This window comes from Arachis hypogaea, chromosome 4, assembly GCF_003086295.3.
Source record: "Arachis hypogaea cultivar Tifrunner chromosome 4, arahy.Tifrunner.gnm2.J5K5, whole genome shotgun sequence".
NCBI lineage: Eukaryota > Viridiplantae > Streptophyta > Magnoliopsida > Fabales > Fabaceae > Arachis > Arachis hypogaea.
In genome coordinates, this window is record NC_092039.1 from 81,391,352 (window position 1) to 81,463,440 (window position 72,089).

General features: G+C 37.3%; 2 protein-coding genes across 5 annotated transcripts; one reads left to right on the top strand and one right to left on the bottom strand.

The window, feature by feature from the left end:
* The first annotated feature begins 25,834 nt into the window (after positions 1-25,834).
* Positions 25,835-31,913, top strand: LOC140184143 (uncharacterized). The gene is made up of 11 exons (XM_072234436.1): positions 25,835-25,861; positions 26,020-26,118; positions 26,444-26,992; positions 27,070-27,124; positions 28,925-29,327; positions 30,167-30,251; positions 30,379-30,578; positions 30,671-30,808; positions 30,908-31,032; positions 31,130-31,205; positions 31,358-31,913. Exons 1-8 carry the CDS (start codon positions 25,835-25,837, stop codon positions 30,750-30,752), a joined length of 1,500 nt encoding a protein of 499 aa, XP_072090537.1. The 3' UTR covers positions 30,753-30,808; positions 30,908-31,032; positions 31,130-31,205; positions 31,358-31,913.
* A 359-nt stretch (positions 31,914-32,272) lies between these two features.
* On the bottom strand, positions 32,273-38,252 carry LOC112794964 (protein FAR1-RELATED SEQUENCE 5). 4 transcript variants are annotated; one of them, XM_029297886.2, is made up of 5 exons: positions 37,611-38,086; positions 35,405-35,572; positions 33,079-35,306; positions 32,861-32,973; positions 32,273-32,757 (listed from the first exon to the last, which is right to left on the bottom strand). In XM_029297886.2, the coding sequence occupies exon 3, from the start codon at positions 35,202-35,204 to the stop codon at positions 33,933-33,935; it is 1,272 nt and encodes a 423-aa protein (XP_029153719.1). In that variant the 5' UTR covers positions 35,205-35,306; positions 35,405-35,572; positions 37,611-38,086; the 3' UTR covers positions 32,273-32,757; positions 32,861-32,973; positions 33,079-33,932. The 4 variants fall into 4 exon arrangements, with proteins under 4 accessions (XP_029153719.1, XP_025692709.1, XP_029153718.1 ...); XM_025836924.3 differs by lacking the exon at positions 32,861-32,973 and having other exon boundaries at positions 37,611-38,252; XM_029297885.2 differs by lacking the exon at positions 32,861-32,973 and having other exon boundaries at positions 33,079-35,321.
* Positions 38,253-72,089: the final 33,837 nt, after the last annotated feature.

A 72,089-nucleotide genomic window follows, 5' to 3' on the forward strand; every position in this document is an offset into this window, starting at 1 on the left:
CACTGATGGTTTTAATCCATTTTCTGGCTCGAAGACTCCATACTCATGTTGGCTTGTGTTTATCACACCTTACAATCTTCCTCCAAGTATGTGCATGAGAAGAGAGTACATATTCCTCAGTCTTTTGATCCCTGGACCGAAGTCTCTGGGAAAAAATTAGATGTTTATCTTAGACCACTGATTGATGAGTTAAAGATTTTGTGGGACAATGGTGTTACTACTTATGATGCATGGGAAAAGAAAAATTTTAACATGAAGGCAGCATTATTGTGGACTATAAGCGATTTTCCGGCTTATGGAATGTTGTTTGGTTGGAGCACACACGGTCGTCTTTCTTGTCCGATTTGCATGAAGAACACTAAATCATTTCAACTATAACACGACGCTAAACCCTGTTAGTTTGATTGTCATCGACAGTACTTGCCTCCTGGTCATGCATTTCGTCGTGATCGGTACTCTTTTAAAAAGTCAACGGTGGAAAACACTTTTCCACCGAAACGAATGAGTGGAGTTGAAATATTAAATGAGCTGGACAAACTCGAAGAAGCTAACTTAGGGGCTAATCCGAGAGGAAAAAAGGGTGATTTTGGTACCATTCATAATTGGGTGAGAAAAAGCATATTTTGGGAGTTGTCTTATTGGTCAACTAATTTGATAAGACACAATTTAGACATTATGCACATAGAAAAAAATGTTTTTGACAACATTTTTAACACTATTATGGACATAAAGGGCAAGACAAAAGACAATGCAAATGCAAGAGAAGATTTGAAGATAATATGCAAGCGCCCTAACTTGGAGTTGGTATTTGAGAATGGAAAGTGCAAAAAACCAAAAGCAACATATGTCTTAGATTCTCAACAAAAGAGGATAGTATGCGTGTGGATAAAGCAATTAAAATTTCCTGATGGTTATGCATCAAATATTTCACGATGTATTAATCTAGCGGATGAGAAGATATACGGAATGAAGAGTCACGACAGCCATGTTTTCATGGAAAGACTGATTCCATTGGCCTTTCGAGACGTGTTGCCAAAATCCATATGGGGAGTGCTAACAGAGCTCAGCTTGTTCTTTAAACAAATTTGTGCTACTGAAATACGCCCTGATGCTGTGGAGAAGGTAGAGATTTCCATTATTGAAACGGTTTGTAAGCTGGAAAAAATTTTTCCGCCAGCTTTCTTTGATGTGATGGAGCATTTAGTTATCCACATCCCCTATGAAGCTAAGGTTGGAGGACCTGTGCAGTATCGATGGATGTATCCATTTGAAAGGTGTATGCTATACTTAAAACGAAAAGTACGAAATAAGGCAAGAGTTGAAGGATCTATTTGCGAAGCATATATTTTGGAAGAAATTTCAAATTTTACTTCTATGTATTTTGAGTCAACAGTACACACAAGGCGGACTCAAGTTCCTAGGAACGATGATGGTGGTTCAAATACGGATGAAAATCACTTGTCTATTTTTAGATACCCATGTCTTTCCATCGGGCGAGGTTCAAAGAAATACTTAACTGATGAAGAGCTTCATATCGCCCACACATACATTCTTGTCAACTGCGAAGAAATAGAACCTTATCTCCAGTACATCAGAACTACTTTTTATATTCATATTATATATACACTAATTTTACAATTAATCTGAATGTTATATTGATTACTTTATTTATTAGACAATTTGAGGATTTACTAAAAGAATTACATCCAAATATCTCCGAAGATGAAATATTAAATGCCCGCGATAAGGACTTCAGTAGATGGATAAAGAATCAAGTGAGTGATTTTTGAAATTAAATACCTATAACATTAAAATTATTTTTAAAGCAAGAATGTATAACTTTCAATTGGTCTTTGTATTCATTTGTAGGTAGATACAGGTCACATTGAAAGTAGAATGATTCAACAGATAGCTCATGGTCCTTCCAAGTCTGTCTCTTCGTACAATGGCTTAAAAGTTAATGGATATAGATTTCATACTAAGGATCACGACAAAAATAGAGCTACCATGAATAGTGGGGTATGTGTTAAGGGAAATATTTATGGGGAAAATGACTTAGACTACTACGGCATTCTTGAGGAGATATTGGAACTGTCATACTTAGGCTATGGAAATACTGTATTTATCTTTCGATGCTGCTGGTTTGACCCAATTAATGGAGTAAAAGTTGATGAGAGATATGGGTTAGTGGACATAAAGTATAAATCAAGACTACAATCAAACGAGCTGTTTGTTTTGGCTGAACAAGCACAACAAGTATATTACACAAAATACCCACATAGTGGGTATAAGTCTAGTGGGGAATGGTGGGCAGCTTGTAAAGTTAGAGCCAAGGTCTTTATGAATGAAACTTTGCATGATCCAGATGAAGAACCTAATGAGCAAGCTGATAGTAATGATTTTTATCAAGAAAGTGTATCTGAATTAAGAGAGCAAAGTGTTGTTTTGGAGGATGAAGTTATTGCATTGTTTGATGCAAATGCTCCAATGGAAGAAGTAAACGTAGAAGATATAAATTGCCCAATGGACACTTTGTTCAATGATGAGTTCATCAATGATAACGAAGAATTTGATAGTGAAGATAGTGAAAGTGCTAGTTCCGAACCTGAGAATGAAGACTATGTGATGTAGATTCACATATTGCCTATCTTTATATATCTCATATGTTCGATGAAATGTCTCAGCCATTTTACAAAATCAAGGTAAGCTTTTATGCTTGTTCCATTGAATCTCTTTTCAAATCTATGTTATGTTTTAATTTTAGGGTTTATATAATAATTAAAATTGTTATTTATTTGTTTAGATATCACTCACAATTGAGATTATGCCTGGGGTTCAGCTATAAATAGTGCTGGAGACAATAGATGTAAGTTAATTTATCTCCTTCTATTTTTGTGCAAATTTAATTACTGCGGTAATGTAAATTTAAAATTTGATAATCTCAGGTTTATCTATTTGTGGTACTGCTATCTCTCACTTAAGGCAATTTGTAGGCGGTTGGTATTCTAGAGTATGGGCTTGCTAGAGTTGCTGATTTGATGATCAAGCATGTTATAAATTCATTTATAAAACATGGGCCACCTCGTTCAATTATAGAGGAACTAAATTCTGAATCAGTTGTACTAAATTCTGAATCAACTTGATGATTTTTCATAGCATTATTGTTGTCTTTCTGTGCGCATGCGCTTGCTGCGTGTGTGTCTGTGTTACGTTGTTTCTTTTAAGGAGGTGTGCTTTTGGTTTTAATCAAGACTCAACTAAAGTTTGTAAATTGTACTGCTACTTTGTTTCTAAAATATATGATTTCCATTCTCACCATGAAATTATTGCTGGGGAGTTGATTTATTAAGGGATTTTGCTGTTTATCAATTTCATTCACAAGAGCCATTTGCATGTAATGTTTATAGACGTAGGTACATAAACTTTCATGGTTGAAATTTACTGTTTATCAATCTTATTTGCAGGAGCATGTTGTAACCAGTTTCATTAACTAAATATTTGTTAGAAACTGTAATTTTTATTTTAAATTTAAAGTTTCCCAACAATGATGCATATCAATGCACAAGGAGTTCAAAGAAGAGCTTTGAGAAACTTTGGGTGGGAAAATTGTGCCACCAAGGCTCTTTGTTAACGGAAAGCACATTGGTAGAACAGAAGAAGCTGTGACACTGTATGAACAAGGGAAATTGAAGCAAATCTTTAAAGGAATCCCTAAAGATTTAGTGCTCTAAGTGTAATGAGAATGGCTTGATTACATGTCTCTATTGCTCCTCTGAGTTGTTAGAATATTAGTTCACGATTTGTACTCTATCTTTGAGTAATAGAGTTTCTATATGTAACTGGATGTGAGGGAAGTTGTTTGTTTAAATGATGGTGATTTGGCACCTCAATGGGTCTTTGTTCTGGTTCTTGGAACAAATCTGAAATAATTTTGGTGATTTGGTACCTAGTCTAAAATTTGCAACATCACATTTCTGATTCATCATGTTTTGATCATTAATTTTTAGTTTCAATTTCAGTTTCATGACGTTACCACAAATGAATTCCCAATTTGTGTTGAAATTAGTAAGGACATTAATTAATTCATATAATGCAGTAACAGTTGCAAATTAAATGAAAGAAATTAATTCCTAATATTAAAACATACACACGGTTAGAGTTCCATATGGTTTGATTTGAATGAATACATTTATTACTTACTTATCTCTTACTTTTGTTTCTCAAAATTGTGTCACATTTTCGGTAGATGTTATAATACTCCTATATTATTTAGAAACTCCTTTATATTATTAATGTTATAATATATGTTGGTACAGTATTTTAGAAATTATTATCTTAATGGAGCTTTTAATGCATATCAATAAAATCATTAAGTAATTAATATATTATTTTTATAAAATTACAAACAAATATTTATATTTAAACTATAAATACTTAACTACATATTTAAATATTTATTATATTATAACAAATATTAACAAGTATAATAAAATAATTATTTATTAATATTTTTTTGGCCACCTCGTTAATAATTTTATTATACTTTTATTAATTTTTTTAATATTTTATTAGAGATGTTTATTTTAGGTTATTAGTTGAATGTAATTTTAGATTTTTATAGTTAAAACTAAATTTAAAAATAATTTTAAGTAAGTAGTCACAAATCAAGAAGTAAAATAGTGTTACATTATCGTCAGATTCGTAATTAGAGTGGTTGCTTCTAATGTTTAATCCATGAAGTTAGGGTGTAATTGGATTGGCTTGGGTTGAATTTGGAAGAAATTGAAAACAGACCTGATTAAATTTGATCGTTTTAAAATAAATTAGATAAATATATTTTTGGAGTAAACTACCATTTGTATCCACGAAAGTTGAAAACGCTGACATAAATACCCATAGAAAAAAGAAATTACCATTTGTACCCATAAAAAATTATTTTTACAGGCAAAATTATCCAAACCCTAAAAAATTATATAAAATTTCTAAATTACCCTTATCTTCACCATTACACCACCTCCTTCACCCAATCACCTTTTTAACTCTAACCCTCTTCACCCAACCACCACCCCGCTTTCTTTTTCTAATCTCAAATCCCACCACCACCCTCTTCACCCACCCACCATCCCTCTTTCCCTTTCTAACACACTCTCACCATTACTTTCCAGTCAGTCCTCACTGCTGCTCCAATGGCTCCTTGCCACACCCTCCTCTCTTTCATCCTTACAGTCACAGCAACACTTGCTGCCGCTTCTCCGGAGAAGAAGAGCACCTTCACGGTGCAAGTCCACCATGAAGCCAACATCAACATATCCCAACCATTCTCCTCTTCAAAATCACAAAAATAAAAAACTTAGATCAAATTGAAGAATAGAACATATATAGATTCAAAATAAAATCCTAATTTCTTAGAACATTCATTCAAAATTCTCCTCTTTCTCTCTCTCTCTCTCTCTGAATCTCATCATAGCCATGGCTGGCACTGGCATCCACCCCTATCACCAGCAATGGCCCCCTGCGGCTGCCGCTTCTCCCCCTCCGCCATCTCCTGCCGCTGCACTTGCTCCCCCTGCTCCTCCCCACCCCACCGAAGAGGTAGCTCTCCTTTTCACCTTCTTACAACTTTCTTGCTTGAAAAATGGGAAAGTAATTTGTGTGTTGGGTTAGGTTCGAACGATATTCATCACAGGGCTTCCGGAGGACGTGAAGGAGAGGGAGCTACTAAATCTGATGCGGTGGCTTCCCGGATTCGAAGCGTCTCAGCTGAATTTCAAGGCCAAAAAGCTGGCGCGGTGGCGAGGAGAAGCTGGCGCGGTGCTCCTGGGCTGGCGGAGGCCTGCGACGTTGCTAGCGGAGAAGGGTGAACGATGATGAGGAGAGTGAGAGGTGGTTTGTGGTTGATGCTGGGATTGGGTGGCTGAGAACATTGAGAGAGAGGAGGGAGGAAAGAGATGATAGTGTGGAGAGAAGGGTAATTTAGGGATTTTAGATAATTTTTTAGGGTTTGGATAATTTTGCCTGTAAAAACAATTTTTTATGGGTACAAATGGTAATTTCTTTTTTTCTATGGGTACATATGTCAGCGTATTCAACTTTCGTGGGTACAAATGGTAGTTTACAGTATATTTTTGTGACTAAATCTGGACCGATCATATCAATTTGCATTTATTTGAATACCAAATTAGAATTAGGTTTCTAAAAAAGAAAAAAAAAGAAAAAAAATTGCAACGAAGAAAAATAAGAATAAACCAATCCCATTACATCATAACTTCATGGATAAAACATTAGAAGCAACAACTCTAATTACGAATCTGACGATAATATAACACTATTCTGCTCCTTGATTTGTGATTACTTACTTAAAATTATTTTTGAATTTAATTTTAAATATAAAAATCTAAAATTACATTAAACTAATAACTTAAAATAAACATCTCCAATAAAATATTAAAAACAGCTTTTATGCAGTACCTCAATGCATCTAAATTTGTTTTTAATATCTCTTTTTTCTTTTGAAGTATCTTTTGACAAATTAATTTAAAATAACACTTTAAAAAATATTAATTCTGTTCCTTATATATATATCCTAATTAAATGGTATGTTATAATATAGTTAATTTTTAAAATCATGATGCTATAGATGAAAAAAAGAGTAATAGAAAACAAATTTTATGAGATAAATTATCATATCAAATAAATAATTAAAATAAATAAAAATAAAAGTTATTAATTAATTAGAATTTATAAATGAATTTAATAATTTTAATAACTTATATACCAATAGAACATGTTAAATTTCTAATAGTAAATCATAAAAAAAAATTCAATAATAATCATAATTGTCAAAAGAATAATAATATTATATTATAATTTTATAATAAGTTATTAACATTATATTGTATTAAAAATAATGGACTGTCGTAGCCGAATTTTTTATTCAAAATTTAGTTGAATATCCATTTAATTTTGCTGTCTTTATTTAATTTGTTGAATATTAATGTAATTCTGACTTCAATTTAATCGAATATATAAATATAATTAACCATACAATCAATAAGACAAATTAGTTTATTTTCCTTGGATTGATTAAATAGTTAATTTAAATTATATTTATATACATCTTAAAAAAGAAAAAATAAAGAAAAAAAACCATACAAATACACGGTGCTGTTTTAGTTAGCAATCAGAAGAAATAAAGATAGCAAAACCAAAACACCCTAACTTCTCTTGCCCTCAGCTATTTGACCTCACTCCCAAAACTTCTGAGAGCACAACGGTGCTTGACTTGCTTCAATCGCAGCAGAGAAGAACATGCAATCTCCATCTCGTCGCCGTTCTTCAACCTGTCCAGCCACCACCGTTGTCACGTCTGCTCTGTCGCGGTGCACGCAGCTCCAACGTCATCCAAACGCCTGTGTTCTGTCGCCTGTTCGAGCCTCCACTCAGCCGCCATTTCCCCGCTGTTGCAGCCTCTCATCCGCCGTTGTGCATCCCTCCATTCAGCCATCTCCATCGAGCATGAAAGCTTCAGCTCCCTCGCCCTCCTATTTGATTTTCAGAACATCTGAAAAAACTTAGGTGATTTATTTTCCTTCTTCATTATTTTATTAATTATTCAGTTATTATTTTTCTTGGTTTTTGTTTTAATTAGTGAGTTGCTAATTCATTTCTTGTTGTTCCAACCCTTATGGTTTTTTTTTGTTCTTGAACTCGATGGTTTTTAATTTGCCTTTTATTTTTGTTGCTTGTGGTTTTTTGTTTCAAATTTTACTAAAATTTAAATTCTTATTTTAAAAAAAATATAAATTTTAAATTTAAAAATAATAACACAAAAATTTCAAAAAATTATACTATATCTAATTTTAAAAAAGCGCTAAAAGTCAAAAACATAAAACGCGCGCAGCGCCTTTTGCAGTCACACTATCCCCACTATCTCCCTTTCTGTCATTAGTTCACCGTAGAAAAAGAAACAAAAATAAGGATTGCTGGTGCCGTTTGTTTAAAGTAGGTTCGCTGGAGGAGGTTCGCTAAAGGAGGTCTGATTAACGACACCATTGAAGGGTCCGCTGCTCCTTTTCACAAATCGTAGGTTATGTTAATCTCTTTCCATACTTGTTCTGGTTGATAATTTAATATGATTGTGATGGTACTTGCATTCAAAAGTTTCTTGGATTATCCCATCTTTGTTGGATTAGATTTTGCTGCTGCGTTTTATTTTTTTTTAATAATCTATATCTGAGTTTGTGGCCTCTATATTTGAGTTGTTGAAAATATTAGTATTCATTTGTTAGGTTGGTAAGAGAGTTGCATTGGAATCTTTCCTGCTATATATTCCTTAACTCTTTTAGGATGATCAAGGTTTAACGGGATACTGGAATTAGTTTAGTCCGGTAAGAAAAAATCTATATGAATATAAAAATTGGCAACTAATCATAAGTAAAATAATCAAAGGTTTCAAATAATATAATTAAATATTTTTAGTACAGCATAATCAAATGTCCTTATATTGATTGGTGGCTAATTTTGGAATTAGCATGACTAGTCCAAACTGACTTACCTACTATTGGTTAAAAGTATACATTCTTTCCTTCAATAAATGTTTGGAAAGTGTTCAGGTATGCCGCTGTAGCGGTGCGGAACGTGATATTCCGCGCTATTCAACCATACATATATAAATTAAAAAAATTGGACGGGCTGGATTGGAGGCATGCGGTCTTTTGTGAAGGAGAGTGTGTAATATGCATGGTGGGTCCTCAACGGGTTTGGAAAGTTATGGGTTGTGGGAGAAAGCGATTGGCATGTTTGCCCATAGTAAGTTGATGCTTGGAAGCTGTGCGGGAGTGATATGGCGAAGCTGAGTGGAGCCGATCAGGTTTTGGGCGAGTTGCGTTTTTGGTTGTTTCTCCTCTATGATTGGGCCATATTATATGGTTTGGGCCAGTTCAATTCTATAAAATAAATGCTGGTTTGGACTGTTGCGAATGAGTGTGTTTCAAAAAAATTGTATTGAGTGGGTAACATGTGGTTTCCCTTTTTTGTTTTGTTTTAAATAAGTATGGTTCACAAAAATTGTGAAAGCGGTTTTATTTCGTGAAAATATTTTTGCAGAAAAAAATTTGTGAAAGTTAAAAGTTAGGTATTATTTAGTACAATTTTGACCTTTCTTAAAATTAGAGTTAAGTTAATATATGTTGTTACCAATTTAAATGTTTTTTTTGTTTGAAATGTTTAAGTTGATTTTTAAAAAGATTAATTAGTTTGAAATATGTTATTTATTGTGGTATAATCTTTTAATTTAAATTAATTTTCTTAAAATTGTGTGACGTTCTTGATCAATTAATTAGAATGACTTATATGAGTACGTGAAGGATAATTTTTTATTTTATGTGAGAAAAAATCATAATAACACCACACAACGGATGAGTGTTTTTAATGTAAGTTAAATTTTGTCAGGTACATTTCAAAGGGAAAAATGTGAGTAAATTAAGTCGAAGCAAGTCTTACTTTTGATTGATTTATCCTGTGCATGAAAATGTTTTAAAAAAAATTATTGATTTTTCCTGAAAGTGAATTATATGGTATTTGCAGAAATAGGACGAGAAAAAAAGATGATTTTGTTGTTGCAAATTTTTTTTAATATTCATGTAAATTCAGAATTATTTTTGTTTATTAAAATTTGTAGTTGATAGGTAATGGATATTTCTATAAAAAAATTCCAAATAAGTGGTCTTCATGAAATATGATTAAAATAAAATTAAAAGAAATAAAGGAGTAAAGTAGGTAATTATTTTGGTATGATTAAACTTTAATATATTGTAAATAGCACTTAAGTAGGGAGGAATGGTTACAGTTAGTACAACTTAAGGTGTTATTTTGTCCAGCTATTACCAAATTTTAAAAGAGATGATGGTTAAGAATGAGATATCATAAAAATCGTAAACCCATGCCAAAAGTCATGACAATCAGAAAATATTGTTACAGCGTGATTAGCATTGCATGACAATAAAAGCATTGGTAGAAACAAGCAGAAGTTTGAAGACAGAAACTGGCATCAGGGGAAATAGTGAAGGTAAACATATGGAGGGGACGACTGGACTGGAAGAACGACATGTAACATAGAAGAGAAACGACTTAAGGTGCGAGAACCTATACTTAGATGGGGTGGAGATGCAGTTGGAGCATGATGTGCCGAGAAAGACTAGTCCGATTCGGGTGGGATGGCGGAGCTGGATGCACCCATCCTGCAGTAAGTGATGGCATCAAGGTCAAATACCTTTTCTGGGGGTTCTTCGGTGTTGTCGTGTGAGTGTGCGACGTTCATCTTTCCCTTTAGCCCGCTGTTGCGAAAGTGATTGGCTAGGTTAGCATATTTGTCCGTCAAAGCCTGGACAATATCGTAGTTGTATCGTCGACGACGACTTCTAGGCGGGCACATAGTGCGCGTAGTGTCATTCTCGCCGCGTCTTCTATGCTGATATCGACGTCAAACGCTATCCGACCAGACTCGACCAAAGGTTGTTGATAGGGGGGATGGACCAGTGAGGCGAGGTGGCGATAACATGTGCGACCATCGCGGAAAGTGTTTGTGATGAGTCGGTACAGGGGTTCCGGAATTTCAAGCCTGTCACATGCATCACTAAGCAGTTTTCTCATACTGAAGGTGAGAAGGTGAGCGTTGGAGGGTTTTATGGGGGCTAGGTCGTCGGCTACGAAAACAAAGGAGGAGTATTAGGTGCTGGCAGCAACAAAATGTGATTTAGAGTATGAATGTAAAGCAGTTTAGGTCTGACAGGAACTTACCTCGCAGGTAGTGAGGAAGGGGGATCTGGTCCTCACGGCGAAACCGTTCATGCAGGGCTCGCAATGCAACACACTGTTTTTCACGATAATGGTCCAGGGTAACTGGCTCTGGCGCCAAGCCATTGTTAATGCGGCTTAGACCATGATTGTAGTCCCCGTCGCCAAAGAAGAGGACCCATGCTTTGTTGGCATTATCAAGAGTTGCAAACTTACACCAAGATGGAGCATGGAAGTCATTGATCTGTTCTTGAACCTCTTCGAAGGAAGTGTAGATCCCAGGCACCCAACCGGCAAAGACGCAATAATAGTCTGGTGTTGGTTCCATGTGATCCGTGTGGGTGAATTCTTTTTTGTTTGTGGTTTGTGTGTGGCCTCCACAGCGCTGGCGTCAAAATGGCAATTATATAGGAGTAACTAGAATGAATAAGAAGAATGTGTAGCGTATGCAAGGGTGCAAGGATAAAATTTTTAGATTTTCAAATGGGTGTATGATGTAGATGGTATTGGTAGAGAATGAAGATCTATTCTACTCTTTCTGACAAAGCATGGAGAGTGTGACTAAGATTGAACATGGCTCTGGCGGAAATAGGGTTGACGTTTTTGGTAGTAGAAATTGATGTTGAGTAACATGCAAAGTTAAATCACTTGCTCATTGATTAAAACAATTTTATTAAAAGGTGTAAAACATTTTAGTTTAAATATGTGCTAGTCATAACAAGTAACAATAATAGAAGTAATAGTAATTATTATAATAATAGCAATTAATGTAGGTGATTAATATGAATAATAATAAAATGTATTATAATTATAAAAAAATTATGTCTATTAAGAATTGAAGTTTGGAAAATTTTGATTCTCCTAAAATGAATTTTAGGTATATTTCAGTCTTTTAATAATGAAATTGGAATATTAATTTCTAATACAGTCAACTAGCTTGATATCTAGAAGATATTTTCGTATTTTTTAAAATTAACTAAAAAAATTTTATTTTTATTTTACCTTTAAAAAGAGTATATTAGTCAATTAAAATGAGTTTTTTAGTTTTGTAAAATTGAATTCGAATTTTTCGGTTCTAATACGATCAAACAACATAAATTTAATCTATAATGGTATTTCAAATTTTTTTTTTTGGATCAACCTTAAAATGTTATTTTATTATTTTAAAAATTAGTTATATGAATATTTTAACTGTGTCGAATGTTAAATTAACAATTTCTAATACGACTAAGCAAATTTTATTCTGAAATGGTATTTTAATTTTTAAGGTAAATGCCTAAAAAAGTTGGTTTGGTATTTTAAAATTTAGCCATATAATGTTTTAACCTTTTTTTTAAGATATAAATTATAATACCATATAAGAATAAAATCAGACACGCTGAATTCTCAAATACCATTAAGAATAACGTTATTCAGAGTACTAGAAAAAGAGTACAACGCTAAGAAGAACTTTTTTTAGAGTAAACAAATTTTTTCTTCTTGAAAGCTAAAAAAAATGACAACTTTTAAATGTTACTGTTATTTTAGTTAAGAAATATTAAATTTATTGTTAAGGTAATTAATAACGTCTAATTAAATACGCTCCCTTCAAGAATGAGATAATTAACAATATTGTTTAAGTTGTTGCTTGCTTGGGGTACATTCTTGTTGAAAAGCGATTATAAGTTGTATACTCTAAGCTATTGTTTTATAATTTTTGACATTATGCAGTTTTATGTAAACATTTCCAAACATAAATTTGTGTTGAAGACATACTTAGCGCACAGTTGGATCATAACTTTGCAAAATGAATTGGATGCAACATCTCGTTGTAAACCGTTACTTTTGCATCGACGTGTCTCTTATAGTAGGTACGTGTGAGGCTAGTTTTGTCGATCAAAACGTTTGTATTTAAACCAGGTACTTATGATCGAAAAAATTTAGGTTTGACACAAAATTTTAGTTCGGTTGTTCCATGTTTTGAAACTTTAATTTTGATGGTAGTGAAATGTGGCTTATAGTTTTGTTATAAAAAACATTATTGATCTTTGGGAAAAAAAATAAATTAGATAGGAAGGAAATCCCGTGTGGGCGTGTGAATGATTATAGTCGATTGTAACGATATTTTTTATTTTTTTCTGCATGTGGTCTTATTCATCGGGGGATTAGTTGCGATGAACCTTGTTAACGAAACTTGCGCTATTTTTTACTGGTCTCCTTTATACGTCATTTTGAAATTTCAAAATGAATTTGTGGTCACTCCTTTAAAAATTGATATGTGTATCCACCAGGGACCCCGAAAGCATAGATGCAGACCGAGCATGTGGGTCTGAAACAGAGAGCAAGGAAGAGACAGGCTACCCTCTATGACAGATGAGAGTGATTTGCCTACCATAGGAGATGCAGTTGTTCATCGAAAGACGTATCCATTCTCATTCTCCAAAGGAACAGAAATGTGAAGATGAGGAACATTTAGTGGACGATAATTGTAGCATATGGACCTAGGACATTTGGGTTTTAACTTTTTTTTTTAAACCAGAATCCTGGATTGAGTCGTATCCCCAATGGGCCCAAAGTTACGGCCCATCTCCATAACGGTGGATAAGCTGAGCATGTGTTGTGTGACTTTAGGGTTAATAGTTCTAAGGAAAACGCATGTGTCTTGGCTTCAATCGCCTACTAGTCTCTGTGACAGGGGTTAGTATGTTGGCTTTAGTAAGAATGGTTTAGGAGCAGCGAAATGGGTTGGAGTATTGGTTGAAACCTTTAAATTTCCATGACCCTAAATGTTCACAAATTCATGCCACGCATGGAGGAATCTGTTATGGTGTGTGTAACCCTTAGGTGGTTCGGCGAGTGATGTTAGTGAATATTGGTGTTAATGGGCAGGAAACTTGTGTCAACAAAATTGGTAGTACAATAGCCCTGATTGATGTCTTACCTTCCACTGATCAGGATATCAGAGGCCAAGATGGGCAAAGTGAACTAAAGCCAACGCCGTCAGATCCAATTAATTGGTGAATTAACGTTTCCTGTGGAATTGAGTAGAAACAGGAAGGATGAAGGCCCACAGGTGTTCCACGCATCAAAATACACTAAAGGAATCAAAAAGCGGAGTGATTACCCTTCCTTTTACCCTTTTGATGACATCGATAGGTGACAGTCACATCATATCCCATTTATGCTCAAATCCCTAGAGGTTTAATGGACACAAAGCTGTGTTTATTTTAAATTGGAGACGGTCCTAACACTATCATCCCCGCAAACACTCTGAGTTGAGAAATGGAAACCTTCGACCCGTTTTTTATAGATTCTCAGGATCCTTCCGCTGGTGTCGGGTAAGCCACGTACATGGCCGGTGATAGTTTCTCTGCCGTTATCTTGATCACATTGGTAAAATGGTATCTTTGTGAGTTAAAATTTTGATTTTTGTTTTCCTGTAGAGTCAATGACGGGCTCCGCGTTGACACCCATGATGTCCTTGGTACCTGGTGCACGAAATTGCAATCACACTTTTGCAACTCCGCACAACTAACCAGCAAGTGCACTGGGTCGTCCAAGTAATACCTTGCGTGAGCAAGGGTCGATCCCACGGAGATTGTCGGCTTGAAGCAAGCTATGGTTATCTTGTAAATCTTAGTCAGGATGTCAGAAATTATCAGGATTGTTTGTGAAAAGCAAAAGAACATGAAATGATTACTTGTTCTGCAGTAACGGGGAATAGGTTGAGGTTTGGAGATGCTCCATCTTCTGAATCTCTGCTTTCCTACTGTCTTCTTCTTCAAACACGCAAGTCTCCTTCCATGGCAAGATGTATGTAGGGTTTCACCGTTGTCAATGGCTACCTCCCATCCTCTCAGTGAAAACGATTGCATATGCTCTGTCACAGCACGCGGAATTCATCTGTCGGTTCTCAATCAGGCCGGAATAGAATCCAGTGATTCTTTTGCGTCAGTCACTAACGCCCCGCCTTCAGGAGTTTGAAGCTCGTCACAGTCATTCAATCATTGAATCCTACTCAGAATACCACAGACAAGGTTTAGACCTTCCGGATTCTCTTGAATGCCGCCATCAATTCTAGCTTATACCACGAAGATTCCGGTTAAAGAACCCAAGAGATAACTACTTAATCTAAGGTAGAACGGAGGTGGTTGTCAGGCACACGTTCATAGTTGAGAATGATGATGATTGTCACGGATCATCACATTCATCCGGATTAAGAACAAGTATTATCTTAGAATGGAAGCAAGCATGATTGAATGAGAAACAGTAGTAATTGCATTAATCCATCAAGACACAGCAGAGCTCCTCACCCCCAACCATGGGGTTTAGAGACTCATGCCGTGGAAAGTACACAAAGAAAATGTGTAAAGTGTCATGAGGTACCGATACAATGTCAAAAGATCCTATTAATAGTAAACTAGTAGCCTAGGGTGTACAGAGATGAGTAAATGACGTAAAAATCCACTTCCGGGCCCACTTGGTGTGTGCTTGGGTTGAGCAATGAAACAATTTCGTGTAGAGACCTTTTCTGGAGTTAAACGCCAGCTTTCATGCCAGTTTGGGCGTTTAACTCCAAGTTTCATGCCAGTTCCAGCGTTTAACGCTGGAATTTCTGAGGCTGATTTGCCACGCCGGTTTGGGCCATCAAATCTTGGGCAAAGTATGAACTATCATATATTGCTGGAAAGCCCAGGATGTCTACTTTCCAACGCCATTGAGAGCGCGCCAATTGGGCTTCTGTAGCTCCAGAAAATCCGCTTCGAGTGCAGGGAGGTCAGAATCCAACAGCATCTGCAGTCCTTTTTGGTCTCGGAATCAGATTTTTGCTCAGGACCCTCAATTTCAGCCAGAAAATATCTGAAATCACAGAAAAACACACAAACTCATAGTAAAGTCCAGAAAAGTGAATTTTAGCTAAAAACTAATAAAAATATACTAAAAACTAACTAGATCATACTAAAAACATACTAAAAACAATGCCAAAAAGCATACAAATTATCTGCTCATCACAACACCAAACTTAAATTGTTGCTTGCCCCCAAGCAACTAAAAATCAAAATAGGATAAAAAGAAGAGAATATACTATAGACTCCAAAATATCAAGGAAACATAGCTCCAATTAGATGAGCGGGACTAGTAGCTTTTTGCCTCCGAACAGTTTTGGCATCTCACTCTATCCCTTGAAGTTCAGAATGATTGGCATCTATAAGAACTCAGAAATCAGATAGTGTTCTTGATTCTCTTAGTTGAATATGATGATTCTTGAACATAGCTAGTGTATGAGTCTTGGCTGTGGCCCAAAGCACTCTGTCTTCCAGTATTACCACCGGATACATATATGCCACAGACACATAATTGGGTGAACCTTTTCAGATTGTGACCCAGCTTTGCTAGAGTCCCCAATTAGAGGTGTCCAGGGTTCTTAAGCACACTCTTTTTTCCTTGGGTCACAACTTTATTTCTTTCTTTTTCTTTTTCTTTTCTCTCTTTTTTTTTTGAATCACTGCTTTTTCTTGCTTCAAGAATCAATCTGATGATTTTTCAGATCCTCAATAACAGTTCTCTTTTTCCTTCATTCTTTCAAGAGCCAACAAATTTTAACATTCTCAAAATAACAAATTCAAGAGACATATGCACTGTTCAAGCATTCATTCAGAAAGCAAAAAGTATTGTCACCACATCAAACTAATTCAACTAGTTTCAATGATAAATTTCGAAATCCTGTACTTCTTGTTCTTTTGTGATTAAAGCATTTTTCATTTAAGAGAGGTGATGGATTCATAGGACATTCATATCTTTAAGGCATAAAATTTCAATTTTATTAATTATGAATTAAGAACAAGACTCAAAAATAGATATGAGACTAAAAAATAAAAATAGAAAACAAAACAAAAGAAAAAGAAAACGCAAAAACATAGGCTCCTAATGATAGAGATTTTCACAGAGTTAGGACTCAACAACCTTGATTTTGAGAAGTGGATGCTCCCTCAGCTTGAGAGGAGAGCTTTTGGCGTTTCAACTCTTGGAGTTCACGCCCCTGCTTCTCTTGTTCCTTCAGCAATTTGCAGAGCATGCAGTTCTGATTCTGCTGTTCTTCCTTCAGTTGCTCCATAGTCTCTTGTAACTTGGTGATAGATGCTTCTAGGCTGGTCCAGTAGTCAATTCTTGGGAATTCAGGGAGGAATTCCTGCGCCCTTCTCTTGATAGAGTTGTCTTGCACTTGTCCTTCCATTGACTTCTTGGTGATTGGGTGTTCAATGGGTATGAACTCATCTACTCCCATCTTCACCCCAGCCTCTTTACAGAGCAAGGAGATCAGGCTTGGATAAGCCAATTTGGCTTCAGTGGAATTCTTATTTGCAATTGTGTAGATCTCACAAGCAATCACATGATGGACCTCCACTTCTTTTCCAAGCATAATGCAATGAATCATCACTGCTCTCTTGATGGTGACCTCAGAACGGTTGCTAGTGGGCAATATGGAACGCCCAATAAAGTCTAGCCAACCTCTTGCAATTGGTTTGAGGTCTCCTCTCTTGAGTTGGTTTGGGACACCCTTTGAATTGGTTATCCACTTAGTCCCAGGGAGGCATATGTCCTCTAGAACTTGATCCAACCCTTTATCTACTCTCACCATCCTCCTATTAAAGGAATCAGGATCATCTTGCAGTTGAGGTAGTTTGAAGATTTCTCTTATTTTGTCCAGATGGAAGTACATAACTTTCCCTCTGACCATGGTTCTGTAGGTATGGTAAGCAGTTCCAGTCATTCTCTGCTTATCTGTTAGCCACAGATTTGAGTAGAATTCCTGAACCATGTTCCTTCCAACCTTTATTTCAGGATTGGTTAGAACTTCCCATCCTCTATTTCGAATTTGCTCTTGGATCCCCGGATATTCATCTTCTTTCAGATCAAATTTGACTTCCGGGATCACTGACCTCAGACCCATTATTTTGTGATAATGGTCTTCATGTTCTTTGGTTAAGAACTTCTCTTGATTCCAAAGATTCTTTGGATTAGTCTCTTTCTTTCCTCTTAAATTGGTTTGTTTTCCCTTAGGAGCCATGATCTTGATAAATCTTGGCTTAGTGATCACGGAAAAGCACACCAAACTTAGAGGTTTGCTTGTCCGCAAGCAAAAAGAAAAGAAAGAAGAGAAGAGAGAGAGAGAGGAAGAGGAAATTCGAATGCTGTGGGGAATGAGGGGTGGCAAACGTTTATTTATAGAGTGGGGGGGAGAGATTTTCGAAAAAAAAGAAAAATTTGAAAGGAGATTTGAGGAGATATGGAAAGAAATTGAAAGAAGGGTGAGTTTTTGAACAAAATTTGGGAATGATTTGAAGAATGATTTTAAATTTTTGAAAATTTGAAAGTGAATAATGAGAGATTGAAATGTATTTTTGTAGAAAAATATGGGTAAGAAAAGGAAAGTTTGAAAAAATCTGATTTGAAAACAAACTTGTGGTCCCCCCACCTTTCTGGCGTTAAACGCCCAGAATGGCACTCATTCTGGCGTTTAACGCCCAATTGGCACCCCTTTTGGGCGTTTAACGCCCAGCCAGGTGCCCTGGCTGGCGTTAAATGCCAGAAATCCTTTAGCACTGGGCGTTTTTCTGAACGCCCAGGATGCTGCACACCTGGCGTTAAACGCCCAGAATGGTGCCCATTCTGGCGTTTAATGCCCAAAATGGCACCATTCCTGGCGTTAAACGCCCAGAATAGTACCCATTATGGCGTTTAACGCCCAAAATGCCCCTTATTGGCGTTTTTTCGCCAGTAAGCTCTTTTTCTCTGCTTTTTGAGCTGAATCCTTCTGTAACTCTGTGAATTCCTTCATTTTTGGTACTTGCCTCTGTAAGAACAATTCATACAACTTCCTAATGACTGGGTTGCCTCCCAGCAAGCGCTTCTTTACTGTCTTTAGCTGGACCTTCACTGAGAATCACTCAAGTCTCAGTTTTGAGCATTCCTGCTCAAAGTTTCCTTCAAGATAATGCTTGATTCTCTGTCCATTAACAATGAACCTTTTGTCGGAATCAGTATCCTGAAGCTCAACATATCCATATGGTGACACTCCTGTAATCACGTACGGACCCCTCCACCGGGATTTGAGTTTTTCTGGAAACAGTCTGAGCCTAGAGTTGAAGAGCAGAACTTTTTGTCCTGGCTCAAAAACTCTGGTTGACAACTTCTTGTCATGCCATTTCTTTGCCTTTTCCTTATAAATTTTTGCATTTTCAAAGGCATTGAGTCTGAACTCCTCTAGCTCATTTAGCTGGAGCAGTCTTTTTTCACCAGCTAACTGTGCATCCATGTTTAGGAATCTGGTTGCCCAGTAGGCTTTATGTTCCAGTTCCACAGGCAAATGACAGGCCTTCCCATACACCAGTTGGTATGGAGAGGTTCCTATAGGAGTCTTGAATGCTGTTCTGTATGCCCACAGAGCATCATCCAAGCTCTTTGCCCAATCCTTTCTTCGGGCTATCACAGTCCGTTCCAGGATTCTCTTTAGCTCTCTGTTAGAGACTTCAGCTTGCCCATTTGTCTGTGGATGATACGGAGTTGCCACTTTGTGGCTAATTCCATATCTAACCATAGCAGAGTATAGCTGTTTGTTGCAGAAATGAGTGCCCCCATCACTGATTAGTATTCTGGGAACGCCAAACCTGCTGAAAATGTTTTTCTGGAGGAATTTCAGTACGGTCTTGGTATCATTAGTGGGTGTAGCAATCGCTTCTACCCACTTAGATACATAGTCCACTGCCACCAGAATGTAAGTGTTTGAGTATGATGGTGGGAATGGCCCCATGAAGTCAATTCCCCATACATCAAACAATTCTATCTCTAATATCCCTTGTTGAGGCATGGCATATCCATGAGGCAAGTTGCCAGCTCTTTGGCAACTGTCACAGTTACGCACAAACTCTCGGGAATCTTTATAGAGAGTAGGCCAGTAGAAGCCACATTGGAGGACTTTAGTGGCTGTTCGCTCACTTCCAAAATGTCCTCCATACTGTGATCCATGGCAATGCCATAGGATCCTTTGTGCTTCTTCTCTGGGTACACATCTGCGGATCACTCCGTCAGCACATCTCTTAAAGAGATATGGTTCATCCCAGAGGTAGTACTTGGCATCTGAAATTAATTTCTTTCTTTGCACGTAGCTGTACTCCTTGGGAATGAACCTCACAGCTTTATAATTTGCAATATCTGCAAACCATGGAGCTTCCTGAATGGCAAAGAGTTGCTCATCTGGGAAAGTCTCAGAGATCTCAGTAGAAGGGAGGGACGCCCCAGCTACTGGTTCTATTCGGGACAGATGATCAGCTACTTGGTTCTCCGTCCCTTTTCTGTCTCTTATTTCTATATCAAACTCTTGCAGAAGCAGCACCCATCTTATAAGCCTGGGTTTTGAATCCTGCTTTGTGAGTAAGTATTTAAGAGCAGCATGGTCAGTGTACACAACCACTTTGGATCCTACTAGATAGGATCTAAACTTGTCAATGGCATAGACCACTGCAAGTAACTCTTTTTCTGTGGTTGTGTAGTTCTTCTGTGCGTCATTTAGAACACGGCTGGCATAGTAAATGACGTGCAGAAGCTTGTTATGCCTTTGTCCTAACACTGCACCAATGGCATGGTCACTGGCATCACACATTAATTCAAATGGCAATGTCCAATCTGGTGCAGAGATGACTGGTGCTGTGACCAGCTTAGCTTTCAGGGTCTCAAATGCTTGCAGACACTGTGTGTCAAATACAAATGGTGTGTCTGCAGCTAACAGGTTACTCAGAGGTTTTGCAATTTTCGAAAAATCCTTTATAAACCTTCTGTAGAATCCTGCATGCCCCAGAAAACTTCTGATTGCCTTAACATTGGCAGGTGGTGGTAATTTTTCAATTACCTCTACCTTTGCCTTATCCACCTCTATCCCCCTGCTTGAAATTTTGTGCCCAAGGACAATCCCTTCAGTCACCATAAAGTGACATTTCTCCCAGTTTAAAACCAGGTTAGTCTCTTGGCACCTTTTCAGGACAAGGCTAGGTGATTAAGACAGGAGCTGAATGAGTCTCCATATACTGAGAAGTCATCCATGAAGACTTCCAGAAATTTCTCTACCATATCTGAGAAGATAGAGAGCATGCACCTCTGAAAGGTTGCAGGTGCATTGCACAGACCAAAAGGCATCCTCCTATAGGCAAACACGCCAGAAGGGCAAGTGAATGCTGTTTTCTCTTGGTCCTGAGGATCTACTGCAATTTGGTTGTAGCCAGAATAGCCATCCAAAAAGCAGTAATAATCATGGCCAGCTAGTCTTTCTAGCATTTGGTCTATGAATGGTAAAGGAAAATGATCCTTTCTGGTGGCTGTATTGAGCCTTCTGTAGTCAATACACATGCGCCACCCTGTGACTATCCTTGTAGGAACCAGTTCATTTTTTTCATTATGAACCACTGTCATGCCTCCCTTTTTGGGAACAACTTGGACAGGGCTCACCCAGGGGCTATCAGAAATAGGATAAATAATCCCAGCCTCTAGTAATTTAGTGACCTCTTTCTGCACCACCTCCTTCATGGCAGGATTTAGCCTCCTCTGTGGTTGGACCACTGGTTTGGCATTATCCTCCAATAGGATCTTTTGCATGCATCTAGCTGGGCTAATGCCCTTAAGATCACTTATGGACCACCCAAGAGCTGTCTTGTGTGTCCTTAGCACTTGAATCAGTGCTTCCTCTTCCTGTGAATTTAAAGCAGAGCTTATAATCACTGGAAAAGTGTCACCCTTTCCCAGAAATGCATATTTCAGGGATGGTGGTAGTGGTTTGAGTTCAGGCTTGGGAGGCTTATCCTCCTCCTGAGGAATTTTCGAAAATTCCTTTGCCTCCTCTAATTCTTCTTGATCAGGTTGAGCATCTTTGAAGATGTCCTCAAGCTCTGATTCTAGGCTTTCAGCCATATTGATCTCTTCTACCAAGGAGTCAATAATGTCAGCGCCCATGCAGTCATTTGGTGTATCTGGATGCTGCATAGCTTTTACAGCATTCAACTTGAACTCATCCTCATTGACCCTCAAGGTTACTTCCCCTTTTTGTACATCAATGAGAATTCGTCCAGTTGCTAGGAAGGGTCTTCCTAGAATGAGGGTTGCACTCTTGTGCTCCTCCATTTCCAGCACCACAAAGTCAGTTGGAAAGGCAAATGGCCCAACCTTGACAATCATGTCCTCAATTATGCCTGATGGGTATTTAATGGAGCCATCAGCAAGTTGGAGGCATATCCGGGTTGGTTTGACTTCTCCAGTCAACCCAAGCTTTCTGATAGTGGATGCAGGTATTAGATTGATGCTTGCTCCAAGATCACATAGAGCTGTCTTGGTGCAAGCACCTTCTAATGTGCATGGTATCATAAAGCTCCCTGGATCTTGAAGCTTTTCTGGTAAGCTCTTTAATATGACTGCACTGCATTCTTCAGTGAGAAACACTTTTTCAGTTTCTCTCCAATCCTTCTTATGACTTAAGATTTCTTTCATGAATTTAGCATAAGAAGGTATTTGCTCAAGTGCCTCTGCAAACGGAATCTTTATTTCAAGAGTCCTTAGATAGTCTGCAAAGCGGGCAAATTGCTTATCCTGTTCCGCTTGGCGGAGTTTTTGAGGATAAGGCATCTTGGCTTTATATTCTTCAACCTTAGATGCTGCAGGTTTATTCCTTACAGAAGTGGTTGAAGAAGCCTTGTTAGAGGGATTACTGTCAGCACTCTCAGGTGTCTGATTCTCCCCAGGCGTCTGAACGCCAGGATTGGGTGGAAATTGGGCGTTTAACGCCAACTTTTCCCCCTTTTCTGGCGTTTGAACGCCAGAACTGGGCAAGGAATGGGCGTTTAACGCCAGCTTTCCTTCCCTTTCTGGCATCTGAACGCCAATGACATTCCTCTCTGGGCTCTTACTGTCCTCAGAGGGATTTTGAACAGTGGTTTGGTTGTCCTCTGTCAATTGTTCCTTGTTTGGCTTTTTACTCTTTTGAGCAGTGTTATTTAGGGTCTTCCCACTCCTCAATTGAACTGCTTGACCTTCCTCTGTTATCTGTTTAGATATTTGCTGTTTTGCTTGATTTAACTGCAGTTCTATGCTCTTGTTAGCAACTTTAATTTCATGGAGCATCTCTTTAAAGTCTGCTAACTGTTCTGTCATCAGGAGCAATTGTTGATTAAGCTCAATTATTTGTTCTTGAGGACTAGGGTCAGTGACTACTGCCATGGCTTCCTCTTTTGGAGAGAACTCATTGCTAGAGTACAAATATTGGTTTCTAGCAACAGTGTCTATAAGCTCCTGAGCTTCTTCAATTGTCTTCCTCATGTGTATAGATCCACCAGCTGAGTGGTCTAAAGACATCTGAGCTTTTTCTGTAAGCCCATAGTAGAAAATGTCTAACTGTACCCACTCTGAAAACATTTCAGAGGGACATTTCCTTAGCATACCTCTATACCTCTCCCAGGCATTATAAAGGGATTCATTATCCTCTTGTTTAAAGCCTTGGATGTCCAGTCTTAACTGTGTCATCCTTTTTGGAGGGTAAAAATGATTCAGGAATTTGTCTGACAACTGTTTCCATGTCTTTATGCTTGCTGTAGGTTGGTTATTCAACCACCTTTTTGCTTGATCTTTTACAGCAAATGGAAACAGTAATAGTCTGTAGACATCCTGATCTACCTCTTTATCATGTACTGTGTCAGCAATTTGTAAAAACTGTGCCAGAAACTCAGTAGGTTCTTCCTGTGGAAGACCGGAATACTGGCAATTTTGCTGCACTATGATAATGAGTTGAGGATTTAGTTCAAAGCTGCTTGCTTTGATGGGAGGTGTACAGATGCTACTCCCATATGCAGCTGTAATGGGGTTAGCATATGACCCCAGAGTCCTTTTGGACTGATTAATCCCACTTAAGTCCATAATGGACAAAAGGGAAATGATAATGATTGCAAAGAGATAAATTTTGTTTGTTTTTTTTTTGAATTAACGAAAAAAAATAGAATAAAACAATAAAATTAAAATAAAAATTCGAAAATGAAAAAGAAAACAAGATCAAAGCAAATTGAAAACTGAATCAATGAGTTAATTAAAAAGATTTTGAAAATAGCAATTAGAAAGATATGATTGAAAAATTTTATGAAAAAGATTTGATTTTGAAAAGAGGGAAGAGAAAAACACAAAAAGACACCAAACTTAAAATTTTTAGAAAATCAAACACACAGTTTTCGAAAAAATTTTTTTTAAGGGAAAAACACAAAGATGACACCAAGCTTAGAATTTTTATAAATCAAAAAGGGACTAAGAACATGCAAAAATCGAAAATTAAAAGAAAAACAAAAGCATGCAATTGACACCAAACTTAGAATATGAAACTAGACTCAACTAAAAGACTCTAAACCACAAAAATAAAAAAAATCCTAATCTAAGCAACAAGATAAGCCGTCAGTTGTCCAAACTCAACAATCCCCGGCAACGGCGCCAAAAACTTGGTGCACGAAATTGCAATCACACTTTTGCAACTCCGCACAACTAACCAGCAAGTGCACTGGGTCGTCCAAGTAATACCTTGCATGAGCAAGGGTCGATCCCACGGAGATTGTCGGCTTGAAGCAAGCTATGGTTATCTTGTAAATCTTAGTCAGGATATCAGAAATTATCAGGATTGTTTGTGAAAAGCAAAAGAACATGAAATGATTACTTGTTCTGCAGTAATGGGGAATAGGTTGAGGTTTGGAGATGCTCCATCTTCTGAATCTCTGCTTTCCTACTGTCTTCTTCTTCAAACACGCAAGTCTCCTTCCATGGCAAGCTGTATGTAGGGTTTCACCGTTGTCAATGGCTACCTCCCATCCTCTCAGTGAAAACGATTGCATATGCTCTGTCACAGCACGCGGAATTCATCTGTCGGTTCTCAATCAGGCCGGAATAGAATCCAGTGATTCTTTTGCGTCTGTCACCAACGCCCCGCCTTCAGGAGTTTGAAGCTCGTCACAGTCATTCAATCATTGAATCCTACTCAGAATACCACGGACAAGGTTTAGACCTTCCGGATTCTCTTGAATGCCGCCATCAATTCTAGCTTATACCACGAAGATTCCGATTAAAGAACCCAGGAGATAACTACTTAATCTAAGGTAGAACGGAGGTGGTTGTCAGGCACACGTTCATAGTTGAGAATGATGATGATTGTCACGGATCATCACATTCATCCGGATTAAGAACAAGTATTATCTTAGAATGGAAGCAAGCATGATTGAATGAGAAACAGTAGTAATTGCATTAATCCATCAAGACACAGCAGAGCTCCTCACCCCCAACCATGGGGTTTAGAGACTCATGCCGTGGAAAGTACACAAAGAAAACGTGTAAAGTGTCATGAGGTACCGATACAATGTTAAAAGATCCTATTAATAGTAAACTAGTAGCCTAGGGTGTACAGAGATGAGTAAATGACGTAAAAATCCACTTCCGGGCCCACTTGGTGTGTGCTTGGGTTGAGCAATGAAACAATTTTGTGTAGAGACCTTTTCTGGAGTTAAACGCCAGCTTTCATGCCAGTTTGGGCGTTTAACTCCAAGTTTCATGCCAGTTCCAGCGTTTAACGCTGGAATTTCTGAGGCTGATTTGCCACGCCGGTTTGGGCCATCAAATCTTGGGCAAAGTATAAACTATCATATATTGCTGGAAAGCCCAGGATGTCTACTTTCCAACGCCGTTGAGAACGCGCCAATTGGGCTTCTGTAGCTCCAGAAAATCCGCTTCGAGTGCAGGGAGGTCAGAATCCAACAGCATCTGCAGTCCTTTTTGGTCTCGGAATCAGATTTTTGCTCAGGACCCTCAATTTCAGCCAGAAAATATCTGAAATCACAGAAAAACACACAAACTCATAGTAAAGTCCAGAAAAGTGAATTTTAGCTAAAAACTAATAAAAATATACTAAAAACTAACTAGATCATACTAAAAACATACTAAAAACAATGCCAAAAAGCATACAAATTATCCGCTCATCAGTACCATTCAGGATAACAGCATGAACTTGGAGCATAGTGTTGAGCTGGTTTGTCTTGGTGACTTCACTTTTGTTATTTGTGTTTTGTTGTTGGTGTTACTAAAGTGGGTGCTTAGAGTGTAGTCGTGGTTGGTAGTGTCTATTTTTGTGAGTTAAGATAGATTGAAAGAGTCTCACATGCTAACCTCATGTTGATACCTTAACAGTCTCCGCTGGAGCAGTTGTTCGAGCCAGCCGATGGTGGTGGTGATGTTGTCACAAATGAGGAGAAAGGCTTAGTTGGCCGCCTAGTTGATTTGGCTGAGGTATGTGTGGAGACCCTACCTGGGTTGAACGTTGTGTAGGTGTATGTGTTTACTACCCTCATGCCGAGTTAACAACAAGCAGTGGCAGTGAGTGAAACCCCATGAAGTGTTCCGCTGCGCTGAGTTTTGGTTTCTGTCTCTTGTGGACCCCGCTTACCAAGCATGTGTCGCTACCTTCTTGAAAAGCAGAAACCTAAATACAAATGCGACACATGTTTCTTATGCGGGAAGGTCCCTTTACACCCGACCATGAAGGCATTTGTCTTTATTTGTGGCTTCTAACTTACGCGTTAAACTCTGAATAGTTGTGTGCTACATTCTGCAGGGCATCGAGCTAAAGGTGGCCAATGTGGACGCTCGCATAGCAAAGTTGGAGAGCAAATCAGACCTGTCGGAGGGAATGCTCCTTCAGATCCTTCAAATGATTCAAACTCACTATGATGACTACCATCAAATTGTGATGGTTCCAAGGCCTAACAGGGAACACAAAGGGAGTGATGGGTTGGATCTCATAGGGAGTTGTAGTAACAAAAAGGTGCAAGAAATGACAGCACACCCATCTGGGCATGGTGAGAAGCTTCATGAACATGGGACAACCAAATGTGTGAAATCCTCAGCGGATAAAGGGAAGGAAATCCGTAAGGAACAGTCAGCTGACAACTCATTGTTAGACATTTTTGTTCCTAACTCCCCCGCAGAAGATGATGTTGTTGTCATAGAAGGGTTGCCTTCGACACAGGGCAAAATGTCCACCGCCAGTCAGATCGTATCTTCAGGGCAGTCCTCCTCCCCACACTGGGCTGTAGGCACTCCAAAGACGTCCCCCAACGAAGCTGCCATCCCAGGGGAACGACTCGGTAGTCCAATATGGAAGGTAAAAATATTTCATATTGCTCTTGAATCCATAGCCTCGTATGCTTTGCGTAGTATGTCATAACGAACTCTATGCAGGATTTATGGAGCCCTCCAGTGTGGAGTCAGTTTGAACGTACCACACAGGTTGCTGGTTTGTATAGCTCCATACCTCCGACACGAAAATCGGAGATGCTCTCCCGACTTGACCATGTGGAAATGACACCCATGACTACGCGGCCTCTTCTGAACCTCAGCCGCCTGCCGCCGAGAGCCCCCACAACTGGGGTCAAACGGCGCCCAATGATCCGCCAAGTTGCTAGCAGCAAGAGCCGCCGGTCAACCACCAATGTGGATGCAAGCCTCCCGGCTGTTCCGATGGTATAATCCATGTTAATGCTTCACGTCTAGCATGCATATTCCATTTATAATGAATGAGGCTAACGAATTTTCCTTTGACCTGCATGAATTTTTCTTTTCAGAGTTTTAATATGTACTTTCTTCAAGTTGGCGACATATATTTTCCAACACAAAGAAGATGATCCGATTCCAAATGTTGAGTAAGCCCCTAGACACACCTCCCGCGGTTACAATAAACACTATCACACACATTCACAATAGTTGTGTCCTGCACCTGAGAGGTTACTGTATTCCGTTAGCAGCCATTCGTTTTTTACTTACTTCGCCGAACATAAATCCCGTGATTAGATTTCAATCAACCACCCAAAATGGCCAACAACAACGGTTGGCCCAAAGGACAATATATAAACAAGAACGAAGCAACGGCCTGAAATAAGCCCACTAAACTTTGATTGGATAAAGGTAGGGTTAACAAAATTTCGGACCACATTATCAAGGAACAGTAGGACGAAGCTAATGATAGTGGTTTAGTGGAGTGTAATATTTTTTGGCATATTGGGCTCACTTAAACATGTAATTCGTATTTCTTTAGTTTAGAGTAGTACTAATTATAAAAGGGTCTATTAGAATAAGTAACAAGTTCATGAAATAGTTGAAAGCTAAGTTTATCCTTTTGATAACTTGTTTAAAAAAATGAAAGAATTCGTTAGATATTAAGAACAAAGGTTTTTATTTTTGATATTTTCTATCTGTATGATAACATAAATTTTTATTTCTATTTTAAAATATTAAAATATCTATATAATTCATATTAGAGAACTAAAATATTTGCAAATTAGCGTTACATTTAAAATACCAAAACATTCTTTACGTAAAAATATTTCATATTGCTATTATACATTTAATATGAATAAATAATTTATTTGAGTTATTAGAAACTTTAAATTTTAATATAAAATTAAAAAGGTTAAAACATTGTAAAGTTAGCCATTAAAATACCGAAAATATGTTGTTTTTAGCATTTACGCTAAGAAATTTAAAAACTATTTTACAATATAATCTACTTAATTGTATTAAAAATTGTAAATTTAAAATGTCACAAAATTAAAATACTCATACAAATTATTTTTAAAATAAGAAGATAACATTTTCAGCTTCATCTAAAAAACTTTTTTTTAAAATATTTGTATACGTTAAATTCATATTGTGTGCAATTTTTAGGAACGACAAATTCGAATTCAACCTTAACAAGACTATAGTACTCAATTTAGATGACAGATGTACTCTTTTTAAAACTTAAATAAAAATTTTTTTTGGTGTCATTTTTAAGAAAACACTAAAACATCTTTTTCATTTAAGGATATTTCATTGTATTACAAGTTTATATTTCACTTTCATTACAAAATGATTAAATTTTACATAAGAGTCATTTCAAGAGAACAAGAAATTATTGTAAACATGAATTTCAAAGATAAAAAATATTTTTGTTATAATTTTTTGGAATCCCGATCCAAAAGTTGGGCTTTCAAGATGTTGCACCCTAACCCAATTACTCAGTCCTGAGCCCCGAAACGAACTCCTTCGTGACCTGCAGAATCCAGATGCAGAAGGCTTGCTCCCTCACTTCCCCTCCTTCGCGAAGCCATTCCAACCTACCTCCCCTTCCATTGTACAACCACCGGTTTGTATGAGACGGCATCGTTTTTGCGTGCATGTTTAAAAAAGAAGAGCAAGGTTGTAGTACAGAGTGCCAACAAGCCATCGGCCCCCTCTCGAGGCCTATTATTCAAACCTCGGTCTCCTACATACTATCCTACTTTCTCTCCAAAACACAACCCCGTCCTTCATCGGGCCTCTATTGGTGGCAATTTCGCGGCCTGGTTCACCGGGGTCGGTTTTCGATCAAGCTGTGTCATCGTGCTCAAGGACCCTCCCTTTAACCCAACGCGAATCCTGCAACTGATTCATGAAAAATTGAATGCGATAAATTGTTACTGGTTTGTACGTGCTTCTAATTCTTTCTTGTTCTTAAAGTTGGTTGAAGTTTCTTGATGATAAATTATGTGGTCGTACCCTAAAGAAGTGATTGTAATTTAACTTGGTGATTAATACTGATTGTGTCACATACCTCAGAACTAGTGCCCGGCGTTCGTGTTTCTTTTTTAGTTAGTATGCTATCAAACTGTATTTTTCATTGAATGGTTCTGCTCACTATGGCTATGCCGTCTGGCACTCTGGTTTGTGTCTTCTTGGCTAATGTTATGTGATTTTTGGCTCTTTGTTGTTCAGTGCTGAGCGTTTCTCTTTTTAATTATGTGATGTTAGAGAATGCTTTGGCTTAAATGTGCTTAGATTGTTAAGTTACTTAATTCAACTTAAGTTCTGGTGTGCTGTTGTTGTGCGGATGTTCTGTAATTTTTTACTATTTTGTTTGCTATTTCGAAATGAACAAACTTACTTTCTGACTTCTGGAGCTGCTGAGTTTATGATTTTCCTGTGTTGACAAATTTGTCCAATTAATGTGGTGGACTTTTTTCTTGGCTGCTCTGAGGTTGGTTAAAATAATTCTGACAACGTCGTGAATGTAATTTTATCATTTGTTTATCAATTCCAGAATACTTAAATCGCTGTTTCTTTTTTTTCTTTCTTGGTTACGGATTGGGTTTGGATTCTCTCCAATATTTTTCTATGTTTACAAGCTAAACATCACTGCATGCTTATGTCACTAGAATCTCTTTCGTTAGTTTCAGGTGTTGCATTTTTCGAGAATTCAATTGTTTCTACTTATACATGATACTAACCCTAACGATTTGGATATTTTCAACTTCATCTGCAGGGAGGTCTTGTTCGAGCTCGGTGGGTTTCAGATCGTTAGAGGGGTATTCATCTCTTTGGCCCCCCCATACACACCCCACCCAGATGTGAGTACATCTACTTCTTGCACACTTGTCGAAACACATGCACAGCTAACGTAATAACACGACACACACTTTCTAGATCCAAAAAATACTGTGGTCGTAAATGCTGTTTTTCCTTACATGGTTACAGCTCATCAATACATCTGCCATGATAGCATCACTAAAGGCCATGAGAAACAAGGCAGCAAGGATTTGGTACTTTCCGTATGACTTTGCTACTGCTGTGCTTGCCGATGCTCCCATCTCACAATTGCAGAACAGTTCTGAGGGACGTTGGATGCCTCAAACCGAAAACCTGGAACATTTAAGCTTGTTGTTTAATAAAATAAGGTTGTCATCCATTTTTTTTAGAAAAAGGCATTCTGCGTATATACACACTGAGGCTGAAGTGCTATCTTGCCTTCATTGCTTGTCCGGGTCAGGTGTTTGTGCCAATTTGGGAAGCCGGAGACGCCTGGTATGTTATGCTGCTGGACGTTAAGGCATCGAAAATATATGCCCTAGATGTGAATCGGTCTTCGGAGAGCATTGTGCGAAGGGAGTCCAACATGAATAAGATCGTGAGCTATACTTCATTTACTATTTTATTCGGTAACGTCAGTTTTCATTCCTTCCGGACGCCATTCATGGGTTGACTTGTTTCTTCCTATTTTATGTAGTGTCATGCTTTGCGGAAAATGTTCGTCCACAGCAGGAACCTCATTAACTTCCGCCACACAAACCCTGACCCCTCCAATTGGGGACACTTCATATACCCACAGGGTCTACCAAAAGATCGGGATAAGTTACTCATACACACTGCCTCAAAAAATGAATTTTTTTAATTTTGTCTGGTGTTAACAATTTCATCAACTATTAAATTATTTCAAAACTTTATGTAGCGCATAATCTGCAATATGGTGTTTATACTGGCTACAACACAATGGGGGCTTCTCTACTAAATTTTTCCGCCACATGGTCCGTGAACCAACCTCCTCCTGACCTTATTTCTTTTGTTAGTTGTTGCTGGTAGCCAACTTCCATGTTAACATAATTGCAAAGAGAGTTAAGGCAACATGCAAACCTTGCTTTTGTATTAGTAACCCATTCTTTGGTTGCAATTGTTTCAGGGGAACAGCGAGCACGTGCGCATGAGGGCTGCCTTAAACATTGTTCACTCGGATGTCAACCAGTGCCGTGGGTTCATCGACTGCAAGGCTGAGGTTGTTTGGCGAGTTATCACATCCTGCAATGACAAGAATTCGGTGAGCAGGGGCAGTATGTAAAACATGTAGTTTGCTGCATTCGGACCGCTATAGATGCTCCATTTTTTTGATTCGGTGACTTGTCACTATGTATAATGTTGGAACAAGTTACTGTTGCATTTTGGTAAATATTTTGTACAATGTCAGCATGGCCAGCTTGCATTTGGCGTAGTGCAATTTAGGTTGGTCTATAAAACTAATTTAAGGATTTTTTGTTGCAACTAAAACATGGCCACACATGTAACTAGAGGGTGGCCTAATTTTAGTTGCCTAACTTAGGGAACCCATGTAATTCATCCCAGTTGTCGAACAGTTATCAACATTTCATGTGACACTACATGTAATTACCGACTAGTCTTATGACAACCAGACTCTTGTTGGCGCAAACTCCTACTTCTATATATATGGTTTTTTTTTGTGACTTGACATCTCCAATTGTGCTATTGTCAACAACATTGCCTAATTGATTGTCTATCTTTTGACTTGTTTTATTTAACTAGTGAAATGTTTGCTGGATATCAACTTTTACATAAGTTTTTTATGATTTTTCTGCATGATGGGTTAATGTTCCCTTGTTAGAAACGGAAATTTATTCTAACTGAATAAAAAGTTAATGAAGTCAACTCTTCCTTTATTTACCTAAAGGCATTAGGAGCTTTAATTTAGTAACAATGTTTCAAGCTTTCAGTATTCTTTCACCCATCAACTCTCTAGTGGTAAACTACACATATCCTGCAACAATATAATGCATCAAGAAGCTAAAAATAAGGACGTAACTCATAATCAAGCTGTCAATTTTATATTGCACGGTTTTCAGGGCAGCTGTTTTGCAAAACAAACAAGTTCTCGTCATAACTTCTGCTGAATGCTAATAACATCCTAGTAAAAATGAATACATAGAAAAGTTCTCCATTAGCTATTCTATCCTAATCCAGAACATAACTTTTTAGGGCAGCTATTTTGCCAAACAAACAAGTTCTGGTCATAAGTTTTGCTGAATATTAAGAACTTCATAGTAAAAATGAATACATAGAAAAGTTCTCCCTTAGCTATTCTATCCTATTCAAGAACATAACTTACCGCAATCACAGACATATGGATCAATTTACAAGAGAAATTAGCCAATTAGTAGACAAACATTCTACTACAATTTACTTCCCAACAACATGAACTCCACCTGCTGGACTTTAGTTATCGGTCAACGGGCTTGCAATCACACGCACGGTCTTGCTACCTCTTTGGCTTTGGTCTTCATCGCCGGCCACCTACGAACCACAACGAAATTAGGATCAAATTCCCCACTTTATGTCAGTGTTATTGCATGCATATGAAATGGATCTTTATCATCTACTTAATTAACGGACCCACCAATCAATCCATTAACAAAGAGGGATCTGCCATTTTGAACCAATACTCATACTACAGCTTTGTGTATGCCACGCAGTGAGTCCGAGAAGGTTATTTAGTCATTCACTACAAAACTACTTAGTATATTCAGCTGGTTTGCCAAGAAAAATATTTGACATCCATATAGCACATCATGAACACAAACTTTTCCTACTAGAAAGGTTAGTCAATGTACGTACCGGGGCATGGCTCTGTGATTCACTATGGGGTACAATATCTTCTGTCGGATCTTGGCTACATGTTGGCTGACTTGGTGGACCGCTCGGGCAACGAGTTCGGCGATGACCAACTACACCACAGGTGCTGCACTTGCGCCGCTTTCTTCCCCGACACCCAAAAGGCTCTTGTCCACGCCCGGTTCCCTTACTCCGAACCGTCACGGGATCGCGCACTCCTTCTTCTGCGCCATCAACGCTACACCTGCCGGCAGTCCCAACACCATTCTTCATTTCCAAGAAAACGGTCTCTTCAACTATCTTCTCCAAAGAACTCTTGAAATCATTCTCTCGCATACACGCAACTCTTGCCAGCCGTTTACAATGCTGCAGGAAAGCACCCACTCGCACCTTGTATACTGCATTCGCATCCCCCTCTTCGTTCATGAGGGAAGACCCCTCCAGCTCAACTTTTGCAGTCTTTGACCAGCGTTTCAACACTATGGTTTTTGGAAGACAACCTATGTCCAACTGTACCAACACCGCAAGTATGTGCACACAAGGTAGTCCGAACGACTCAAATCTCAGGCAACTACAAAAAGGAATCCTCTCGAAAATGGGGCAACAGTCCACCGGAATTGTGGCCTACGATACTTCTGTGTCACATAAACCGTCCGATCTTCCAATTTGTTGCACTCTACAATAGTAATCCGCACGCTTCTCTTCAGGGCATCTCTAAAACGCACAAATATTTCCTTTGTGTAGTTCAATGCACCAGACTTCTCTAGCTCTGGAAACTGAGTTTGGAGCACGGGGCTCCCATACAACGACCTAAAGTCAAGCTCCTCCTCATTATTCCTTAGGAAATCAACACACCGTTAGAAGTTCGTCACAAACTCCAAGATTCCGTATCGCTTTTCCACAAACCTCCCCATTTTTGCATGCAGTGACTCACACCGAGATGTTGTCCTCAGCCCAGCATAAAAGCATCCACGTATGTACGCCGTTGCCCATGACATCTTCTTAGCATATAAATCCTTTACCCATTCTACTTCCCACACCCCACATTCATCCATCATTGCATCCCATTGCCTCTCAAACTCCTCAACCTCAACATCAGCTAGCATGCAATTTCTAAGCAGAGTTGTGAAGCGAGGCTTACACACATTCACAGTTGCATTTTTCAGTAGGTGCCATGCACAAAGCCTGTGATGAGCCTCTGGAAACACTTCCTGAATGGCAAGCCGCATTGCTCTATCCCCATCAGTAATAACTACCTTAGGCGCTTTCCCTCCCATGCACTCCAAAAACCTTCCCAACACCCACACATATGCCGCTTGTGTTTCAGAAGACACCATGGCTACGTCGAAGACACATGTTTGGTTGTGGTGGTTCACCCCAGAAAACACAATCACCGGCAGATTATACTTGTTTCGCCCATACGTCGCATCAAATGCCAAAACATCACCAAATATTTTGTAATCATGTTGACTACAGCCGTCACTCCAAAACAGATCACACATTTGTTGCTCATTCCCAACCTGGTATCGCCAATATATGTTCTCATCTGCCCTTGCACAAGAATTGAAATACCGTAATGCGGCATTCACATCGCCGCAGTGCATTGCACGTTGCCGCCTAACCACATTATACATATCTCTCTTCGTGAATGAAACTAGGTTAAACCCCCCCGCCTGGGCAGCAATAGACTCATAAATTTTTGGAATTGAAATCCCAACTTGCCTCAAACTTTCGATGTGGGCTACATCAACATCTGATATTTTCCTGTAAGCTGGTAGGTATGACACAAACTTTGCTGGAAGAAGGTCGTGGTTATGCTCATCCACAAAATGACACACATACCAACTGGTGCTATTGGCTTTCCGCTTTATCCTCATCTCAGCCTGACACCCGCAGCGGGTTACAACCTTGTGCTCCCTCTTCCAATCTTGCATCTGAAGCCATTTTCTGTGTCTTAATCCTTCTCTATTGCACAGGTACGTGTAGCGAACAATTTCACCCTTCCTATTCTTCATTTTCTTCCCTTGTCGCATGGCAAAACCCTTTGCTCGACTGTATTGCTCATAGAAATGACACACCTCATCCGAGTTAGCGAACTCCATCTCTAATATCTGTGCACGACTTAGCATTACATGTTCAGCCCTGCCATTTTGCTCACCGTGTCATTCATCCGGTGATTCTATCTCCAACTCCTCTGCCTCTGCCTCGATCCCTGTATCCACCAGCGTCTCCTGCACATAGACAACCTGACTAGTTAAGGTTACCACTAACAATCCTAAATTACAATTACTATACAACCTACAAAATTATACACCAAAGCCACTCATACTGTTGCATCACAATTCTCGCTATCTTCGGAGACGTTAAAATTCTCTTCATCATCTGCATCCAATTCGTGGACCATTCTGCTACAAGAAGACATTAAAAAAAATTGGCTCTGTCTCTGCTGCCCAAACTTCCCCCGGGACTCTGTACCTCGCAAAACCACACAGCAATACTGTGGCAAATCAAGCAAGCAAAATGTCAGAATGTCGATATACCGGATAGCTGTCCAACACTATTAAATTCAGTAACTGATCAAACACAAAGAAAAAAAATATATAAACACCATCAATCCAGACTAACGGAAAATTATATCTATTTTACTTAATTCAACAAAAAAGTAAAAGTTAGAGTTACTTTCGCTTCATTTGCAATAGTAAAAGTCCTTCGTTCAGTACATGAATGCATCGGAAAATCAACACAAATTCCCACAATCAGCAACATTTTCCATAACTTCGATTTCTGGATCAGCAATTACTGACTAAGCTACACATAACGTGGATATAATGACATGTTTCAAACTTGCAAACAGCAAGTGGGTCAAAGTTATAAAGTTCTGTTTACAAGGTTTATACCTTGTATGGAAGTAGGATGATAAAATGGGAATTTGAAGAATTGAAGCCAACCTTGGTGCATTATAGAAAAGCATGTGTCACTCTCAATAACATAATAAAAGATGAGGTTAAGGCTATATATACCAACACAAAACATGGATTGAACAAATTTAAGAAGCCATCAAGAAAGTTGACCTTATTTTGAGGCCCTTAATTAGTGCACAGGCTTAGCCTTTTTGTTAAAAATTTCATTAGTCATTGTCTAGTGTATACACTGATCAGTTTCCCATTCCATTAAGATTTAGACACAATGAAAGACATGAATATGTAGGTCTTAGAGCTTTGTTTGGTCAACTACATTACATATTCACCTCAATCTTGTTGGTTCCTGAACTAGCCATTATTGTACATATTCACGAGGCATTTGAATTAGATTCTTAATCTTCATATTCAATTCAGCCTCAAAATGTTAGTTAGGCTAGGCCAACTCTTAATAAATATTGCAAATTCTATTTCTAATACAATGTTGTTATATACAAGTGCCAAATTAAACTTCCAAGTTTTGTGAATTTTATTTTGAGTTGGTCAAAAATATTTTTTCTCAATTTTGTCATTTAAAAGTCAACGAAATTCTAACAGGTATTAATATATTATTAACTTGGAAGAGACTTACTTTATTTTAAACAGGGGAAAAATAAAAAGAAACAAATAGTATCCCTAAAGTTTCATGACTTTTATTTGATTGGTTTATTATTTGCCTGCTACTTAAGTTTCATTGCCAAACCAAAATTCCAGGGACATTACAGTTGTGATGACAAGGAAAGGGTGCTTCTTAGAACCAACCTCTGTTCCCCTTTTTTCTCTTAACAATAGTTCACAAAATTAATAAGCTTATTATTATACTTCGCTAATTACTTGCTTTTGTTGTTTCTCACATGACTTAGGTACCTTAGCTATGTAAGACTTTAACATTTCACGTGAAATAAGTTCTACACTTTTAATTTGTGACTCACACAAGAAGCACCACACGATTGATACATCTTCAAACCAAGAAATACTGCAATGACTTCATACATCTTTGAAGCCGTTGGGCAAGATTAGCAAATTGGGCATAGAAACAAAATCTACAACCTTTACCTCAATTTCGAATTGTTGATAATTCTAGCTTGTCATAATTCTCAACCATCAAAGTATCTAACAGAGAAAAATGTTCAACATCAAGTTTCAGGGATCTAAGACTACTATAACCGGAGAATCTTTAAAAATAAATACAAAAACAGATGCCACTGAAGAAGCATCAGCCTACCGGAGATATGACGAGAGATGAACGGCAATCACAGACTCACCTCGCAATGAGATTAAGCAAACCAAATGACTCCAAATCACAACAAAAAAAATTCAAAAACTAGCTAACAAAAATCATGTTCAACATTAAGTAATTAACCAAACTAATTGATTCTTAGTCACAGAATATAATAACGTAGAATATAACATCACAAACGTGATGAACATTGTAAAGAAGACACCATTACCAATAGTAACTAGAATATGAAACCAAAAAATTCAGAACCAATAATCCCAAAAATGAAAACAGCAATACTCTTTCTAGAATACACAATTAAAAAATAATTACAAAATGGGAAAAATGAGAAGACCTACCTCACGTAGGGGAGGGAAGCCCGAACACAAGAGACGGTGACGGGGACACGGTGGCGGTGACAGAGGCACGGTGAACACAGTGAGAGCGCGCTCCAACAGATGAGACGACCTCACGCTCCTGCGACGGTGCCAGACTTCCACACGCGACGGGGCTGCGGGGTTGATGTGGCTACGGTTGTTGACGTGACTGCCGGTGGCAGTGCTGCGTCACCGAGTGCTTAGGGCTTCAATTGTTAATTCCTTTCACTTTCACACAGTATCAGAGTGGAAGTGTGAATGCCCATTATCCAACACAACTCTCCAAGCCGAAGCCTTCCTATGCCATTCTATTTTAGCCACGGCCTTTTTGCCATTCTAAGCAGGACATTTTTGACATTACACTTGCTTTGCCAGGGTTTTTTTTGTCTTTTCAACATTCACTAGAAGACAAATATCTCCTTGGCTACTTAATCGTACACAGCATACCATATGCCTCTATTTTCGATTGGCATACCGGAACACTTTCCTAAATATTTTAGTTTATTATCACTAGACATTTTGCCAGAGAGAAAAGTAAAAATCCTGAGAAAGCAAGCTATTGAGCAGAAAGGCCCAAAAAAAAAGTATAAGAACAGGACCACTACTAAGGTCAAATATTGTGCTGGCAGGCATGTTGAAGACATGAATAGTTTAAATATATGAAAAGTAAGAAAATTAAAAAAATGGCATGATGCATTGTTCCGGATAATACATTATATTTGTTTCTTGCTACATGGTGACAGATTCCTATTTCCTGAAATTTAAAACATGTATGGATTTAGCTGCCTTTTGGTCAAAGTAAGCAAAGCATATTCCTAAAGAAAAATGATACATGAACCAGTCATTTGTTAACCAAATTTAAACTCGAACTAGTTATTTGTTTTGGTGCCATAATGTGCTTTTTTGTTTTCACCTTTGAATTAATCTCTTTCTACACACTGATTTAGCTCCTGTTTGCTATTCTTCTAATACCTCTTTTGTTCCTTGCTTCCTCTTTTGTTTCTATGTATGAACTCAATCAAATGGGATTTTAAATTCTTCAAATTGTGATCCTAAAACTTGTGAGACTTTTATTTCAGCTATGAATCGCACAAAATTTAATCTTGATTTTGGAACAATACATCCTCTGTCTATTAATTTCTTGAGGCTCAACCAAACACTGCCCCAATCTGAAAAGAAAAGTAACAAACTGAAGTGTGGACAGTGAATAATAATAACATTTTAATATAATTGTGATTTGTATAATGTGTTGTTTATTATTTTACTAAATAAACCTAAAAAAATTGTGTATTATATTGTCTATGTCTATTTGTGTCTAAGTCTTATTTTCTTCCCTTCATTAACAAAACACAGCCTAAATTTACATCACAGGCAGGACTACCTTTTTGCCTTTGCTAATTAATAATGCTTTGAATAATATTTGGGTGCCTTAGTTAATTAGTGACTCTCAACTCTTTAATATTTTGCAAGGGTAAAAACAAAATGGGTTAATTAAGATGGGTTTGAATACCACAATTTGTTTAGCCTTAGACTTAGATAAGAGATACCCTTTTGTCTCCTTGTGATTTCTTTCTTTGACTATATCATTATTATTATTATTATTATTATTATTATTATTATTATTATTATTATTATTATGTGAAATTAATTTGTTAAGATATGTGATATATGAAGTTGTTGACCAAAGAAAAAGGTAGAAGCACATGTTGGGTTAGTGAATATGTTTTTATTGAACATGCTATCATAGGAATTAGGATAGGAACATGAAGACTATAACTTTGAGTTGATTTTGTTTATTTTCACCATACACTCGGTAGTAGCTATATATGGCATTTTGTGGTCAAAAGAAGAATTCATATCATTGTTTGGTTGCCTTGGCTAATTACTAATGTTTTGAATAATGTTTGGTTGTCTTAGGTAATTAGTGACTGTCAACTCTTTATTGTTTATTTTTTTAAAATTTTTGTGATCTACTGTTTTATTCTTCTTATTTATTGGTAACTATCGTTCCTAGATATCTCAACTGGTTATATTTTAAATATTTTTAATAACACTTTTTTTATTTATTCTTTATTTGACAGATAATCATGGCACCGAAAGGTAGAGGTGGACGAATAGTACGAAAAACTCGTATTGATCAACCTCAGCTTCCCTCGTGTATGTCAAGTATACATTTGCCATTTAATTTATTTTACCATTAACAATTCATTATTTAGAAAATATGATGTATGCCTATTTTATTGAGTTTAGGAGAGCAAAATATTGATATTGATTCTTCTCAACCATCGGGACACGTGTTAGGTACATAGCTATACTATATATTTGAGTTATATGTCTTCATTGTGATTTATTTAATCCTAGGCTAGAAAGTGATTTTATCGCATCTATATTTTTCTTGTCTTTTTCTTTTGTTTAGGTCAACAGAGTAATACTCATGATGAACCTCATTTTACACAATTGAATGTAGAATCAGCATCACAATCATCCCCACAAATTTTATCACAACCGTCACCACAATTAGATGGTATGATTTACTTCAGCGGCTAACTGTTTATATATTCACACATAACAACACAACTAATTGAAAATTGTCTCTTATTTATTGCAGGTGCGAATTCGTCTAACGCATCTGCTTTAGGCGCAAAAGATAATGAGCTACCTAGTGTTGGACAATCAAGTGTGCATACTGAAACTAGGCGTAATAGGAAGCTGGTAATAGCTGTAGAGAAAGGCGATAAACCGTAAGTAGTTATAAAATTATTTTGACCTATAGCATACTTTCTACTTAAAATAAAAAAGAAGGGTATCATTAAGTGCAATACCTTTAATTTCTTAGTTTATTACTAGATTTTATCCCTGATTATGTTCTGACTTGTATATATATTTATTTTATATTTTATCATGTTGAAATTATCACAAAGGTAGAATTCATGACTTTGATTTTACTATTTATTCATTAATTTTGTTAGAAATGCATGTGCTGTATTTTTTTAAAAGAAGTATAATAACATACAAAAATTAAATTATAATAATGTATTATTCTATTAATTGTATGTATTTGTGACACTTGGCTGGCTTCTCCATTGAGATTACTCAACTTTTCTAAATGTTAAAATTATTACTCAACTTTTCTATTAATTGTATTATTCTATTAATAGATAGATAGATATGATCCAACAAGTCTTGATGCCAAGCCTTGAACATCCAGCTTAATTAAATGTTAAAATTATTAAAACTGATTCAATATAGTCTTACTTGTTTTTTCCGTGCAATCACAAATTAAATTATAGTGATGCTGAAGTTGTTATTTTTGCTTCTTACTCATTTATTATCGGTACTTTTTTAAGACATGTTTGGGATGAATTGAGATCACTTCTTTTTCCCTCTTCATTTTCTGTGGGTTTTACAATTTAAGATAAAATATATTTGTCTTTAGTGCAAAAGACACTAACCTCCCGAGGTTTGGTGAATTTGTGATAACTCCTCTCTATTTGTCCAAGTAACATTCATCTCTCTTTCAATGGTGCATTAGGAGTGTTTACAGTTTACCATTATATTTTAGAAAATACAAGAGTACAACATTATTATTACCTGAATTTCATTTAGTCAATGCATGATTTTAGAGAAATGGGATCAGGTTTATATTTCATCAAACCTCAAAAGGGGTGAGTCATGTGTGTAATTTGCCTTTGATTTTATGATGATACTTTTATAGTGCATTTGATAAACTTTATTTTTATTTGAAAAACTGTTTGTTAGGATTGCTTGAATGAAGATAACAATGGTTGCTGCTTTAGTCTTGTACTCTTGGGAGCTTTATATTTTTTTGATCTATTTTATTTTAATGAATTATTTTAAAGTTATGAATAGTATAGCTAATCTTTTAAATTTGTTGTTACTTTGATGATCTATGTTATTGTGTGTTAAACTGTTTTTGATAGTTGTGTATTTTTTAATGTAGGAAGAGATTTACAGATCATACGGTAACTCGTGCATCACGAAAGATTTATTAAGTAGGATGCCTTCTCCAGCACCAAGATGGCAAGATTATTGTCCAAACATGAAGGACGAATTATTTAAAGGTTTTCTGGTTAGTAATTATAATTTCAATTCACTGCGATTTTTTAGAAATAATTGGATTGAGTATTTGCTAATTCTTTCACTCTTTAAATTTAGAAAAAACATGAATTTGCATCAAATTATGATAAGGCTATGGCAAGAACTGTTTGGAATAAGACAATGCATGACCGCTATCCTGATATTTTGAAAAGAGCAAGGGATAGAGCTTTTAAGGAGGCAAACTCTACTAGTATTGCTGATATTAAGGGTCATGGACCTAAAGCAATGAAAGTTGATGTTTTGAATGGCTTAGTTGATCATTAGTTAGATTCAAAGTGGCAAAACAAGTCTGTGGCCGGTCAAAAAAATAGGGCTGTTATGCCTGCTTATAAACTACACACTACAGGGTCTATCAGTTTTGGCGAACACAAGAGAAGAAAGGTATAAAGAAAAATTCTATAACAAATGATTTATAATAGTATATTCTAATAAATGTTGTTACAGGAAGCTAAGTTGAAGCGTCGTGTATCTTTCCTTGAAGTATATGATGATGTTCATAAGAAAAAAAGTGGAGAATATGTTTCTGAAGTATCCAAGGAAATTATTGTAAGTGTCTTTAATTTTGTAGTATAATTTAGTTTTAGTTTTCTTAATAATATGTCCTTATTTTTCTGATGTAGAACTTATATGGAAAGGCAATATCACAAAAATATGGAGAAGATTTCATAGATCAACCTGAAGTTGATCCTGACGTGTGGACAGAAGTTGCAGGAACCAACAAGAAAGGACGAGTTCATAGGTTAGGCCGAAGTCTAGATATTGGTATTCATGATCATAGAGATGTGCCATTACCTGAAGATACAGGTGTTTCTACAGTTAAGTCAGTTTCACAAACAGACATCACTGAGGCCATTAAAGAAGCATTGCCTAGTGCTATAAATGCAGTGTTGCCTAGTGTTGTAAATGAAGCTATACAGAGTAATTTACTGTCTGTCCTTTCTAAGATTCCAGGATTCCCCCAAGAGAAGAACCATTAGAGTAATTTTGTTGGGCATAATATTTGGTTAGGTGGCTTATGTTAATGCAATTTGTTAGGCGTAACTTATTATCGTAGTTTATTTGTTTGATAGATAATTGATTAGGAAATTTGTTTCATTTTCAGTTTTTATAGAAGTTGGCTTACTTTTATTGGTAGTTTACTTAGTTGATAAATAATTATTTGGATTGATTTTTATAGTTATTGATATTGTTAGATTTAGCTTGTTTTGGTATTTTATTTGTGAAGTATCTGCATTAGTCTTTTATTTTAATAAATATGTTGGGTTTGAATTTATTTTAAACATGTATAATTTTTAGGAACTAATTTTATTTTTATGCATTATAATCTTTCATTTCAATCAATAAAATAAAAAAATAATATGATTTTTATTTTAGTATAACAAAAAAATTGGAATTCTAACAGATATTCTGGTAAAATTAGCGACATACTCACTGTTGATGATGGTGACAAATTAAAGACTCTATTGCGACTGAAACAATTGAGATATCTATCGACTTGTTACTATTTTAAAAGGAATTTGCGATGACATTTTGCGATAATATTGCAACTAATTGACTACATATTATTTCTTAGCAAATTAGCGACTATTTCATAACTCTATTTTATCATTTCGAATAGCTTTGGTTTCGTGACAAAATTCCTATAAATTTGATTAAGGATTTTTAAAGATTAGCTATAGATTTGCTACACAATGTGACAGATTTGCGACCATATTAGCGGACAACTTGCGACGAGTTAGGTTCGAAAAAAATTCCTCGCTAATTAGCGTCAACCAACCATTCCATTTTGTCTACGCAGTTAGCTTGCATTTAGCGATGAATCTGCTGCAGTAGAGTTTATCACTAATTAGCGACTACCGTTTAGTCCATTTCTTCTACGAAATTAGCTTTTACTTTAGTGATTGATTTGCGACTATTTATTCGGTAGCTAAAAAAATTTCCGATGAATTAGCGACTGTTGTGTTTTCGTCACTGATCTGCGACTTGTAATTAGCGAGAAAACCATTAGTTGCTAGGCAGTAGCTAATCCGTCACAAATTATATTTTGCGTCAGATTAGCGATGATTTTACGACTCTTTTTGTAGTAGCTAATCGACCATATTCTTGTAGTGACATAAATCAACCATTATTTAAGATATGATAACTTATAGAAACTTTAACAACAAATAATACCTCCTCATTAGCATCATTGTTCGGATTGCCTGAAGTGCTTCCTAGTTGAGCAGTTAATATCTCAAGGTCCATTTCTGAACTTTTTTGTTGCAGCGTCATCTTAACAAGAGATATTAATTCATCTACTTCTTTTTGTATCACATCAATCTTACCCTCTACTGTTGCTTTATCAGCTGCATGTTGCTGCTTAAGGGTGACAATTTCTTCATTTTTCTTCAACAAAGTTGGTATGGTAACTCTTCCGTGACATTGCACTCGCCCTGCCTTCTCTTTCCTAAATATGGATTGGAAAGCTCTAATTGCTAATTCTTTAGACTTTTTATTCTTAGCTTGCAGATGTGCCTATGTTACTTTGAAGAAAAATAAGAATAATTAAAAAAAGTAACTACATAATTGGACTAAAACCATATATCATTTGACAACATCAAAGTAAATACTACAAATTAAGAACAATATCAAAAGTCTTTAACTCAGCTGCAAGTGTAAAAGTAACAACAACTGATGGATAAATGGCCAAGACACAAGAAATTCATAACTTATTTTAACCAAATTAACTCCCAATACTTACAATAACATCCAAAGGGTCTTTATCCAATGATTTGTTGTTTGTGCTTTGGTGAGTCTCAACAAATTTCTGCTTGAATAGGTGTTTCACTATTTTTCTTAGAAGTAGCCTGTAAGTTCAGTTCAGTTCAAATTTTATTTTCTAAAATCAACACATACTTTATACTCAAAGACACACACCACACAAACACACACAAATGCATAACAAGGTTTAAAAAGTTGTACGAATCTTGCACGTATTCTTACAAAATTTGTTGGTCCATTTCGATGCCTAAATTTCTGTTGTGCCCTATTTTTCTTGTTCTGCATAGACATTTTCTACATGTCAAAAAGTTTTTACAACCATGATACAACTTTTGTTTTTCTTCTTCAAGCAATTTATAAAACTTTTTTTGCATCTTCGTTTGGCCCATCACCATCGCACATGCCTAAACGTCTCGTTTAGCAACACATCAATGTCATCGACAAATTCTTGTTGGACTTTAACCTTTTTGGAATCACTATCCATGTGACTTATCCTCTCACTATGATGAATCCACACAGTGTAACAACCTCTTTGAAATTGTTTACTTATTAGATGATTATAAACTTCATCACTTCGCCCCCAACTAAAGTTGTTACATATAGAACAAGAACAAAATTTTTTTCCTTGTGGTCTACCTTTAGGAAAGGCAAAATCCAAAAATGAATTAACACCATATTGGTACCCGTCAGTACGTCTTGGTAAACTACTCCATCCTTTGTCCATTACTTTGTCAACTAAAATAAAAGACACAGACATATATTTTAGACTAACAATAAGTGATTTTTTTAATCAAGAGCTTACTACTTCTAAAGAATTTCTAGAAGTTAACCACTAATGTTTAAAAGATAACATCTCAACCAATCATAAAACTAACAATTCGTATATAACAAACTATGCAAAGAAGCTTAATCAATCGGTCAATGAATAAATATTCTTAATAATTAAATCTTCAGAAGGATTAAAAAATATAACATATTAAATAATTTACCTGTGTGTAGTTTAATGACTAAGATGGTGACAGTTACAGAAAGACAAACTATTTGATTGCAATACTCTAGTTTTAAAGGACGAATTACAACAGCAATAAAGAATAAAAATATAAGCAATTCATAACAATAATCCTAATACTAATGTTACTATGACATCTATGACTACACACTAGCACTAGCACTTATAAATCAAACAAAACCTCCCAAAAATACTAGTTACCACATAACAAAAGTATCTTTAACCTGTCTACTGGCCCAAATTACCAAATTTTCTATCTCTTAACAAGCCAATTAGGAAATCAATAATTATATACTTAGTGAACCAAAATATTTTTCTGATTTATGACATCCAAAAATTAACAACAAAATCAATTCTATTTACATTGAACAATTATATACTTAGTGGACTTGTCCTGTTTTACTTTTTGTGTGGAATTTCTTAAATAACCTTTTTTTGCTCTTATTATTTCTCTTCATCCCCAATTGAATTGAATCGTTCTCTACTATAATCCTATAACATGACCTATTTCTGAAATTTGCGGAGAAAGCATTTATTTGTGCTGGAGTTTTGATATCTATGGTTCTTTTAATAGGCATGAGCTTTTGTCATGACTATGACTTTCTTATTTTGGCTGCCAAATAGAGATAGTGCATCTCAATATGATTCACTTGAGAGTAACCTAGGATTGTTTACGCACAGAAATGTAGTGTTTGTGGAACGTATTACTAGGTTTCAATTAACTAGTCATAGCTAGTAGTAGAAAAGCAGCTAACAATTTAACATTCCATTAATGGAATTGTACAACGCTAAAAGAGATGGAGTTGTTGTGAAGTGTTAAAATTAAAATTTCTCAAATATTAAATCAATAATGTCTTGAAAATTTGGGAGAAAAGAGTTCCATATTTGAGAGAGAAAAAAAGGTAATTCAAATATATAAACTGCTGGTTATTTTTTACAGCACAACCTGAATCATAGTTAAAAACTAACTTCTCTTAAAAAATGTATGTCTTATATCAAAATTTTATAGTATTGTCATTTAGTTATGTTTTTCTTTAGCTATTTTTGTCTATTTACATTTATTAGATTAAGTGATTGTTGTTCTTTTATATAATCTGGCATGTTAATCATTTATAAATTCATCAATTTTAATCATGAATAAAAATTTATAATATACTGACATTTAATTATGTTCTTTATCTATTTGTATCTATTTACATTTATCAAACTAAGTATTTGTTGCTATTTTATATAAACTGGCACGTTAATAATTTATAAATTCATCAATTTTAATAGTTCAAAGAGACTGAAAATAATAACACATGAGTAGAAGCCACCAAGCCAATCAACCATATACAAACTTGTAGACTTGTGGTAATATTGTTCTATTTTAAATCAATGACCAAAACAGAGCAGTGACTAAAATAGAAAATGCATTTTCAGAAAATCAGTTACCAAATTAAAATCAAAACAGCATTATACCAAATCAATATTAAAATCAAAATATAAACCAAATTAATTAAATTCACTGAAGAAGAGACAGCTGAGTTACCTAAACAGAGGTTGAGCCACAATGAGAAGAAAGAGAACAATGCCCACGATATAGGGCGCGATTCAGAAGCAGTGACAATGACAGAAGCAGAAGCAGAAGAGGCAACAACATGCAAACGACTAGGAGAAGCATTGACAGCCAGGGAATCAACGACCACAGTGAGGAGAGGGCAGAAGCTGCGTTGGCCAGGGCAAGCAGCAACGACTAGGACAAGCAGTGACGATATAGAGAGGAAAAAATGGCCAGGAGAACCAGTGACAGCATAGAGAGGGGACAAACGGCAAAAGCAGAAACGAGCTTCCTTCGATGGTAGGTTAGGGCTAGATGGTAAGGCTGGGTGAAGTTTGACATTGTTCGACGATAGCTCTGATGATGAGTGGTGTGAGTTATGGTGGGTTAGGGCTAGTAGAGGGAGGGAAAAAGACTAGCTCTGTGTTTTGTTCTGAAGGGAGGTTGCCAAAATATTTTTGAAGTGTTAAAAAATATTATGCTAAATTTTAGAGCGGGAATGAAACTAAAAATATATAATATTTGTTATAAATTTATTTAATTTTATTTCTTCTATAAATAATATTCGTTATATATTTATAACAATAATTTTAAGTGTTCCACAAATTTAGTATTCATAGAGAAAATTTTTTAAATTTGTATGATTATTTTTAACTATTTTCATATGTATCTTTTAATTTGTATAACTATTTAAATAATATTAGAAAATTGTTGTTTCATAAAAAAATTGTTGAGTTATAAAATCATTTTTTAAAATAGTTAAAGAGAACGGTTTTATTTTGTTGCTATAACGTCATGAAAAATTGAACTTCAATAGAAACACTATAAAAATTATTGTCTAAGATTATCTAATAGAACGGTTTTAAAGTGTAGCAGTTTGGCAACGGTTTTATGCATGTCATTTGTACAATTTTTTAAATAACATTAAAAAATATTTGCTTAAAAACAAATCATGGTAACGGTTATAAAACCATCCTTTAAAATAGTTAAAGATAACAATTTTAGTTTATTACTATACAATAATAAAAAATTGAACTTCAACAGTAACATTATAAAAAACCGTTGTTTAAAACTATCTAAGAGAACGGTTTTAAGGCGTTATAAAATTTGACGTTGTAAAAGCCCATATTTGTTGTAGTGTATAATACTATTTTATCTCATCATTTGATTTTAATTTTTATTGCATGCATTTATTTAAAATGATTGAGGTCTTGTTTGTTTTGGAGCCACTAACCATATAGCTTACCTACATCAACCTAGTTAGCCACTTTGAGCCTCCTATCCCTTTTCATTTAAACATAGCACAATACAAGCCTAAGATGAAAAATTAATAAATTACCTTGAGCCTAAATCTCTAGGTAACTTAGGATGTTATATGTGTTTAGGAATAACATAGGAGTGTTGCATGAGAACATGCAATAGTCAAAGTATTGTGGATGATATTGTTCTAAGGGTTACCTGAAATGTTGATTTTGGGCCAGAACGTGAGGTCCAGACTTTTTTTGGGGCAGCATCCGACTTGTTCTTGCGTCAAGGTGTCATCGTCCAAGTTCCTTGTGAGGAGGTGGGGGTGGTACTTGTAAGAGACTCCTATGCTTAAGTTAGCAAGGGTTTTAAGCAGGTTTTTAGTAGATTAGAACGTAAGTTATACCTGAGGGTGTCAGTGAATTTAGAGTAGAGTCGATAACCACCTTTGTTGGAGTAGTTCCATCGTTATTGATGGATAACCATTCCCTTTATCTTGGGAGTTCGTTGACATCTATCTTTTAGGGGAGATAAAGATAGTAGGAGAGATTCACGGAGGTAGTTTACTTGCTTAGGCAAGTACAGCTTGAACTTCTTTCCAGTGTCCGACCTCTTTAAAGAAGTCGAGTACGGTATAAAGACCTCCTTTATGGGTTGGGTCTTTCATCCTTCTTAGGCTTGGCTTCAGTTGTTAGGTCAGGGTATGAACAGTGCCTTTGCTTGAGTCCTGAGCTTTTTAAGAGGTCGAGCTCAAGTAATTTTGTGACCTTTGCTTTGACGTTGGGTATTCCGCTTTTTAAAGTTTGGATTCCCGACGTGTTTTCAAACATTTGAATGTTGCCTCCTTTAATGCGGGACGAACATTTCATGCTAGTACATATGCACGTTTTTAAAGAGGAGTTAAGAGGCATTTTGCCCCTTGTCTCTTATAAAAGCACCTTGGCCACTCTTCTCCCTTTTCACGTTTCTAAAAAGATCTTCCATTACTTTCTTCCTTGCAACACCAAGAATTTCTCTTCGTTGTAGGAGAAAAATTTTCTTCTTTGTTTGTGACTCCTTGTCCCAATATTTTCTTTATCTTGGCTCGCGTTTAATCGAAGAGGATCGTCCACAAATTGCTATTTGACGTGCTCTCCTCCGTTTCGACTTTCATCGAGGTTGGTGTTTTTTTTTCTTGAAAAAATCATTTCATTTTACTTTATTAGTAGCTTTGTGTTTTTGTCTGTCTCGCGGTTATTCTTGAATGATCTCTGAATGTCGACAATATGTTATTTGTTGATACTTGGATTTTTGATGATTTTGTTTTTTCTTGAAAACTTTCCTTTTGTTTGACTACTGTTACTTTGTCTAAAAGCTTCCTTTTTGTTGACTTTGATTGCCTTTCTAGAATTTCTGAAAACTATAATCATTTTGATTTATCGATTACGTTTGTGTTGCCCCTAATGTTGTAACTGCTATGTGATGATGTTGCTATGGGTAGTGTAGGAAGGACACCATATCGGTGCATTCCATATGTAGAAAATGTTTGAAATTGCCTTTTTGGTTTTACTGGTTGTTACCCGACTTCTTTTGGACGATGTCCGAGCTCTTTTAGTAACGACTTGTTCACTTTGCATTTGTAGGTATAACCTTTATGTCGCATTCTGTTGTCCTCAATATGTTAACTAAAGTTTCCCCTAGCCTTTTAACTTGGGTAAATTATTTTTTCCTTTCTTGCGTTCCAGTAGTGGATAAGGAGTATTGTGATGCTTTTTGTAGGCACCATAAGGTTTGTGAGAATAGAGAGGACGAGAGATATTACGAATTGGTAGTGCCTGACCCTGTGGAGAGAATTTGTTTTCCTCCTTTAGATAACTTGGAACGCCTTTTTTTCTATGCCTATGATTGGCTTTTCTCCAAATTAGGCATTTTACTTTCTTTTACCAATTTTGAGTCGAATATTCTTTGGGTTTGGAATGCTGCCCATCCCAATTACACCCAAACTCTTGGGCTTTCCTGAAAAATTTTCAGCTCCTCTGCCAAGAACTTGATGTCCGCCCTTCCTTTGCAGTCTTCCTTTATTTGTTTATATTGACTAAACCTAGGACGTTGAAAAGAAAGGCCTCTTAGTTTTTCTTTTGAGCCATTTAGGGCAGGAAAGTTTTTTCTATTTTTTATGAGTCCTTCCACGACTTCAAAAATTACTTCTTTAAGGTCCGATCTGTAGAGAGTGGCTGGCCTTTCTATATAGATGAGAGTGATGAGCCTTCCTTTCCTCTGTACTGGCAAGAAGCTCCCATGATAGCCAAATACACTGTAGATAAGTTAGATGAAGTCAAAAAATATTTTCTGGATGTGTTGCAAGAGTGCTAGAGCCGGGCTCCTCACTTAGACACAAAAAAGTTCTTAGGGGATCCCGTTTAGCTTCAGTCTGAGCTAGGTAGTCTCTTGATCTCTAGCTTTTATGATTTCTTTAAATTGTATTTTGTTGTTCTAATGTGTCTTTTGTTCTTACAGAGACCATGACTTCCAAGATCTTGTCAATGAAATACTTGCATCAGACTCAGAAGACAGTTGTGGCCCGAGGTCTTCAGGGTAAAGGGGCTGGGGGCATTTCATCCCAACCTTCCCCAAAGAAATCAGATTCTGGTTCTTTTGCTCAAAAGAAGATCATTCCTACTCCTTCCATTCGATTGATTTCCTCTAACCCACCTTCAATGAGCTCGGGTGCCCTGCCTTCCCCATCGCCTTTAGGGCCTCCTCCTGAAAAACAAAAGACTACTAGGGAGTTGAGTATCAACGATAAAGGGTTTGACAGGTTTACTTGAAGCGAGAAGAATATCTTGCCTCATAGTCACATAGGCATGGATGATATAGCTATCCAAAATCACCTCAACCATATGGCCCATAATGGTATTCGAATGGCAGGAGTGTGCACTGCTCTAGCTAAGGAACTGAGAAAGATCCCTATTGGTACCACTCAAAGCTTTCTTAACTCTTCCTGAGCTAAGGTGGAGAGACTGAAGGGTTTGAAGGTGGAGTTAGAGGAGGAGAATACTAGGCTGAAATCCGACCTGGAGAAGGCTCGTGCCCGGTTAAGACAGCTGAGGCCGATGTAGCTATGGCCGATGGGGTGAAACAGAAGGGCGAGGAGAGTTATACTCGAGCCTACGGGGAAAAACTCGACCTTCAAGAGAAGTTAAAAAATGCCCAGGAGGAGTACGTTGCCCTTCAGGAAAACACGGTCGGAGTGATGGACGAGATGTTTAACAATTTAAAGGCTCAAATCCAAGTCCTTGTCCTCGACATCGATCTTTCCTTGTTTAGCCAAGACAATATCATTGTTGACAAGAAGATTGTGCTGGCTCCCAATGATGATGAGGAGCCTAAACCTGACCCGAAGTCTCAAGGAAGCTGACCTCCTCAGATTGTTAAGTTACTTCTACACTTTATTTTTATTCGGCTTGTAGTTAAAGTTAGTTTTCACGAGTTGTTTTTATAACTTCTTACATTAATTTATACCTCGTCCTTTATCTTGCCGACCATTTTAGGTCAGGCAATAATTTTCGCGATTTGTCGAGCTTAAATTAATGTGTTTTTAATAGGAAACTGTTGAAGAAAGAAATGGAAATTTTATTGATAAGAAAGAAATTCCTTTACATAAACCTACGAATTAAGGGCTTCAGTACCTCTAGCCCTTGTTTTAGTTCCCCATTAAAACCCCCTTTAGAAAAAACTATTTTTCAGGGAAAAAATCCTAGGGTCTGGAAAAAAAGTATACGAAGGAATAAGCTTTGCAATCTAGCTGTAGTACTTTCTTAGGTCACACGCGTTCCAAGACCTCGAGAGCTCCTGCCCTTGGAGGTCGGACACTTTATAGTAACCTTTGCCTAAGACCTTGACTACCATGTAAGGTTCCTTCCAGTTTGCAGCTAGTTTTCCTTCAATTGACTTTTGCACTCTGATGTCATTTTGGATTAGGATAAGATCATTAGTGGCGAAGCTTCTTTTGATCACCTTATGATTGTACCTTAGAGTCATCCTTCGTTTTAGGGCTTCCTATCTAATCGGAGCTCTTTCTCAAACTTCTTGAAGAAGACCGAGCTCTTCTTTTTATGCCTGGATGTTTACTCCTTCATTGTAGAATATAACTCTAGGTGATTCTTCATCAATTTCATTGGGAATCATAGCCATTCCGTAGGCAAGTCGGAAAGGTGACTCTCCTGTTGTAGAATGCGGGGTTGTCCAATATGCCCATAAGACTTGAGGGAGCTCATCTGCCTAAGCCCCATTTGCATCTTGTAATCGGCACTTCAACCTAGCCCCTGTGACTTTATTTGCGGCTTCAGCCTGTCCATTAGCCTGGGATGTTCTACTGATGTGAATTTCTGTTTTATTTTGAGGTCGGCCACCAGGTAACTGAACATCGTGTCGGTAAAGTAAGTATTATTGTCCGTGGTGATGGAGTGAGGAACCCCAAACCTTGTGATAATGTTCTTGTACAGGAATTTCCAACTTCTCTATGCGTTTATAGTTGCTAGCGGTTCTACCTCGATCCACTTAGTAAAATAGTCAATTCCTACTATGAGGTATTTGACTTGATCTGGGGCTTGAGTAAATGGTCCTAGGAGGTCAAGACTACATTTTGCAAATGGCCATGGTGAGGTGATACTAATGAGTTCCTCAGGTAGCGCAACGTGAAAGTTGGCATACTTCTGGCAAGGTGGGCACTTCTTAACAAACTCAGTTGCTTCCTTTTGCAAGGTCGGCTAAAAGAATACAGCTCGAATCACCTTTTTGGCTAGTGATCAGGCTCCCAGATGATTCCCACATATGCCATTGTGCATGTCCTCTAAGACTTCTTTTGTGTTGGAGGACAGAATACACTTCAAGAGGGGTGTTGATCCCTCTTTTGGCCTCCTTTTCATGCCCAGGAAGAATATCGAATTTGAGATAATTGACTATAGGAGTCATCCATCCCAAATTTTGATTAGATATGGTCATTACCTTGTCTTCCGCTTTTGCTATTGATGGTGCTTGCAAAGTCTCCTAGAAAAGGCTTCTATTGTTTCTGCCTAGCTTATTGTTGGCTAATTTGGAGAGGGCATCAGCTCGGATGTTTGATTCCTGGGCTATATGTCAGACCTCTCCTTCTGTGAAGTGTGTTAGCTACTTTTTTGCTTCGTCCAAGTACCTTTTCATGGTGGGATCTTTAGCTTCATAGGCACCGTTAGTTTGCGAAGTTATTACTTGAGAGTCACTGAACACTATCAACCTTTTTTCCCACACTTCTTTGGCCAGCTTCAAGCCAGCAAGTAAGGCTTCATATTCTGGTCGGTTATTAGAAGCAGGAAACTCAAACCTTAGTGAAAGTTCTATCCGAGTTCCTTGGTCACATTCTAGGATGACACCTGCCCCATTGTCGTCTTTGTTGGTTGACCCATCTACGTACAAACTCTATGTAGTTATTAGGATTTGATTGCTATTCGAGCTTCATATCTTAAGTCAAATTCAGACAGCTCAATAGCCCATTGCAGAATCTGTCCTGCTAAGTCTGTCTTTTGTAAGATGTGTTTCACTGGATAATTAGTACGGAATTTTATAATATGGGCTTGAAAATAAGGTTGAAGCCTTCGAGAGGTGAGGATAAAGGCATACACGAACTTTTCTATCTTTTGATAATTCAGTTCTGCCCCCGTAGGGATTTACTGACGAAGAAGATAGACTACTATCCCTTTTCATCTTCCCAGATCAGGGCTGAAGCTATAACTCAGTTAGCCACTACTAGGTATAACACAATTTCTTCTCCCGACACAGGTCGGGTAAGTATGAGGGTTGCCCCAGAAATGCTTTCAATTCTTGAAAGGTTTGCTTGCATTTTGGGGTCCATTCAAATTGCTTCTCCTTTTTGAGAATGGCGTATAAAGGTAGGGATTTCAGTGCTGATCCTGCTAGAAATCTAGATAAAGCTGCTAACTTTTTGTTTAGTTGTTGAACTTCTTTGACACAGGTCGGGCTCTTCATGTTTAGTCTAGCTTTGAACTTATTCGGGTTTTCTTCTATGCCTCTTTGAGTTAGCATAAAACCTAAGAATTTTCTCGCCTTTACCGCAAAGGTGTATTTTGAGAGATTTAGCCTCATTTCATGCTGCCTTATTATAGAAAACACATTGAAGAGATTGGACAATAGTGTTAAGTTCTCCTTGGTTTTTGACAAGCATGTTGTCTACATATACTTCCACAAGCTTTCTTATGTGGGAAGAGAATACGTTATTCATGAGTCGTTGGTACCTAGCTCCTACGTTCTTTAACTTAAAAGGCATTACAATGTAGAAATAGTTAGCTTTTGGAGTTATCAATGAGGCCTTTTCTTGGTCTAGTTTGTACATTGGGATTTGGTTGTATCCCGAGTAAACGTCCATGAAGGACAAATACCAATAACTCAAGGCTGAGTTGACCAAAGCATCAATGCTATGGAGAAGATATGGATCCTTGGGCCAAGCCTTATTGAAGTCAGTGTAATCTACACATATCCTCCATTTTTGTTTTGTTTTCTCACCAAAACGATGTTAGCTAGCCACACTGGGTATTTCACCTCCCTTATAAATCCTGCTTCCAACAAGGCTTGTACTTGTTCTTCCACGACCTGTGTTCTTTCTGGTCCAAGCTTCTGACACCTTTGATGGATCGGTTGGGAGCCCAGGTATTTTGCGAGTTTATGAAATATCAGGTCGGGATCTATGCCAGGCATGTCGGAGGCTTTCTAGGAAAAGGGGTCAGAATTTCTTCTTAGAAGATCAATAAGCTATTTTTTGAGTCCTTCATCCAAGTTGGCTCCTATGCTTGTTGTTTTCTCGGAGATGTCTCCAATTTATCCTTCTTCTAATTTGCCTTGAGGCTGGGGACGTAGTTCTTCTCGAGTTTGAATGCCATCGAGCTCGATGGTATTGACCTCTTTTTTTCCTAAGACTTCTTTTTAGATTGAGACTTTCATTGTAGAACCTACATGCTAGCTTTTGATTTCCCCTAAAGGTGGTGATTCCTTCTATCGTGGGAAGCTTCATACAGAGGTGGGGGTGTGAACACAACAGCTGCAAGTCGATTCAAAGTTGTTTGTCCTATTAGGGCGTTATATGTCGAGGCTACGTCAATAACGATATAGTCAATGTTCAAAGTCTTCGACCTTGTGCCCTTGCCGAAGGTACTGTAGAGGGAGATGTACCTAAGAGGTCAGATCGGCACGTCCCCCAGTCCAAAGAGGTTATCTGGATAGTCCTTTAGATCTTTTTTCTCTAATCTGAGTTTGTCAAAGTGGGCTTGAACAGTATATCGGCCAAGCTTCCCTGATCTATCAGTATCCTATGGAGGTTGGCATTGGCGACGATCATGGTTATGACCACAGGATCATCATGGTCGGATGTTATCCCTTGGGCATCTTCTTTAGTGAACGAGATGGTGGCCAAGTCCAGAAATTTGGTATCTTCCCCGACCTGGTACACCTTTTTTAAATGCCTTTTCTGTGATGATTTTGATATTCCTCCTCCAGCAAATCCCCCATTAATCATGTGTATGCGCCGCTCGGGAGTTTAAGGTGGACGTTCCTGTCGTCCCCTCTCTTTATCTCTCTTTCTTTTCCCTAGCTCTCCCGACCTAACTGCTAGGTATCTGTCTAATCGACCTTCTTGGGCCAATTTTTCTATGACATTTTTCAAGTCGTAATAGTCATTGGTAGAATATCTATAGAGTTTATGATATTCACAGTACTCTATCCAACTTCTACCCTTTTTGTGTTTGATTGGTCGAGGAGGTGGAAGTTTCTCGGTGTGGCATATTTCTCTGTAGACATCTACTAGGGAGACCCGGAGGGGGTGTAGTTATGGTATCTGTGAGGCTTCTCCGGATTGTACTTTTCCTTTTTTTTAGCTTCTTTTTCCTTTTCTCGAGGTGGGTAAGGCAGGCCAAATCTCGGGAGTGGCTCTCGTAATCGAGAGTTCTCCTCCATGTTAATGTATTTTTCTGCCCAATCTCGTACTTCGTACAAGGAAGCAGGATCTCGCTTTGATATGGATTGAGAGAATGGTCCTTCTTTAAAACCATTAACCAATCCCATTATCACCACTTCAGTAGGTAAATTCTAGATCTCCAAGCATGCCTCGTTGAATCTTTTCATGTAGTCTCGAAGTGTTTCTCCGACCTCTTTGTTGACTCCCAGCAAGCTCGGAGCTTGCTTTACCTTATCTTTCTGAATGAAAAATCTGGTAAGAAACTTCCTTGCCAGGTCGTCGAAACAGGTTACTGACCTGGGGGGTAAGTTGTCGAACTATTTTATTGCCGCTTTGGTCAAAGTGGTCGGGAAGGCTTTACAATGGGTGGAGTCAGAGGCATCAGCTAAATACATTCGACTTTAAAAGTTGCTAAGGTGGTGTCTCGAGTCGGCGGTTTCGTTATAGAGATCCATTTTGGGAGTTTTGAAATTCCTAGAAACTTAGCCTGTATTATCTCTTCTACGAACGGGTCTTCTCCCCCGATGGGGCTTTCTTCCCAGTCTGTTTTATTGCTTCGTCTTTGGAGATCGGCCTATAGTAAGAGCTTTTCTTCTGGCTCCCTCCGTCATCGTACTTTTCGTTGCAGCTCCCGTTTCGCTTCCCGTTGACGCTCGAATTCATGTTTAAGTTGTTCTAGTTCTCTCGTTGACTGTGAACCAACCTTAGCAACTTTGTTATTTGTGGAGGTTCTTCTTCTGCCGTTCGATGGACCTTTGATCGGATCTGCCTTGGCTGGGGTTTTTTATGTCCTTTCTCCATGATGAACATGCACTTGTGGTGGTGGAGGAAGTATAATGGCATGGCCCTCTAGTTGGGGCTCAGGTTCAGATTTGGATGTTGTATGCTCATCTTCATACCGGTGGTCCGCCATTATTAGGGGTTGAATCCCAGGTCCTCGACAACGGTGCCAATGTTCCGAAGGTTACCTGAAAAGTTAATTTTGGGCCTGGACGTGAGGTCCAACCTCCTTTTGGGGCAGCGTACAACTTGTTCTTGTGTCAAGGTGCTGCCGTTTGAGTTCCTCGTGAGGAGGTGAGGGTGGTACTGATGAGCGGATATTTTATATGTTTTTTGGCATTATTTTCATATAATTTTTACTATGTTTCGTTTAAGTTTTATTATGTTTTCATAGGTTTTAGTGCAAAATTCATATTTTTGGATTCTACTTTGAGCTTTTGTATTTTATGATGATTTTAGGTATTTTCTGGCTGAAATTGAGGAGCTTGAGCAGAAGTCTGATTCAGAGACAGAGAAAGCACTACAGATGCTGTCAAGATTTGACCTCCGTACATTAGAATGAACTTTTCTGGAGATATAGAAGTCCAAATAGCACACTCTCAACGGCTATGGAAAGCTAACATTCAGGGCTTTCCAGAAAAATGTAATAGTTCATACTTTGCTTCGGAAATAAAGGCTCAAAACTGGCATTCAACGCCAGCCACCAACCCCATTCCTGGGTTTCAGCGCCCACATGGGAGACATTCTATGCCCTAGCCAACATTCAATGCCCCTAAGGGGTACTAGCTCATGGGAGACACTCAAGCTCAGCCCAAACACTTACCAAGTAGGCCCCAAAAGTAGATTTTTGTACTACAAGACTAGTTTATCTTATTTTTATAATCCTTAGTTACTAGACTAGTATATATAGAACAAAGATCACCCTTGTTAGAGATCTTTTCCCCATTCAAATCTTTCATTATTATTTTTTGTGCAGTATGAGTCATTGACCTACTAAGGTTAAGGTTAGGACCTTTGTTGAGTTTCATGGATCAATAATTTTACTGTTCTAATTCAATATGTCTGATTCTATTCTCTTATGCAACCTCGTTATTCATCTTATGAATTGAGGGTGACCCGTGACAATCATCCTTGTTCTACATGGATTCCGTGCGATTTCTGACCCGGATAGTGTTGAACTAAAGCTAGAGATTGCATTGCAGATTCTAATAGAGCACCTGAGCAACTTTGGATATGTAACATGAAATCCCGTTGACTATAGGTGCGTGAGGTCTCTGTGGTGCTAAGGCTAGAGTTAGAGAAGCAACACTTTCTGATCCAAAAGATCTGCCTTGTCTGTGGCAGCTTGAGTAGGATCGTGAAGGGGAGTAGATTGCTTAGAACTTCGTCTTCTGCTACAGTAAGAAACCTAAAGGTGGTTTGATGAGAGGACATCAGTAATCTCAACATGGTAGATTGCTACAGTGGAGGACGTTAACTTGATGAGAAGACATGAGTTAATCAGTTACAGTTGCCATTAAAGGAATCAGAAAGTTATTGAAGAAGACAGCAAGAAAAGTTAATACGGAAAGACAAAGCATCTGCGAAGCCTCAACCGTTCTCATACCATTGAATTCTCATGAAAAACTATAATTTATATCCGCCTAACTAAGATCTTCAAGGTAACCACTGCTTGCTCAAGCCAACAATCTCTGCGGGATCGACCCTCACTCACCTGAGGTATTACTTGGATGATCCAGTATACTTGCCAGTTTATCTGTGCGAATTCTGTGGAGCCAGTTTCATACACCTGGTATTTAGCGTCGTTGCCGAGGATTGTTCGGATTTGATAAACTATCGGATTATCCTGTTGCTTAGATTAGGTACTTTTTACTATTTTGTTTGAGTCTTTTATTTCCCTTTTTCGAAAAAATCAAAAAAAATTTCAAAACCTTTTTCTTTTTTTATTAATCTTTATCTTTTGTTTGAGTCTTTTTGTTCTTTTTCTTGTTAAAGTTTCAAATTTTCTTGCTTTCTTTTCAAAAAATTTTCAAAAATAGTATTTTTCTTAAGTCTGGTGTCAATTACTAAGTTTGGTATCGTTTGTGTATTCTTTGTTTCCTTTGAATTTTTAAAAAGTGTCTTAGTGTTCTTTTTTGGTATTCAAGTTGTTCTTGATTCTTTTCTTGTTTTGATCTATAAAGTTTTAATTTTTATGTCTTTTGGTGTTTTTCCTTTTAAATTTTTGAAAATTTAGTATCCTTGATCTAAAAATTTTAAGTTTGGTGTCTTTTGGTTGTTTTTCTCTTTCTTTATTAATTCAAAACATGAACCCAAATGGGAATGAATAGTTTAGAAGAACTTTGGGATCCTACATGGCCCCTACTCTTGACTCCTTGGGGAGGTATAGAAAAATGCTACGAAAATGCCCCACTAAACTGTTTTCAAAATGGGTGCAACTAGACATCTTCTATTATGGCCTAATAGACATGGTTAGGATGTCTCTAGACCACTCTGCTGATGGTTCTATATATATGAGAAAAACAATTAAAGAGGCTCATGAACTTATCGAGATAGTTGCCATGAATCAGCATCTGTACTCGGCTGATGAGACTTCCATAAAAGGAGAGGTTAAGACAACATCTACTGAGTCTAACCCTCCAGAACAGGATGGCCCATTGACTCAGCAGCTTCACACCCTTGCACGGCAGCTACTGGAATTGCAAGAGGCCTTACGTGAAACTCAAGCTTCTAACAGGAATGTAGAAGCCCAGCTGAGTCAAACAAAGCAGCAATTATCTAAGCAGATAAAAAATGAATGTCAGGCGATCCGACTGAGGAGTGGAAAAACATTGAACACTCAACCTCAGAGCAACAGGAAACCAGAGGAAGAAAAGCTGACAAAGGATAACCAGACTGGTGTCCAAGACACCTTTGAGGACGTTGAACGTCCAAAGAGGAAAGTCATTGGCGCTCAACACCAAGAAGGGGTACTCACCCCTGGCGTTGAACGCCCAAAGGGGGCAACACTATTGGCATTCAACGCCAAGAAGGGATGCCTGCCTTTAGTGTTGAATGCCCAAAGAGGGCAGTTCTCCTGGTGTTGAATGCCAGGAAGGGGGCAACAAGGGCGTTGAACGCCCAATCGGGGATGGTTAAGCATACGCAAGTGCTGATAAAACCTTTCCTAATCAAGCTATTAACCCCCCTTCCATTTCAGTAGGCATTCAACCTACATCAACTAAAGTTGATGAATACAGGGCTAAGATGTCATATCCTCAGAAGCTCCGCTAAGCAGAAAAAGATAAATAGTTTGCCCGCTTTGTGGATTATCTCAAGACACTTGAGATCAAGATCCCTTTTATAGAGGCTCTTGAGCAGATACCTTCTTATGCTAAGTTCATAAAAGACATCTTAAGTCATAAGAAGGATTGGAGAAAGGTAGAAACAGTCTCCTTCACTGAAGAATGTAGTGCAATAATCCAAAAGAGCTTACCAGAGAAACTCAAAGATCCTGGGAGCTTTATGATACCCTGTACCTTAGGGGATGCCTGTATAAAGACAGCCTTATGTGATCTCGGAGTAAATATTAACTTAATACCTGCGTCATTAATAAAGAGACTCTGTTTAACTCAAGAAGTTAAACCAACCCGCATATGTCTTCAACTTGCTAATGGTTCTGTTAAACTTTCATCAGGTGTGATTGAGGACATGATTGTTAGGGTTGGACCCTTTGCTTTCCCCATAAACTTTGTGGTACTAGAAATAGACGAACACAAGAGTGCCTCCCTCATTCTAGGAAGACCCTTCCTAGCTATAGGACGGACCCACATTGACGTTCAGAAAGGGGAAGTAACCCTGAGAGTCAATGAGGATGAGTTTGTACTAAATATTGTCAAAGCCATGCAGCATCCAGACACTCCAAAGGAATGCATGAGTGTTGATATCATTGATTTCCTGGTGGAAGAAGTGAATATGGCTGAGGGACTCGAGGAAGAGCTGAATGACATCTTTTATGATGCTCAACCCAATTTAGAGGAGCCAAAGGAATTAAATGAACCTCTGAAGACTCCTAAGGAGGAGGACAACCCTCCAAAACTCAAGCTCAAGCCATTACCATCCTCTTTGAAATATGCATTTCTAGGAGATGAAGATACGTATCTTGTGATTATAAGCTCTGTCTTGGAACCACAAGAAGAAAAAGCACTAATTCAAGTGTTAAAGACATACAAGATAACTCTTGGGTGGACAACAAGTGACCTTAAGGGCATAATCCCAACCCAATACATGCACAAAATCCTGCTGAAGAATGACGCCAAACCAGTGGTACAACCACAAAGGTGACTGAATCCATCCATGAAGGAAGTGGTGCAAAAGGAAGTCATAAAATTATGGGAGGCTGGAATTATTTATCTCATCTCTGACAGCCCTTGGGTGAGCCATGTCCAAGTTGTTCCCAAGAAGGGAGGCATGACAATGGTTCATAATGAAAAGAATGAACTGATTCCTACAAGGACAGTTACAGGGAGGTGTATGTGCATTGACTATAGAAGGCTCAATAACGCCACCAGAAAGGATCATTTTCCTTTACTATTCATTGATCAAATGCTAGAGAGACTAGCAGAGCATGCTTTTGATTGTTTCCTGGATGGCTATTCCGGTTACAATCAAATTGCAATAGATCAAAAGGATCCAAGAAGATAGCATTTACATGCTCATATGGCGGGTTTGCTTATAGGCGGATGCCATTTGGCCTGTACAATGCACCTGCCACCTTTTAGAGATGCATGCTCTCCATCTTCTCTGATATGGTGGAAAAGTTCCTTGAAGTATTCATGGACGACTTCTCCGTCTTTGGAGACTCATTTGACTCCTGCCTTGACCATCTGGCCCTAGTTTTCAAACGATGCTAAGAGACAAATCTGATTTTAAACTGGGAAAAATGTCACTTCATGGTGACTGAAGGGATTGTTCTTGGGCATCAAATTTCGAACAAGAGAATAGAAGTTGATCAAGCTAATGTGGAGGTAATTGAGCGATTATCATCACCCACTAATGTCGAAGGAATCAGAAGTTTCCTGGGACATGCAGGATTCTAGAGGAGGTTTATTAAGGATTTTTCAAAAATCACTAAATCCCTGTGCAACTTACTAACTACCGACACTCCATTTGTCTTTGACCAAGAGTGTCTATAGGCCTTTAAGACTCTGAAAGCTAAGCTTGTCACTGCGCCTGGCATCTCTGTACCCAACTGAGAATTACCATTAGAACTAATGTGTGATGCCAGTGACCATGCCATTGGCGCAATTCTGGGGTAGAGGCATGACAAGCTTCTGCATGTCATCTATTATGCCAGTCGTGTTCTAAATGACACGCAGAAGAACTACACTACCACAGAAAAGGAATTACTTACAGTGGTTTATGCCATTGACAAGTTCAGATCCTATCTAATAGGATCTAAGGTCATTATCTACACTGACCATGCTGCTCTCAAATATCTGCTCACCAAACAGAACTCTAAGCCCAGGCTAATAAGATGGATATTACTCTTGCAAGAGTTTGATATAGCAATCAGAGACAGAAAAGGGTCAGAAAACCAAGTGGCTGACCACTTATCTCGAATTGAACTAGTAGAAGGGACATTCCCTCCCTCTACTGAGGTATCTGAAATTTTCCTGGATGAGAAACTCTTTGCCATCTGGACAATAGCTTAGTTTGCAAACAGTGCAAATTACAATGCTATAAGATTCATCCTCAAAGAATACAGTAGGCAATAAGCCCGAAAGCTCATTCATGATGCTAGATACTACTTCTACGATGAACTATATCTCTTTAAGAGATGTTCGGATGGGATCATCCGCCGCTGTGTATCTGAAGAAGAGGCACATAAAATTCTATGGCACTGCCATGGCTCCAATTATGGAGGACACTTTGGAGGAGAGTGAACAGCCACTAAAGTCCTCCAAAGTAGTTTCTACTGGCCCTTACTTTTTAAGGATTCCTGAGAGTTTGTATGCCGCTGTGACAGTTGCCAAAGGGCTGGCAATCCCCCTCATGCTCACGACATGCCTCAGCAAGGAATCCTAGAGATTGAGTTGTTTGATGTGTGGGGAATAGACTTCATGGGTCATTTTCAACCTTCATACTATAACACCTACATTCTTGTGGCAGTAGATTATGTGTCTAAATGGGTTGAGGCAGTAGCATCACCCACAAATAACACTCAAGTAGTGATGAAGTTCCTTCAGAAGAACATCTTCAGCAGATTTGGTGTCCCTCAGACATTGATCAGCGATGGAAGAACTTATTTCTACAACAAACAGCTTGACTCTGTGCTGAGCCGATATGGAGTTCACCATAGAGTGGCCACCCCATATCATCCACAGACAAATGGACAAGATGAAGTCTCAAATAGAGAACTAAAAAGAATCCTGGAAAGAATGGTGAATACCTCTAGAAAGGATTGGGCAAGAAAGCTTGATGATGCCCTCTGGGCATACAGAACAGCTTTCAAGATCCCTATAGGAACATCACCATATCATTTGATGTATGGGAAGGCATGCCACCTACCAGTAGAGCTGAAACATAAGCCCTATTGGGCAACCAAACTCCAGAACTTTGATGCAAAGGCAGCAGGAGAAAAACGGTTGCTCTAGCTAAATGAGTTGGATGAATTCTGACTGGCTACATTTGAGAATGCAAAGATTTATAAAGAAAGGGCCAAGAAGTAGCATGACAGAAAGATTTCTTCTAGAGTCTTTGAACCTGGAGAGAAAGTTCTACTTTTTAATTCTAGACTAAAGCTCTTCCCTGGAAAGCTTAAGTCACGTTGGACAGAACCTTTCCTGATCACTAATGTATCACCCTATTGTCATATAAAACTCCAATGCAATTACTCTGATAAAAGATTTACTGTTAATGGCCAGAGAGTGAAACATTACTTGGGTGGTGAGATTGAGCACGACAAATCCACCCTATTGCTGACATGAGCGCAATACCGTCAAGCTAGTGACGTTAAAGAAGCGCTTGTTAAGAGGCAAACCAGCCATAATCAAAGTTATTTCTATTTTTCATTAAGTTTATTTAAGTTATCTTATTTTAATTTTTACATTTGTTTAAGTTTGTGATCATGTGCAGTAGTTAGAACAGAAACAGAAACAATCAGAGCAAAAAACAGAACACCCTGAGGAAGACCCCTTGCTGGCGTTGAACGCCAGGCAAGAGGGAAAGAGGGGCATTAAACGCTCCCTAGAGATAGCAAGACTAGCGTTCAACGCCAGCCAGGAAGTACTGGATGGGCGTTGAACGCCCTTAAGAGACAGCAATCTGGCGTTGAATGCCAGCCAGAAGGCACTGGCTGGGCGTTCAACGCCCTGAAGGGGGAGGTAAGACTGGCATTGAACGCCAGTCAGGGAGCACTGGCTGGGCGTTCAACACCCTGAGAGGAAGAGCAGCCTGGCACTAAACGCCAGAATGGATGCCATTCTGGGCGTTCAACGCCCATTACAGAGTAAGGAGGATGTTGACTTTTTCAAAACATATCTTTTCTGTGTCTTATCTTTTTAACCATATCTTTTAAACATGATTCTTTCATCAACTTTTAATCTCAAATTCCTTTCAAATTTAAAATCTTTTCAATTCTTTTTCAAAATTTCATATCTTTTTTAATTCTTTTATTTAGCTTTAAAATCTTTTTCATACCTTCTATCTTATCTTTTTAACATTTTCATTATCTTTTTAATATCTTTTGATTTTAAAAACTTATCTTTTTTTATCTTTTACTAAAGTATGAATCATATCTTATTTATCTTTTATCTAATTGAATTTGGAAATCCCACCCTCTGTATTCCTATTTATATCATTCGGCCTCCCTCATACCCCTTGCATTCGAATTCTTCCTCTCGTCTTCATTTTCTTTCCTCTCTTTTGCTTGACGATGACCAAACTTTTTAAGTTTGGTGTGGAAAGAGCCTTTTCTTCTCACTCCATTCGAATTCCATGGCTCCAAAAAGTGGAAATCTCACTTCAAGAAGCAAGAAAGAAGACAACCAAACAGCTGTTTTCAAACCTTTCAGATTCTACACATTGTAGCATGAAGAAAACTATTACAAAATAATGTGCAAGAGGATAGTGATCCTGGAGGCCGAATTCAAATTAAAAGAAGATGAATACCCAGAGATCCAAGAGTAAATTCGAAAAAGAGGTTGGGAGATTCTGGCTGATCCTGAGATCAATGTTGGAATAACAATGATCCATTAATTCTATGCAAATCTATGGACGACAGATAAGCAAAATAAAGATGGACAAGGATTCTATACTTTTTGCAGCATGGTGCAAGGAAATACTCTCTATTTTCATCTTGACAAGGCGAGAGAGATCTTCAAGTTACCTCCCAAAAGGATGATCCAAAATCCTTTAATAGGAGGGTGGTGGCTAATCCAAAGTTGGATCAGATTTTAGAAGACATATGTCTGCCTGGAACTAAGTGGATTAACAACACAAAAGGTAATCCAAACCAACTAAGAAGAGTAGATCTCAAACCAGTTGCTAGGGGTTGGTTGGATTTTATTGGGCGTTCCATACTCCCTACTAGCAACCGTTTTGAAGTTACCATCAGAAAGGCTGTGATGATTCACTACATTATGATGGGGAATGAGGTGGAAGTCCACCAACTAATTCCTTTTGAGCTGTATAAGGTTGCAAACAGGATGTCAACTCAAGCTAGATTAGTCTATCCAAACCTTATCTTTCGCCTGTGTAAGGAGGCTGGAGTCATGATTAACAGAGACTCATTTATCCCAGCAGAAAGCCCAATCACCAAGAAAGTGATGGAAAGCACCCAACTACCAACTGATCAACCCAAAAGAAAGGCACCTGAGCCTCAGGAGATCCCTCCAGTTGAATATTGGACCCAGCTAGAAGCATCTGTTGCACAATTACAAACTACCTTGGATCAATTAAGAGAGGAGCAAAAAGACCAGACTAGCATGCTTTGCAAACTGATCAAGGAACAAGAGAAGCAAGGCGTGAGCTAGAAGAACTGAAGCGTCAGAAATTATCCTCTGAAGAGCCTAACGCCTCCCATGATTAAGGTGGTTGAGTTCCACCTCCCTATTTCTGTGGCTATTCTAATTCCTTTTTTATTTAGATTTACATGATCACTAGTAGTATTTAATTTTTTTTATTTTTCTGCCTTTTAAATTTTAGAATTGCATAAGCATTATTAGGACTTAAATTTTTATTCTCCAATTAGCTATGAAATGTTCTTCTTATCATCTCATTGAACTTGAATAAAATTTTGATTTTTTTAGAAGCAGTAATGATACATAAATTTCGAATTTTATATTGAGAATAGTTCAATTATTTGATGTGGTGGCATTGCTTTTGTTTTCTGAATGTATGAATAAAACATTGCATATTTTATGTTGGAGTTAAGAATGTTGGCTCATGAAAAAATGAGGATAAATGTGAAGTATTGTTGGTGATCTGAAAAATCCAAGATTTGATTCTTGAAGCAAGAAAAAGCAACAAAAAAGCAATAAAAGAAAAAAAAGAAGTTTGCGAAAAAAAAGAGCTAGCAGAAAAAGAAATAAAAAGTAGAAAAATTCAATATCTCTTTAAACCAAAAGGTAAGAGAAAAAAGCCAATAGCTCTTTAAACCAAAAGGCAAGAGCAAGGATCCAAGGCTTTGAGCATCAATGGTTAGTAGGGCCTAAAAGAAATATCTTAGCCTAGGTAGTTCAAATGAGCTGCTTCCCTAACTATATGCTTATGGTGCAAAGGTGTCAAGTGAAAGCTTAAGACTGAGCAGTTAAAGTCGTGGTCCAAAGCAAAGAGTGTGCTTAAGAACTCTGGATACCACTGGCTGGGGATTCTAGCAAAGCTAAATCACAATCTGAAAGGGTTCACCTAGTTAAGTGTCTGTGGCATTTATGTATCCGGTGGTAATACTAGAAAATAAAGTGCTTAGGGTCACAGCCAAGACTCTAAAGAAGCTGTGTTCAAGAATCAAAAAGAACTTAACCAAGAGAATCAATAGTATCATCTAGATTCTAAGTTCCTAAAGATGCCAAGTATTCTGAGCTTCAATGGAAAGTGAGATGCCAAAACTATTCAGAAGCAAAAAGCTACTAGTCCTGCTCATCTAATTGAAACTGAGCTTCATTGAAAACTTTAAGATTTATTATATCCTTCTCTTATTTTTATCCTTCTTTGTTTTTGGTTGCTTGGAGACAAGCAACAATTTAAGTTTGGTGTTCTGATGAGTGGATATTTTATATGCTTTTTGGCATCATTTTCATATAGTTTTTACTATGTTTTGTTTAACATTTATTATGTTTTCATAGGTTTTAGTGCAAAATTCATATTTTTGGATTCTAATTTGAGTTTGTGTGTTTTATAGTGATTTCAGGTATTTTCTGGCTGAAATTGAGGAGTTTGAGCAAAAGTCTGATTCAAAGATAGAGAAAGCACTGTAGATACTGTCAGGATCTGACCTCCATGCACTCGAAGGAGCTTTTCTGGAGCTACAGAAGTCCAAATGGCACGCTCTTAATGGATATGGAAAGCTAACATCCAGGGCTTTCCATAAATATATAATAGTCTATACTTTGCTTCGGAAATGAAGGCCCAAAACTGGCATTCAACGCCAGCCACCAGCCTCATTCCTGGCGTCCAGCGCCCACAAGGGAGCAGCTGGCATCCAACACCCAGGATGGAGCCCCTAGCCAGTGTTCAACGCCCCTAAATGGTACTATCTCGTGGGAAACACTCAAGCTCAGTCCAAACACTCACCAAGTGGGCCCAGAAGTGGATTTTTGCACTACAAGACTAGTTTTTCTTATTTCCTGTAATCCTTAGTTACTAGACTAGTATATATAGAACAAAGATCACCCTTGTTAGAGATCTTTTGCCCATTCAAACCTTTCATTATTATTTTCTGTACAGTATGAGTCACTAACCAACTAAGGTTAAGGTTAGGAGCTTTGCTGAGTTTCATGGATCAAAAATAATACAATTCTAATTCAATATGTCTGATTATATTCTCTTATGCAACCTCGTTCTTCATTTTATGAATTGAGGGTGAATCGTGACAATCACCCTTGTTTTACATGGGTTCCGTGCAATTCCTAACCTGGATAGCATTGAACTAAACCTAGAGATTGCTTTGCAGATTCAAATAGAGCATTTGAGTAACTTTGGATATGTAACATGAAATCCTGTTGACTATGGGTGCGTGAGGTCTCTCTGGCACTAAGGCTAGAGTCAGAGAAGCAACATTTTCTGATCTGAAAGATCTGCCATATCTGTGGCACCTTGAGTAGGATCGTAAAGGGGAGTGGATTCCTTAGAACTTCATCTTCTGCTACAGTGAGAAACCTAGAGGTGGCTTGATGAGAGGACATGAGTCATCTCAACATGGTAGATTGCTGCAGTAGAGGAGGTTAACTTGATGAGAGGACATGAGTTAATCACTTACGGCTGCCATTGAAGGAATCAGAAACTTATTGAAGAAAACAGTAAAAAAAGTTAATCCGGAAAGACAAAGCATCTACGAAATCTCAACCGTTATCATACCATTGAATTCTCGTCTATCTAGTAACGTTTAGTTATTTATCTATTTTGTTTTATGCATTTTCATGACAAACTATAATTTCTATCTGCCTAACTAAGATCTGCAAGGTAACCACTGCATGCTCAAACAAACAATCTCCGTAGGATCGACCCTCACTCACCTGAGGTATTACTTGGATAACCCGGTATACTTGCCAGTCTATCTGTGTGAATTCTGCGGAGTTAGTTTCGTGCACCAGGTACTTGCAAGAGACTCTGATGCTTAAGTTAGCAAGAGCTTTAAGTAGGTTTTTAGTAGATTAGAATGTAAATTATACCTAAGGGATATTAGTGTATTTATAGTAGAATTGATAACCACCTTTGTTGGAGTAGTTCCATCTTTATTGATGGAGAACCGTTCCTTTTATCTTGGAAGTTCATTGGCATCTATCTTTTAGGAGAGATAGAGATAGTAGGAGAGATTCACGGAGGTAGTTTACTTTCTTGGGCAAGTAAAGCTTGAACTCCTTTGCAGTGTCCGACCTCTTTAAAGAAGTTGGGTACGTTATGAAGACCTCCTTTATGGGTTGGATCTTTCATCTTTATTGGGCCTGACTTTAGTTGTTGGAGCAGGGTATGAACATATATATATATATATATATATATATATATATATATATATATATATATAAAGTATATACAAAAAAAAAGAAGACAAAAGAAAAAAAATGTATATGTAGGTATATATACATAGATATATAAGGTATAAAATAAAAAAGAAAAAAATAGGCAATTGTTAAGCTATATGATTTAAGATATGGTGAATTGTTGGTTGGTTAAGTTTAGGCTTAGGCACGTATAATGAGAAATATGCTATTTTAGCTCACTTTTTCCGAATCTTATCACACCCTTACCTTGGCCATGTTTCAACCATGTTAAAAATCCTCTTGATTGTATATATGAATGTAAATTGTTTTGTATAGTAAATCCTAGAAGAATGACAGGTTAAGGAAAGCATTTTGTAAGGATGAGTAGGATGAGAGTTTAACTCATACACTTGAGAAAATGAGTGATACACTATTTTTTAGTGAGACCCATATTGATCAATGCATGAATGAGTGAATAGCAACTCAATTGGTTTTAAATTGTTTGAAATATTAAATATTTCTCAATTGTATATACTTAAGTTTTGAGAATTGTCAATTTTCTAAATCTAAGCTCTTAAATTCCATAAGGCTTAGGATGCTTGTCGAGATGTTTAGGTATTAACCTTCTTCCTTGATTTTTCATATATTTTTTTCCATTTTTTCATGAGGACAAGTAAAGGCTTAAGTGTGGAGGAGTTGATGAAGTATAATTTCATGTGAATTATTGTATGAATTTTTAGAAAATTCATGCAATTTTCCTCTACTTGTAATCTTAATTGACTAGATTTGTGATTCTTGATTTTAATTGCGATTAATGATAAATTCGTATGTTTTTTGGTCATAAGTTGAATATGTTTCAATCTTTAATCACCCACTTGGTACTTTGATATATTTATTAGTGTTTCAGATTAATTTAAGTTCAAGTGGAAACATGGAACATGGCTAAAAGAGGAAAGAAATGTTGCCCAGGCGAAGAAATGTTGCCCAGACGAAATCTCGCACAAGAAAGGAAATTTTGTCCAGACAAAATCTCATCCAGACGAGATTTTCGCCTAAGAAAAGTGTCGCTCAGGTGAGATTTTTCACCTGGGCGACAGTACTGTCACGTGCCAGGGTTAATGAGCACGTGAGCTCGCGATTTAGGCCCTAAAAAGGCTCCAAACATATGATTTTTGAAGTATTTCAAGGAGGAATATAAGGGAGGATACCAAATAGTTTTTAGGATTAGTTCTATTAGTATGTTTTAGTAAATTTTAGAGAGAAAAACTCCAATTTTTTTTCTAAAATTCTTAGGGTTCTTCCACTTTAATCTCTCTAGTTTTAATTTTTAATCTTTTTTTGTCTAGTTTTATTCACAATTTTTTTGTTCTGCTACCTAAATTCATTAACACTTTCTTATTAGTTTCTTGTTTATATTAATTGGTTTATGAACTCTTGTTGAATTTTTAATTTTTTTAATGAATTTGATCTTTTATATTTCACTTATGCTTATTTGAGTTGTTATCATTGATTTCTTGAATTGAATAGTTATTTTTTTTACTATTTTTTATAATTTATGAAGTTTTATGTTTATGTCTACCAAGTGTTTGATAAAATGCTTGACTTAGTTATAAAGTAGATTTTACATTCTTTACTTGGGTTGGAAACATGGGCGAACTTAAGCCATTAATGTCCAAGTTGATTGATAATTTAGAGATATTAATTAATCTTGTTTCTACTAATTCTAATATTTTACTAATTCAATTAGTAAGTTAGTTAGGACTTGTGGATTAGGCTTAATTGAGTCTAATTGACTTTTTTCAACTTCTAGAGATTGACGAATCAGATTTGCTCTTTGTAATTATCATGTTCTGGTTAGTGACAAGAATAGTAATTCTTAACCCTCAACCCTTACCAAGATCTTTTAGAAATTAAATTTGTTTTCATTTCCTAGTTAATTTCCTTAATTATTTTTAGTCTAATTTCTCTTGTCGTTTAGATATTGCATTGCTCTTTAGTTTTTATTATTTCAATTCTTGTTAATTGCGAACAAACTCCCAATTTTTCCATAACCAATGATAATGTACTTGATTGTTATTCCAAGAGAGAATGACCAGGGATTAAACTCTTAGTTATTGATTTGAAATTTTGTGATATTTTTACTAAACTTTGAAGAGTGTTAAATTCCGGTTTAGAGTTACAACGAATCTTGAGTTTTAAACTTGTTAATTTTCTAAATCAGTATTTAGCACTCGTCAAGCCTCCACAAATTCAAATTGGCAAAAAAGCAATGCAGGAAGAAATTCAAGCATTAGATAAAGCACATACTTAAAATTTGGTTAATCATCCTTTTGATAAGAAAGTTGTGCCCAACAGATAGGGCATACAAATCAAGACTTGCTCTGACGGCTTTATTGACAAGTATAAGGCTCATTTGGTTGGTCAAGGATACACTCAAAAGTATGGTATCAATTATGAAGATACTTTTGTTCTTGTTGCTCTGCCCAACTCACATATGTTAGAGCTCTTTTTACAATTGCTGCAGTCCGCAAATAGTCTCTATGTCAGATAGATGTAAAAAATGCTTTTTTCAACGGTGACTTGAAAAAGAAAGTCTACATGAAACCTCCTTTAGGACATTCTTATTCTCCTAACAAAGTTTGTCTCGATGCAAGACACTCTATGATCTTAAGCAAGTTTTTTTTAGAATGGTTTAAAAAGTTCAGCAATATTGTATGCAACCTCGATTTTACTTGCAGTCCTCATCAGAATGCTCCTTTCATTAGTAAGAGTGGCAACAATGTTATTCTCCTACTATTATATGTTGATCACGATGACATGATAATTACTGGTAATAGTGTTGATGGTA

What these genes read in the sequence shown, in the direction of transcription:
- LOC140184143 (XM_072234436.1), top strand. Translation starts at nt 25,835, where the DNA reads ATGAACTTGGAGCATAGTGTTGAGCTG. An exon ending in TGGAGCATAGTGTTGAGCTG is followed by an intron (nt 25,862 to 26,019) that starts GTTTGTCTTGGT and finishes ATACCTTAACAG; the next exon opens with TCTCCGCTGGAGCAGTTGTT. An exon ending in GCCTAGTTGATTTGGCTGAG is followed by an intron (nt 26,119 to 26,443) that starts GTATGTGTGGAG and finishes TACATTCTGCAG; the next exon opens with GGCATCGAGCTAAAGGTGGC.
- LOC112794964 (XM_025836924.3), bottom strand. Translation starts at nt 35,204, where the DNA reads ATGCTAAGTCGTGCACAGATATTAGAGATGGAGTTCGCTAACTCGGAT.